The following is a 58,190-nucleotide window of genomic DNA, read 5'->3' on the forward strand; positions in this document are numbered from 1 at the left end:
TCCATGTCAAACAACGCTGGTTTACTTTTAGAAGTGGCATTGCATTGATTCCCACATTAAAACCTCAAACAGTAAATGTCTCGTGTTGAGACTTCTTTCAAATCCATCTTATTGTATCCAAAAGGACAAATGAATACTGAATTATTGATAGGCATTTTACACCCCCACCTCAAAAATGCAGCTTGGAACAACAGGTACATTTTTTTATGGCTTTACTAAGGCAGTGCCTTTTCTTGAAAGATGTTTTATCTTTTCAGAGTTCCCATTGTTTTACAACTAAAAGCAGAGGCTGCCTGTGAGGCTGAAGTAGACAAAGGGATCTGAGACATTTAATTGTTTTTTGGATACTTAAAACAATAATTATATGTAAAAAAATGTACAAAGGGAAATTACATAACACAAAACCAATAATACATTTTAGGAATGTATGGTTAATTTGCTTTAGAATGCACTTCCAGATCACATGTTGATTCATTACGCTGAATAATATGTGCGTGGCAGTGTAACATTTATTAAGTTGTAGCAAAAATATGCTAATACAAGAAAACAAAAAGCAGACAAAATGTGAAGACAAACAGAAAAGCATACATTAAAAAAAGATTGGGTTCAGTAAGAATTTTTGCAAAGCATTTAACTTTTACTTTAAAGATTTAATATACATCCTGGAATTACAGAATCAAAACCATTATACAATTAGAGCAAAATAAATACATTTTATTTTGCATCACTCTTAAGTAGTGTTTCAACCAGCAAGAAATACAACTCAATGGAGAATGTTCTCTAAAGACACTGGCAACGCCATAAAATCATTGTAATTGTAAAAAGGGGGATGGTAATTATAATAAATCATTTATTATATATTTCCTGAAATAATGGTCTCATTAAATGCTTTAACTTAAGAAAATCCACAGCAATGCTTATAAACCATAAATACTTTTGAGAGGAAACAAAGATTTTTTTTTATATAGTCCTACAAGCAAAAATGCCATTTCAGTCAAAAACCTTAGGGTACCTTAGCAGAAAACTTTAAAACTCATTCACTGAATTCAGCTGTAAGACAGTTGCATACTTGGGAACCATATCATCATTATTTTTTTACCATTTGTCTGCAGCAAGTTTAATTCTATTTATTTTTTTCATAACACAATATATAATACATACGGCATAAAAATGTTAATATGAAACTGTTTGCAAATTTGATCAGATTTAAATAGAACTCTCTCAGATATACACTAGACATGTCAGAGTCTAGAAAGTATCTTGTAAGACAAAGCAAAAGAACATTAAGAGAAAGGCGGTTTTATTTGAATGTGTACTAAAATCTCTTTAAGAGTTTTCTGATTAACAATACACTGAATTAAAATGTATAGATGCATATTAATGTACTGTATTTCAATGTAAAAGAGTCTTTGACAGTGTCCTTCTTATATTCAACAGGCAGGCAGCCATAATTTGTTTTACATGATCACTTCAGTAAATCACCTAATAATTTTCATTGATTGTTTTGTACTGAAAAATACTGCAGTTAATTTATTGTAAAGTTGAAGGAGTATTTTACATATACAAACATGTTAAAAAAGGACACAACAGTAGTTTACATTTTAGGGTGTGAATGATGTGTTGCAGATGAATAATTTTATAAACCTACAGCAACTCTAACAAAAGTATTCTTCAAACTGTATACATATTTTTTGTTGTGGATCCACTTTTGCTAGATGTATCATCATGTGACTGGTAACCAAGAAGAGCTTTTAAGGGCATGTTCAAACGTTCTTTGTAAAGTTGTCTAAAAAAAAAATATCAAAAATAACACTATAAACTCCAAATTGAAAAACTACAACATAAGCACACATAAATGTTATATATAAATTCTAATATTTATTATGTATATTTTCTTTTAATCTTCACTTTTATCACATCACAATTTTGTGTATGGTAGCTCTAATCACAAAGGCTATAGCTTATGATATTTTGATGTAAGCAGATCAAAACTGACTGAAGATGAAAAATAAAGTTTTATGCTGGGCATCACTATAGCACAAAACATCTAACAAACAAATGGTGTGGATTAGAAACATAATATGGCTGCATAATGCATCAGTCTCAAAGCAAGTGGAAATATTAAGCTCAAAAAAAAAAAAAAACACACAACATAAGAAAAAAAATGTACTTTTTTTTATACATATTTGGCAGAAGCTCTTATTCCACGTAACTTATGAGATCTAAAAAGACTTGTTTACACACATTTAATACATAGGCAGGTTATATGGCTTACTCCATCTCTCATAGTCTGTGCCATGTGAGGAATCGTAAGGCAGTTTAATAGTTTAATGCCCAATGCATCAGCTTCAAGGCCAATGCTGACATACCTAACTCTTTAAAAGTTAAGCAAATTTTAACATGTTACATTTATTTTATTTACAAATATTTAAATATTTCAGCCCTGCTCTGCTCTAAAAAGGAAATAAGAAAGGAATTGTTATCAAAGTTAGCAGATTGGTGTCACAATGGTTAGTGCTGCTGCCTCACAAATTAAAAACTATGTTGAAATCTTCAACCAAACAGTAGGTTTTTCCTGTATCTACATGGGATTCCCTCCTGGAGCTCCACTTTTCATTCTATGCCCCAGAAAGACATGGAGGTGACACACACCCAAGTCTAGCTCCCAACTGGACGTTGCTTGGCTGGGCTTTGTCCCCTTAATTGGATAAGATGGAACCAAAAATGCTTTCTTATGTTTTCAAAGTCACATTAATGCTGCCATCTAGTGGTAAATACTACACACACCTCAAAGTGCACAGGTCTGAATCTTGTCTAAGGCATTTTCTGTGTGAAGTTTACATTGATCTGTGATGTTTACATGTGGTCTTTCTCAGACATCTGCTGCCATGTTGAGTAGCAACTAAGTGTCTCTCAATATACAAATGTGTATGCAAGTCACTAGAAAAAAGGGTGCATTCAAGTATTGGGATTAAAACAAAATACACCAAGCACAAAATGCAATGTATGCTAGCTCTACACAAAAAATATGAAACATTCATATTTTCACAAGATAAATTACTAATCCATGAAAAATGTATCAAAAGTTTCAATAATTTCAAAAACAGTTTTTGATCAGTAGGCAACACTTACCCTATAGTCATAATTGCTTCTTTATTTTGGCAGTTTCCTGTCCAGATGGCTATTTTGTCACCTTTTGGTCTAACATTGACGACAGCTCCACAAACATCTTCACTAGCCTCATCAAATGATTCTCCAATTAAACAAAGCAGCTGATGATGAAGAGGAAAATGATTTAAGAAACTAAGCTTTATCTGGGTTTAGGTAATTAATACAAATGGACAGCCTCTAAATCAAATTGACTTCTTTCACAATCTGCCCCCAAGTTGTTTACACACATGATGCATGTAAAAGAAACAAAAAAAAAAATTACCGTTTCCATCCAGTACCGATCCAAATCATTATGTCTCTGTTGTTTGCTAAGTGTTATTAACCATCTCCCACCGAGCTTATTTCTGTCATCCTCCCACATTGGTTTTATACCATCCTACAGAATAAATGCAAAAAATGACAAGCTTAGAACTGTCTGACATTATGCAAATTAATTCACTCAGCTGGTTGTTCCAAATATTGATTCTGACACCTAGAGCTGCTGATTTTTGTGCCAGTCAGTTTCAGAATGCACCCATTGCTGCCTTTAGCTGAAATCTATTTCATATCTCATTCTGGACTCAGAAACATCAATTTAAACTTGCCAGGCATGTAAAAAGATTTGCATTTTTCACAGACTTTATTTACTCCTGTTCTTGACTTATATTTAATTAATTTCATTTTCCAAAGACTTTGCAATCTTGTTTCACCAAAGCAGCATTAGTCTAAAAATACACTAATTTCAGCACAGTCACAGCGCAGAATGTCACAATTTATGTGGAAATGCTCAGATCAAGATTTTTTTGGGGGGCCAGTACAAATGACCAACTTTCATGTTACAAGAATTGTCCACTTCCAATTGCTGCATCCTTTAATTTTTTAATATACTAAACTCCTGCCTAATCAGCTGTGTAGAAGTCTGTTTACAGTTAAAGTAAACTGCAGTCCACAGAAATTATCTATATATTTTTTATTAAGAAAATGAAATCATGTGGGCTTATTGTTCACTTACAATAAAAAAAAATTAAATAAAATCCCCTTAAAATACTTTTTTTATCTAATAAAACATGTTTAATGATCATAATACATATAATGGCTTTCTATTTTAATAAAATGTTCATAGGAAGTTTGGAAAGGAAATATTTGCTTAATTAAATTACAATTAAAATGGATAACCTTGGCTCTTAAGCTAACAAAAGTATTGTTTACTAGGCAGCAAGTGTGATTTCTTCTTTGTGTTTTTTTTCCCCTAAATAATTCTGTTGCTCTACTAAACATAAGCTCGCTCACTTACCACACTCACACAAGGTATGTCGGTTTTAATTAAAGGACAAAATGATTCTGCTGAATATGTGCATTTCTCTTAGAGGTATTTATTTGCCGTTCCTTTCCAGTAACTCCTCAGATTCCTTTTTTTAGATCATCACTCCACTTTCTTTAATTTAGAATCCAATATTATGGTGTTGTCTCCCCTAATGTCTGCCTGGTTGCTCTCTTTAGAGAGCACACTGCAGCAGCAGAATGACAAGTACACTTCCTCAAGTACAGTAATACTTTGCATCAATTAGCACTACAAATACTTTAGCATAAATCTTAGAATGGTAGATGCTGAAAAAAAATATTTTTTTGAGATTAACCAATTTATCAATCATAGTTCAAGTCATTTGGAGTGAAAACTGGCCAATTTAGATCACCAGCCGATCGATCATAGCATCTAGATTTATGTTGTGAAAGACATTCTTCAAATGTTTTGCTGCGCGAAAAATTATCAATACAAGGCTTTAAGATGTAAGTAAAGATTATGATATTGGTGACCACAGCATTCAACTACATATCCTTCAAAGTTATGCTAAATTATTAAGGGTCGGCAATTCATTAAATGTTCATATACTGCAATTTTTGATTCATTAGTGAAAAATAAAATCAATATGCAAACAGCAATATAACAAAGTTTAGTCCTTTTTTTTACGCAATATTGAATGCAAAATAAAATCTGCAAAATCTCCACTTCTCTTTCTGTTACTATGTAAACTCTGCCGTTGTCACCTGCAAAACACACTGTAGCACCTGCCACCTGCCCTCCCATCACTGGTAAAATGGGTCCCTGCAAACCAGGGTCCTATAAAATATTCACTGTTCCACTGCATACTGTATGAGTAGAAAAGCAGCTTCTGCATTGACTTAACATGCTACAAAATACATCTCCACCTATATAACTTGTGTCCTAAAAATACAAAGTACAATAGGCAAGTTTCCATCCAGTTTTTTGTGACGTTTTGTTATCGACAAACAGAATATACGTAAAAAAAATGTGCGAAATTTGCTGTCTCCAGCCTGTTTCCATCCAACTGGCTTTTTATCGATAAAATGGTGTGCGTGATGACGTCATCCCCTCCAAAACGAACTGTCCCATAAGTTTTGTTGTATCACAAAAAAAAATTTGCCCTTGAGCCTTTTCCATACATAATTTTGTGTATGTCGCAAATTATGTACCTTTTGTTTTCCACATTACACCCCCTGCACTAAACAAAGAAACAAAGAAATGGAGAGATTATTCAGACAGTTTTTTGAAATTTGCCAGCTTACTGTTATTTCAGTTTCACAAATAATTGGAATTGTACATAATATCCGAAGACGACAGCAGAATGAAGCAGTTGCTTGTCTGATAGCCCTAGAGCTCGAAGAAAGTACCCCAGTGCGACGAAACCCACGGGTATGGGAGAGACGACGGAATAAGACCTTCTGGGAGGAGGTGGTGGGGAGACACTTCACAGAAAATCTCTGGCTGCAACATTTTAGAAAGACACGGCCGATGTTTGAGATGTTGTGTGGATTCATCAGTCCTGATGTTGCGCCCATCACAGGTTGTCACCGACCACTGGTTCCAACCCCAAAGCGGATTGCCATCACCCTTTACAAGCTGGCAACCTGCGCGGAGTATAGAGTATTTGGAGAAACTTTCGGGGTTAGTAAAACTACCGTCCATCGATGTGTATATGCTGTGTGCACCGCTATTAAAGAAAAATTAATGCAGCGTTATATCAGACTTCCGACTGTAACGGAGGCCAATGAAATTTCATACCGCAATTCCTTGGTGCATCTTGTGCCACAGATTTACGGTGCGCTGGATGGCACGCATGTGCCTATTCTTCCCCCGACGGAAGGCTACCGCGATTACATTAATCGCAAAGGGTGGCCACCTATTGTTCACCAGGCCCTTGTTAATGACAGGTGCATAAAAAACGAGACATTTGCGTTGGCACTCCTGGAAGTGCCCATGATGCAGCTGTGTTTGCAGCATCGGATCTGTACAGGTGAGCCTACCTTTCAACATCCCTTCTCAATGCGATAACAACTGAATTAGTACTGTAACCTGCTTCCCTTAAGGTTTTTAATTAAAACTGAAATTTGAATTAATACAAAATAATGACGTTTAATCAAAAAAAACTAAAGTTAATATTAATGAGAGAATTTCTCATATATGCTAAAACATCTGCCATTTAATAATAAGAAAAAAATGTTTAGATAATGAAACACACGGTTTCTTAAATATTTTGACTGGCACAGTAAATTACCTTTGCGGTTTTTGTATTATTTAGACATCCTGAGAGACACCCCCAGGCTACAGTTGATGTGGAGGGAGTTCAGGTACCCCTTTTAGTAGCAGGAGACCCAGCCTATCCACTACTGCATTGGCTCATCACGAGAAATAACGAGTCTCTTCATCAGACCATGCGAACCACTCCGCTATCTCGTTTTGATTGCACGTGATGAAAATGTATCATGTGACACATTTATTTGCATTAAAAGCCCTTTTTTTCCGACAAAAAATGTAGTTTTTGCGATATCTGAAGTATCGATATGGAATTTATGCGCTAAAGTTAAATGGAAAAATATTATGTCGACATGTACAACATTTTATCGATAATTAGTATTTCCATCAGCTAAAATTTGAAGCGCTAAATATTTTTTTGCAAAAACTCCTTGAATGGAAACCTGGTTATTGTCAGTGGTTAAAGAACTACACTAACCACTAATTCACACACCCAGTAGCACACCCATGTAGCTTAAGTGGTCATTCATCCAAGTCATACTGTCTGAAGAGGGAATAAAAACAGCAGCTTTTGTAGTTTTTTTAACAATCTTTCCTGTGATTAGCTCAATGTTTGTGTATCAGTCATGTGGTAAACTGTATTACTGCAAGCTTTACATTAATTTTGAGCTTGTATTGTTTGCTTAAAAAGTTGTGAATATTCCACATATATAAATACATAATTTTCATCTTTGAATCTGAAATGGTTGTTATGTATTTGAATTACTCCAACTTTTTTGAGCACAGGTTAATAATAGAATTGAATTACAATTCATGAAGCAAAAATCTGTTTAATTTTATAAAGGCAAATTTTAATTGTGAGATGTTACTTCACTGTTTTATTGGGACTGAATGTGAAAGTTTTGCTGGGTTGTTGCAATGCCTCAGTTTCCACTGAAATATGACAGCCATCTTCAAAATTCCAAGTGCCCCTTAGACTTCCCCTAGTATTGGCCCTGTTATGTAAATACTTATACTGTAGAAAAAGGAGGATTCAAGAAGCTGTTAAGAACACTATGTTACAATTGTTAGGAAATCAATACTAGCACAAATACAAGCTATTATAGAATTGGGAAAGTATATAAGAATTCAAATACATAATTCGATACATAATTACAAATTATGTAAGTCATAAAACATGTACAATACACATATATACATGTAATATGATCTGTAATTAGTGTGGCAATGAATTAAGGACTTTGTCTTTACTTAACAATAAAAAGTAAGAGAGAGAAAGATGGAGAGACAGAGGGCAAGCAAGCCATTCTTACTGAAATGATAGTGACTGACAGAGAAAGATGCCAGCAGGGTGTTGAATGTAATACACACAATTAGATGGAAAAACATGTTTCTTTGAGGCACAGTTATTCATGAAATTGTTACATTTCACAAAATAAACCAGTTTCCTTCTTTATTATTTCATATTATTGTGAGAATATACCACGGTTTAGGTTCTGTATAGAAAACATGCATATACATGTCTATATGGTGCTTGCCTTTATCCTTTAAGATATTTTTAGGAGAACATATCAAAACAAACTGAATATCACATTCCAGGTCAAAATTACTGCTGTTATCAAGAAGTCCAAATTAGTCAGCCCTACTTGTTTATACTGTCCTTTAAGAGGTTTACTTCATAAATATAAAATTATTTTCAAGACACTTTTATTTTCTGAAGTTACAGTATTTCTGAAGTCAACACTTCTCTATTTCTATGATAGTAGTGAAATATTTCTGTTTGAAAACATATTAAACTATTCTCCTTTAAATTTTAGTTAGTGGTGCGCCAAAATCAAACTTATTGGCCAAAGATGAAATTTCAAAACAGTTAAGCTTTTTTTCACCCATGGGAAAAACTGAAGAGTTACTGGGAGTCTGAGAATCCAAGTATGAAAGGAATTTGTTGTCTTATTAGACTCCCCAGCCTAACTTATGTAATACTGTACAATATACAGTAAAGGATGGGTGGCTAGCTGGTCCAGATCACAAGAACTGGGTTATGCCCGACTCTGTCTTTGACATTTTATTAGAACTTATCGTGGACCCCCAGAGGTTTACTTTCTCAAGAGATGCAGCTGAATGAAGTTTTATTTTTCTTGGATATCCTTTTTATGTTAATCACATTGAAGGGTGCGGTCTTTAATCTATATTTTTGTGTGTATGCATTTTGCAATTTTGTTTTACCTGTGAACTTATTATAGTACTCTAAGCCTCCACTTACTGAAGAGCATTACACAAAAATAAATTCAGTTGAATTTGATTTTTTTGCTAGTGTCTTGGTCTGGTTCATCACACTGTTGAGATTTCAGCTGTACCAACTTCTGCTCATTAGAAGACTGCTCTCTTGATCTGCCCTAAAACCACAACACTTAATCTGTCCCTCCATCGCAACAGCAGCTATGGCTTCATTTGTTTCTGTGACTATAGCCACTGCAACTGAGGCTTTGTTTGGTTGAAAATGCACTTTTCTTATCAGACAACTTGTATGTTACGCTTACGACATACAAAAAAAAAAATCAAGATTAGATTGATTTCTAAAGTTTTTGGCTAACCACATACTGTATTCAGCATATTGTCCACTGCTGTGTATATCATTTGTCATAAACCTTTTTTGTTCTTTTTAAGAAAGTAATAATCCGTAACTTCTATCAACAAGATACACCCTATACATTAGACTGTTGTAAAGAAAGCAGTTTGGCACTTGTGCATATTAAGATGTAACAAGTGAAAAAATGTATATTTGATGTTCATTTGTTTTCTGATTTGCAGATTAAAAGAACAAAAAAAAAAAAAAACAAGTTGTTTGACCATAACCTATTTCCAAATCCAGACAAAAAAAGGAAGTCTACCAAGTATGAAAATTGAGAGAAAAGCCAAGCAAAATAACACCTTTTATTGGCTAACTAAAAAGATTACAACATGCAAGCTTTCGAGGCAACTCAGGCCCCTTCTTCTAGTACTATAAGTATGAAAATTAAAATCAAAATGACTAAACGGTACACAGAGCTCTCAGTAAGTAATGTCCTATTTCACAAGTAACCTTTGATGTTTGTAGTATTTTCAAGTGCACTAAAAAATATTGGCATTTTAGGGAAGTGGCAAGCAAATACACCTGTATGGGAACAGTTCATAAAAATATTATACTCTTGTAACTGAATTATTTACAAGAGCTATATAGAGCAGGTGCCAAACTCTTTGAAACAGTAAATTATTTGATAAATTGGAGTTTACTGGGATTCATCACCACATTTTTGTACACCCTCACCCCAACAACTGATGATATCTTTTTATATGCGCAAATCTGTTGACTGAAGTGAACCTGGAAGGGCACAGTACAACTAATTCTCAAATCATTCCATTAGATATTTAAATTTAAGCTGGAACCAGATGAATTCTAGTTACAGTTTTGTATCTGAAGAGGATTCCATGTTTTCTGTCGTAATCTTGACTTGGTTTTGCAATCATTTAGACTTAGTCTCTACCAAACTTTACACTCAGTCTTGACTAGATCTTGACTAGTTGTGTCTTAGACTAGTCCTGGAGTCAGTAATAGTGACCTTGACTATAGCACTGCTTCAGAGTCACAAATTTCAGTCCAAGAAAGTAACTGTTGAGATTCACTACCAGCTAACAACAATGGGATACAAGGATGCTAGGCTCTGACTCCATTATTCCACACTTTTCATAATTTAATGAAATCACACACTGCAAATACTGGGGAAATGAAAGGCAAAAATGCTATAAGGAGTGAGTAAAGTGGCCACATATTTTATTTTAATGGGTGCACAATTTAATGTGTGTGTGTGTGTGTATATATATATATATATATATATATATATATATACTGCTCAAAAGAATTAAAGGAACACTTTTAATCAGAGTATAGCATAAAGTCAATGAAACTTATGGGATATTAATCTGGTCAGTTAAGTAGCAGAGGGGGTTGTTAATCAGTTTCAGCTGCTGTGGTGTTATTGAAATTAACAACAGATGCACTTGAGGGGCAATAATGAGATGACCCCCAAAACAGGAATGGTTTAACAGGTGGAGGCCACTGACATTTTTCCCTCCTCATCTTTTCTGACTGTTTCTTCACTAGTTTTGCATTTGGCTACAGTCAGTGTCACTACTGGTAGCATGAGGCTATACCTGGACCCTACAGAGGTTGCACAGGTAGTCCAACTTCTCCAGGATGGCACATCAATACGTGTCATTGCCAGAAGGTTTGCTGTGTCTCCCTGCACAGTCTCAAGGGCATGGAGGAGATTCTAGGAGACAAGCAGTTACTCTAGGAGAGCTGGAGAGGGCCATAGAAGGTCCATAACCCATCAGCAGGACCAGTATCTGCTCCTTTGGGCAAGGAGGAACAGGATGAGCACTGCCAGAGCCCTACAAAATGGCCTCCAGCAGGCCACTGGTGTGAATGTCTCTGACCAAACAACCAGAAAGACTTCATGAGGGTGACCCAAGGGCCCCATGTCCTCTAATGGGCCCTGAGCTCACTGCCCAGCAGCATGCAGCTCGATTGGCATTCGCCATAGAATACCAGAATTGGCAGATGCACCACTGGTGCCCTGTGCTTTTTACAGATGAGAGCAGGTTCACCCTGAGCACGTGACAGAAGTGAAAGGGTCTGGAGAAGCAATGGAGATTATGCTGCCTGTAACATCATTCAGCATGAGCAGTTTGGTGGTGGGTTAATGATTGTCTGGGGAGGCATATCCATGGAGGGTCACACAGACCGCTACAGGCTTGACAAAGGCACCTTGGCTGCCATTAGGTATCAGGATGAAATCCTTGGACCCATTGTCAGACCCTATGCTGGTACAGTGGCTCCTGGTGCACGACAATTCCTGGCCTCATGTGGTGAGAGTATGCAGGCAGTTCCTGGAGGATGAAGGAATTGATACCATTGACTGGCCACCACACTTTCCTGACCTAAATCCAATAGAACACCTCTGGGACATTATGTTTTGGTCCATCCAATGCCACCAGGTTGCACCTTAGACTGTCCAGGAGCTCAGTGATGCCCTGGTCCAGATCTGGGAGGAGATCCCCCACAACACCATCTGTCATCTCATTAGAAGCATGCACCGATGTTGTCAGGCATGTATACAAGAACACAGGGGCCATACAAAGTGCTGAGTACAATTTTGAGTTGCTGCAATTAAATTTTGGCAAAATGGACTAGCCTGCCACAATTTTTTCACTCTGATTTTTGGGGCATCTTTGAATTCAGGGCTCTGTAGGTTGATCATTTTCATTTCCATCAAACGATGTGGCATCCTTTCGTTCCTAACACATTACCCAGTCTATATCAGTATAGATATCCAGGAGGATTTCTTTTTCCCATTGAGATCTGATGTATTTTCAAAGTGTTCCTTTAATTTTTTTGAGCAGTTTATATATATATAAATAAACACACACACAGTATATCAAATGATGTACAAATGAAAATTATCAGCAACAACACCATCCCAACAACAGACTCTATTCTGTGCTGCAGTCAGATAAATGCTCCGGCTGCTTAGAGTCCAGTACTGAAGAGGAGTTCCCACACAGTCCATCCATATGTTGAATAAGGACAATGTCTAGAATTACATAATGTCCTACTGTAAATTCTCTAATATTAAGTTATTATTTGTTATTTATCACATATTTATAATTCAGTTAATGATTTTTCAATGTACTGTTATTGCCCCAGTCTTTGGAGTTAAGCAACTAAATATTTCACTACATATTGCATTGTTTTTATAAATTGTATGTGACAAATAAAAATTGATTTGATATATTACTTCACAAGGACCAGGATGAGCATTATAACCTACATTTGTTGAATTTTGTTTCTAAGATACTTTCTTTATAATTAGTGGAAATTTTTAAGTTTTTATTTTTGGTTAACGTTTTAGGAGACAAAAGCTTAATTTCAAACATGCTTAAGAACTGCTTTTTTAATGAGTTTTCAGAATAATGGCAGTTTTAACAGTTTAGCTTCAAGCATATCTGAATGAGTTTTAAAACTGATTTTTTTTTTTTTTTTAAACTTTGTGCTTTTATTCTTCCTTATAAAATCTAGAGATGGTGTTGTTTGAAAGGTGCTGTATAAAAATGTACTAAAAACTGTTTTCATCAATTCTTATTTTAACTATCAAATGTATAACTGTATTGTACTTTACCTTAAACAAACAGTAGTCACATCCAAATCCAAGTTTACTAGGTTGCTGTATATGATTATATAATCTAGTGGGAAGAAAAAAAAAATCAAAAAGGTTAACAAAATTCTTATCAGATTTTAGTACTCTAGTAATTTAACTTTGTCATAATTATTAAAAAAAACATTTACCTAGGTAAAATACAAACATATTTTTCAGCTTAAGTGTGTGCAAGCAAGTTACCATGTGCATGTCTAAACTGACCTGAACTCATACTGGCAGTTACATCTATCAGACACTAAAATAATGATTTTGTTTTTGGGTATGTTTACTAATTTCTCAGGTTACAGCAACATCTTGCTTTGTTCTGTACATCACTGGATTCAAAGCTTGTAGATTTGTGATGAATAAAAGTGGATAAATATGAAAGTTATCAAAACAATACATACAATACATAAACATTGCAATTACTGATATTCTAATGATTGGGCTTCCTCACCTCAATCCCTTTGCTCTCTGTTAAGAGTTACATGTCTTATTAGTGCCATTTCCTTTTTAATTCTAGGTCAAGGAATTAACACAATCAGAAATCATTAGTATCTGGTTTTACAGACAGAAATTTATCAGATCATTCTGGCTTTATTGCTTCATAAGAGTACTGAACATATAAGCATTGTTTACAAGCTTTTCAGAAATATGCAGTTTATTGAAGTTAAGCTCTCTCTCTTGGACCAATGGTATAGGCTGGTATTGGTAGTACTGTATAATGGTTTGGGGAAAGTGTCTTGGCACACATAATACCTTTTAATATATCATTTGAAAGTCGTAGCATGTCAAAGAATTGTTTCAGGCTTATGTGCATCTTGTAATGGCCAGGGTGTACTCTTTAAAATATGTACCAACCCGGTTCAACAAAAGTGACAATAATTTTCTTTACTTCAATCTCCCACACAGTAACCAGACCAAAATCCAACACACCATCGTTGAGATAAGATTTAAGAGGAGGTATGAAGCAAGAATGTGATACTGGGAAATAGGCAGGAACTGAGTGATACTCTCAAGTTAGCTTAGGCAAAAATAACTAAAGACCGTTTCCAGTACCTAGTGGAATCGATGCTTTGAAGAATTCAGGCTGGTACTAAACAGATGCAACTAGTGTAAATTAGGAACTTGGATTCATGCCACTGTGAGAAATATTCATATAAATGTATAAATGCATCTTCTGGATGGAACAAAAATGGATCTGTTTATTATCTTACATGGGAAACACTGAAAAGATGTAAGAACTGGCAGCAAAAAACAACACGGTGTGCAATGTGTATTTTACTTATGTTTGAACAAAGACAGACACGGTTTTCGTTTTTCAAAATGCAAAATAGACTTTAGTGATGATACAGCCCCGATTCCAAAAAATTTGGGACAGTAAAAAAAGAGCTAATAAAAAAAGAGTGATTTAAAAATTTACCTTGTACTATAAAAATAGTATAAAAAATAGTATAAAGTAAGATATTTTGTGTTTTATGCAATTAACTGCAATGTGTTGTGAAGGTACAATTTTATTCCAAAGTTAATGCATGTAATAGTATCCAAAAAAGTTGGGAGAGGGTATTTTAGCACTAATACCGATGTGACAAGTTGATTTGAAACAGGCGAGTCAATCATGCTATAATATATAACGAACATCCAAAGAAATACACAATCCTTGAAGAGTAAGGGTAGATCAAGATGTGTGAAATTGCCAACAGATGCATCAGAAAATAATCCAGTAGTTTCAGAACGATGCTCTGCAAAGAAGTGGATTTTGGGCATTTCACCCTCTAAAGTGCTCATAATTACAAATTCAAAGAATCCAGTCAAATTGTGGTGTGTAAAAGCGAAGGCTGAAAATCACTTCTGAATACACATGATCTCCAATCTCTCAGACATCACTATCTTAAAATAATTATGCCTCTGTAAAGGGTATTATGATATGGGCTCAGAATACTTTGGTAAATCTTTGTCAGTCAACACCACTCCCTGCTGCATCCGCAGATGCAAGTTAAGGCATTACTATGCAAATCAGTAGCCATACATCAACACACATCTCATGAGATGGAAAGTAGCACAGTGGAATTGTGTTTTGGGGTCTGACTAGTCAACTTTTTTTCTTTTTTTTTTTAAATAGTTTTTGGAAAAAAGCGCCACTATCTTCTCAGAAACAAAGAAGCTCATGGCATGGGTAACTTGCACATTTGTGAAGGCACCTTTAATGCAGAAAGATATGTACAAATGTTGTCACTACATGCTGATATTATCCAGATGCCATCTTTTCCAGGGACATCCCTATATTTAGCAGCAGGAAAACCTCAAACAACAATCTACCTGGATTACAAGGGCATGCCTTTGTATAGCAGACAGTGTGGGTACTAGACTAGGGCTGGTTCCTCTTGAGAATATGTGGCACATTATGAAGCACAGAATATGGAAATGAAGTCCCTGCACAACTGCGTACAAAATTCTGCTAGCTATACTTAATCTCAACTTGTGTCTTCAGTGTCCAAACGAAAACCACGTTATTCAGTGGTAAACACTAACCAGATTTGATATGATTATATATTATTAAATAAAAAAAAAAGCAACTAAATTCTCAAGATAAAACAGAAAATGTGTTGTTGTAGTGCAATATACAATACAGTACAGGGTGAGCAGAATTTACAAATCACTTCTTAGTGGTCTATTACCATTTTCCATACTGTTCCAACTTTTTTAGAATTGGGGTTATAAAACAAAATGTTTACTCAGAAAATATTTTCATAAAAAGAATTTTATTAGTGTTTCTTGATTTATAAAATTACTGGGTTATTTTCAATTTACACCTACTAAATTATACATAGTAAATTAAAAATAATACACAATATTAAATTTGAAAACTAAATCAATTTTTGTTTGTTAAAAGAACTGATAAAACCTATAGTTAAAAAGTGTCAAAATTTGTATTTGTCACACTTCTTAGCATTCAGTTCTGTGCTCTGAACTTTAATTGAACACTGACATCTTTAAGTATATTTCTAGACACTTTGTTTTGGAACTTATTTGGAAAAGATAATGCTGTGTTTGTGTGCTAGGAGACAAACGGGAAATACAAGCCTCCCTGTGGGAAATTTCACATGTACATCCTCTGAAGTGACAGCTCAGAGAAAACAGAGCTCCTTGAACTAGCCATGTTGCATCATAAAACTGACTTCTTACCTCACTCAATTAAAAAAATAAATATACATACAGTCACATACATAAACATACATATTTATATCTATATATACATACAGTGGTGTGAAAAACTATTTGCCCCCTTCCTGATTTCTTATTCTTTTGCATGTTTGTCACACAAAATGTTTCTGATCATCAAACACATTTAACCATTAGTCAAATATAACACAAGTAAACACAAAATGCAGTTTTTAAATGATGGTTATTATTATTTAGGGAGAAAAAAAATCCAAACCTACATGGCCCAGTGTGAAAAAGTAATTGCCCCCTGAACCTAATAACTTTTTGGGCAACCCTTAGCAGCAATAACTGCAATCAATCGTTTGCGTCTTTTACAGCGCTCTGGAGGAATTTTGGCCCACTCATCTTTGCAGAATTGTTGTAATTCAGCTTTATTTGAGGGTTTTCTAGCATGAACCGCCTTTTTAAGGTCATGCCATAGCATCTCAATTGGATTCAGGTCAGGACTTTGACTAGGCCACTCCAAAGTCTTCGTTTTGTTTTTCTTCAGCCATTCAGAGGTGGATTTGCTGGTGTGTTTTGGGTCATTGTCCTGTTGTAGCACCCAAGATCGCTTCAGCTTGAGTTGACGAACAGATGGCTGGACATTCTCCTTCAGGATTTTTTGGTAGACAGTAGAATTTATGGTTCCATCTATCACAGCAAGCCTTCCAGGTCCTGAAGCAGCAAAACAACCCCAGACCATCACACTACCACCACCATATTTTACTGTTGGTATGATGTTCTTTTTCTGAAATGCTGTGTTCCTTTTACGCCAGATGTAACGGGACATTTGCCTTCCAAAAAGTTCAGCTTTTGTCTCATCAGTCCACAAGGTATTTTCGCAAAAGTCTTGGCAATCATTGAGATGTTTCTTAGCAAAACTGAGACGAGCCCTAATGTTCTTTTTGCTTAACAGTGGTTTGCGTCTTGGAAATCTGCCATGCAGGCCGTTTTTGCCCAGTCTCTTTCTTATGGGGGAGTCGTGAACACTGACCTTAATTGAGGCAAGTGAGGCCTGCAGTTCTTTAGACGTTGTCCTGGGGTCTTTTGTGACCTCTCGGATGAGTCGCCTTTGCGCCTTGGGGTAATTTTGGTCGGCCGCCACTCCTGGGAAGGTTCACCACTGTTCCATGTTTTTGCCATTTGTGGATAATGGCTCTCACTGTGGTTCGCTGGAGTCCCAAAGCTTTAGAAATGGCTTTATAACCTTTACCAGACTGATAGATTACTTCTGTTCTCATTTGTTCCTGAATTTCTTTGGATCTTGGCATGATGTCTAGCTTTTGAGGTGCTTTTGGTCTACTTCTCTGTGTCAGGCAGCTCCTATTTAGTGATTTCTTGATTGAAACAGGTGTGGCAGTAATCAGGCCTGGGGGTGGCTACGGAAATTGACCTCAGGTGTGATACACCACAGTTAGGTGATTTTTTAACAAGGGGCAATTCCTTTTCACACAGGGCCATGTAGGTTTGGATTTTTTTTCTCCCTAAATAATAAAACCATCATTTAAAAACTGCATTTTGTGTTTACTTGTGTTATATTTGACTAATGGTTAAATGTGTTTGATGATCAGAAACATTGTGTGTGACAAACATGCAAAAGAATAAGAAATCAGGAAGGGGGCAAATAGTTTTTCACACCACTGTACATACATAGAAAAAATATATATATCCAATTTTTATGATAATGCTTATATCTTGAGTAATGTGATACATGTTCAATACATTTAAGCTTACTTTTTATTTTAACAAAAAATTACAGCTAAAACAGTAAAATCTCAATTATCCATTAGGAGTCAGGATCGAGGCCGTAACGGATAAGAGAAAAGACGGATAACACAACAGCTACTTTAAAAATGATATACAGTACATTAAACACTATAGTATATTAACAAAATATAATACAGCATTAATTTATATAATATTGTAATGACCAACATAATAAGCAAATTCAACTCAATTACTTGGAGTCTTCGTTCCGTAACAAACGGTGCCGTGTCTAGAGCACATCTCCAAAACAATTTGGTAGGGAAAGCTTTCTTTTATTATATCCTGCCACTCACATTCTGTCTTTTTCTACGCTGCAAACAGTCCTGATTATTGTCTCCCGACTCCCTACTCAAAATTTCCTTCTACCGCACCTTTCTTTTTCTCTTAACTTCTCCTGTCATTCATCTCCTAAGAGGCCTGTCCGCCCCTCACAGAACAGAAGCCCTTCACCCAGTCTCATCACTTACACAGCATGCCAGCCTTTCTGCCCCCATACAGCGCATCACAAGCTGCCTGCACGTTACAATATATTAACAAAACAATATCAAAAGAAAATTACAGTGCAGAAGAACATTAACATTAATACAGATTAACATTACTGCCAGTTTTCCATATTTGAGGCATTTTTCAATTTTGTCGGCATCACGCTTTATATCGTTCACTGTTGTTCTTCCTACTCCATAAATTGAGGCAATTCGCAGTTTCGTAAATGTTTAATAATTTACATTTTTTGGGACAATTCCAACTCCACACGTATATGTTTATCAATCATAACAATGATAGCTATGAAACACTATTAATGCTAAAGGTATGTAACGGGCACGGATTTCAAAATGCAGCCTTCCACATGCTAGGGAAAAACACTATGTGCTAGCAAAAGGGAGAGTTGTTCCAATGTTTCTAACTTACTGCACATTGTGCGGCAGTAGTAATAGACGCTGTCATGCACATATACACAAGCCCATAAAGACTGTTAATGGAGAGTGACATTAATTTGAATGATGGATAATTGAGGTTTCACAGTACATAATTGCTTTTTGTGTGAATTGAGTCAGAAATCAATAGTAACTGTGTGTTTCTCAGAATTACTGAGGTGAAATATGACAAGTGGTGACTCAGAAAATTCCTACAGCATGGCAATGCAGCAAAAATTTTAAGAAACAGTCAAAAACGAATCTGCTGTGAATTAAGTTAAATTAAAACAAAATAAACCTTTATTTCTTTGATATCTCATCAAGCAGTAACTATTTTCGATCATCTTTTTTTACAACAGTCATGTAGAGAAAAGCCAAGCAAAATGACACCTTTTATTGGCTAACTAAAAAGATTACATGCAAGCTTGAGGCAACTCAGGCCCTTCTTCAGGCAAGATGATTCTTGCCTGAAGAAGGGGCCTGAGTTGCCTCGAAAGCTTGCATATTGTAATCTTTTTAGTTAGCCAATAAAAGGTGTCATTTTGCTTGGCTTTTCTCTACATTCATAATGGCTAACACGGTACAACAACCTAGTACTACTTACAACAGTCATTAAATGCTGCTGCATTTACTACTGTAGGTTCCTGTAATTTACTTTAGGGGTAATCATTCTGTTCAAATTTCACTTTACAATAACTTGCACCTAATATTCATAACATTAGAATCGCACATATATTACAATTATTCGCAGAGATTTTTTTTATTGCCGTGAAAACTTTCCACATCAAAATGATACAAATGGAAAGAGCTCAAAAGCTGGTGTTTGTTGTGCCAAAAACAACCACAGTCAACAACCGCTCATATTCTTGCCAGTATGGAAATATATTAATATTTTGAGACTACGTATTTTGACATGCAGTACTTTCAATCATGCCCTTAAGAGCCTATACTGTAGATGTCAGTGATCATCCTAACAGAGTACAGGACTGCTGTTATTTGCATGTTGTATTTGGAAGCTGCAACACATTTTCCTTCTTATCCTAGCCTTACAGCTCTTACTAAAGTAGTTACTGATCAGCTTTGGTGTTTCTTTGAAAAAGGTGCTCATTCCATTCTGAACTTTTAGCAGAAAGCAACTGAATAGCATCACCAGTCCAGGAAGAGAATGCTAGCCCATTACTTCTCAGCATAGAGATGGCACAAATTTAAAAAAGCATTCGTTTCATTTACTCATAACAAAACAAAATGGATTGTTGTTTTTCATTTCTGATTTTGTTAATGAAGTCAGGCATCTCTTTATCGTACATATGCAGCAGGCAGTCGTGGCACAATAAGAAACTATTATCTGCTAAACAGAACTGTTACTAGCATTTATTAGCAGATACAAAATAACTGTAAGAAAACCAATTTGGAAAAAAAATAGAGTAAAATAAAGACATTTGTTAAATATCTGAAATCTAAGTAAAATGTAAGTAATAACAAAAATCTAAACTGGAATTTCTAAGTTAACATTACTACCTAACATAAAATTCAAAAATCTAAAATTTAAAAAAAACTAAATCCAGGCTGTTGGCAATGCCTCTGTAGCATCACATGTTGAAAATGTTACTGTTTTGACTTGAGCAACACAGTGAAATTATGTCAATAACAATCTGTGCTCTATAGTAGAAACATTTATAAATATTAAAAAAAAAAAAAAACACACACTTACGCCCAAAAGTCTTCAACAGTGTCAAATTTGGCAATAAGTCGCAGATTTTCAGTCCAGCTTTTGCTTTTATCATTTTTAAAGTACCAAAGTGCCCATCTGCAAGTAGGTTATAAAATGTTACAATTTTTTTCATCCTCCTCGTTTTCTTTAACAAATTCTAGCATTTTTTTCTGCCATATGAAAGACATGATTGGAAAAACAATTTAATGGATACAATTTTAAGTAAAAGGGAGAAAAAAACACTGCCAGAAATTACATTGATAATACGTGGAACATTTCACAGAAATAATTAGTGCACATCAACATTTTCTTAATGTTTAAAATCTATAAAATACAGTTAGCAGAAGTCTATCATACACATCCAAGTATATATTACTGAAATATGGTTAATAAACTCAATATTTATGGTTAATATGATGGTCATTTAGAAAAGACAAAAACACCAAATTACTCCGATTGATCATTGCTGTTCAAGTATAATTCAGATTAATTTGAAAAAGTCTCATTCAAAGACAAAAGCTGACATTCGAATGTAAAAGAATGGTTCTTTGTTTTACCTACACAAATTGTGGCAATGAGATACTCCAGGCACATTATGCAAAGCTGCAGTATTTTACAGATGTTTTTGGACTTCAAATGATCAGCCTTTTTGCAATATTTGAAGTTTTTTATAAACTTGATTAGTAAAATTTACAGCAGGAAACATTTCACACTTTTATTTTCTGTCTCACTGCCATGAACTTTGATCTACAGGTATAACTGGAGCGGTTTTTATAAAAGTTTCTCTAGTGGGGTGTCCCATAATTAGTCGATATCTTATGTGGCTGCTGGTATGACATATAGTGGCTAAAACAATGAGGTGTAATTAAAAACATTCAGGCCACTATTATTAAAATATTGCTGCATCTGCAAAGGAGAAAAATAGTAAACAGATTGTGTGGGCCCTGACATAAAAGAGTGACAATCCCACTTTCTTTTTGTGCGAGTCCACACAACTGGCATTTTGCGGAGCTTCTGCAAAGCATGAAGCGCTTAGGACAATATTGCTTGGGTCCCATTTGCAGCACTCAGCTGAAGTCCCGAGCTGCAAACATATTGTGACGTGTGTAGCTGCTGCAAGGATAGCTGTGAGGAATAGTAAGCGGGATTGGGGTTGAGCCCAGGGGAAAGCACTTTTTGTGAGGGTACAGGACAGCTGAGTGACAGGAGTGAGGGACAGTGCTCTTGTGCCCAACAGGTTGAGAGATATAAGACCTGCTCACCTACTGGTCACTAGAAAACAATATGGTACTGGTGATCCTTCCCTTCTAAATTTACCCATGGGTTTAATAAGGTTTATTAATCTTTTATATGGTGCAGCTGCTCAGGATTTTAATGACTGCTATTTTTAATGAACAGTTGCCTGAGTACCAGAAAGATTCTTTTTTTGCTGTTGGTGTTTGTTCTTGCTGTGGCCACCACAGCAGGCATTACCATACAAATTTAGAGAAAAACCATATACAAATGTACATGTAACACCCAGAATCATCAAGTTAAAATATATCTGAATATTTACTTATTTTTAAAGTGAATATTCAAACCTTATTTTTTTGGCTAATACTACACCTCTAACAGAGAACTATATGGTAGAGTTTTGATTATCTGAACCATTCAGCACCATCTCCACCATCTGGTTCCATGCACTTTGTGTACTGCTGGCCCACACATTGCCGCTACTTGGTCTGCCTCACACAGCTCATTTCAAGTCAGAGGTTAAAACATCTGTGCTCCAGTTTCCCAACTCCATAAGCTAATCCACACCAGAATCCTTCTTGAGTCTAGTCAGTAACCACACACCCAGACCAATGGGTTTTATCAGTCAAAAATCACCCCCAAAATGCATGCAAGTGCATGCTCCATATATGCACCCCCTTAAACATTTTGCACCAAAATAAATTTCACCTTTTTGCACATGCAGAAAAAGGCTGCAGGTGAATAATACAGTTGTGCTTGAATGTTTGTGAACCCTTTAGAATTTTCTATATTTCTGCATAAATATGACCTAAAACATCAGATTTTCACTCAAGTCCTAGAAGTAGATAAAGAGAAACCAGTTAAACAAATGAGACAAAAATATTATACTTGGTCATTTATTTATTAAGGAAAATGATCGAATATTACATATTTGTGAGTGGCAAAAGTATGTGAACCTTTGCTTTCAGTATCTGGTGTGACCCCCCCTTTGCAGCAATAACTGCAACTAAACATTTCTGGTAACTTTTGATCATTCCTGCACACCAGCTTGGAGGAATTTTAGCACATTGCTCCGTACAGAACAGCTTCAACTCTGAGATCTTGGTGGGTTTCCTCACATTAACTGCTCACTTCAGGTCCTTCCACAACATTTCGATTAGATTAAGGTCAGGACTTTGACTTGGCCATTCCAAAACATTAACTTTATTCTTCTTTAACCATTCTTTGGTAGAACGACTTGTGTGCTTAGGGTCATTATCTTGCTGGATGACCCACCTTCTCTTGAGATTCAGTTCATGAACAGATGTCCCAACATTTTCCTTTAGAATTCTCTGATATAATTCAGAATTCATTGTTCCATCAATGAAGACAAGCCGTCCTGACCCAGATGCAGCAAAACAGGCCCAAACCATGATACTACCACCACCATATTTCACAGATGGGATAAGGTTCTTATGCTAGAATGTAGTGTTTTCCTTTCTCCAAACATAACGCTTTTCATTTAAACCAAAAAGTTCTATTTTGGTCTCATCCGTCCACAAAACATTCTTCCAATAACCTTCTGGTTTGTCCACGTGATCTTTAGCAAACTGCAGACGAGCAGCAATGTTTTTTTGGAGAGCAGTGGCTTTCTCCTTGCAACCCTGCCATTCACATTATTGTTGTTCAGTGTTCTCCTGATGGTGGACTCATGAACATGAACATTAGCCAATGTGAGAGAGTCTTTCAGATGCTTAGAAGTTACCCTGAGGTCCTTTGTGACCTCGCTGACTATTACACGCCTTGCTCTTGGAGTGATCTTTGTTGGTCGACCACTCCTGGGGAGGGTAACAATGGTCTTGAATTTCCTCCCATTTGTACACAATCTGTCTGACTGTTGATTGGTGGAGTCCAAACTCTTTAGAGATGGTTTTGTAACCTTTTCCAGTCTGATGAGCATCAACAACTCTTTTCCTGAGGTCCTCGGAAATCTCCTTTGTTTGTGCCATGATACACTTCCACAAACATGTGTTGTGAAGAGAAGTCTTTGATAGATCCCTGTTCTTTAAATAACACAGGGTGCCCACTCACACCTGATTGTCATCCCATTGATTTAAAACACCTGACTCTAATTTCACCTTCAAACTAACTGCTAATCCTAGAGGTTCACATACTTTTGCCACTCACAAATATGTAATACTGTATTCGATCATTTTCCTCAATAAATAAATGAATGAATGAAGTATAATATTTTTGTCTCATTTGTTTAACTGGTTTCTCTTTAGCTACTGTTAGGACTTGAGTGAAAATCTGATGATGTTTTAGGTCATATTTATGCATAAATATAGAAAATTCTAAAGGGTTCATAAACTTTCAAGCACAACTGTATATGTGGTAATTGTTAGAAACTGTAATGGTATGGTGTGAGCGACTTTGAAAGCTGTTGATAGTCCAATAAAGGGAATCATCACTCGGTAAAAGAAAAATCCAATACACACACACACACACACACACACACAGCGCAAATACATACTCCACCTATGCACCCCTCTTACACACTCAAAGTGAGGAGAGAGACAGAGAGGCATAATGCCACACAAGTATAAAAGATGGAGTTTTTTCATTAGGATTATACATATATTTACTTCTTACAAAATTACATGTGAAAACCAAAATGTAAAGAAATGAACTGTGGTACCCAGTGTTTATGTACTTACACAGACTATAACTTATGTAATGAGACATAACTATTGTGTGGCTACCTCATGGTTCCAAATTACTGGACTTAAACAACATGCCTGGTCATTGATTGTGTGCTGTCTGCATGTTCTCTTTTCACTTCTCCAAGTTAATGGAGGTGTATGTACCCTATGACAGGCTGACATCCAACTGTCTGGCGTTGTTGGGCAGACTCAGGCCCTGCAAAGCCTTTAATTAGATAAGGTGAATTTAACAATGCGCGTATGGGTTGTTGAAACACATGTATAAATAATATCCCACTACCAGGTCACTATATTAATGCAATAATTATCATGTCCCGTAATCAGTTAACTTAGTTACTCCATGAAGGACAAAGTATAATAAAATAAAAAAAAAGCTTAAAACTGTAAACTGAGAGAAAATAGTTCCCAATCAAAGTCAAGCAAGCAGAAGAAATTTCTTAAACTTTTGAGTGTGGCACAAACTTCTGTTATGAAATGAATATATACCTATACTAATAAAAGGCAAAGCCCTCACTCACTAACTAATTCTCAAACTTCGCGTGTAGATAGAAGGCTGAAATTTGGCAGGCTTATTCCTTACAGCTTACTTACAAAAGTTAAGCAGGTTTCATTTCGAAATTCTACACGTAACGATCATAATTTATTATTTAGGGCCCCATCTTCACGAAATTTGGTAGGCGGCTTCCCTACGCTAACCGAAACCAAAGTACGTACTTATTTCGGTGGTATGATGGCACTGTCAGCCGCCATATGGAACTTTCCAACGATCTTTGTTACTTATGGGCCCATCTTCAAGAAATTTGGTATGCGTGTTCCTAACGCTAACTAAATCCTACTTACGTACAAATATACGTCCATAGCCTGCAGCTCAGTCACCGTGTGAGCCGCCGTTGGGTCCCCCATCCCAACGCCTCCCATGTTTTTGGCTGCCTGCCTATATAAGGCCATCCGTTACTCCGGTCTCTACATTCCCTGCCTTGCTTCACCACGGGATTCACGTCTCCCTGCTGATAACTACAGCCTTTTTATTTAATCCACGGCTTCTCCGCTGTTTATTTGTTCGTTTATTACGATTATAGTTATTGTGTACGTATTTTAGATTTCCTTTACATTGTTCAGGTACCCATTTCCTTTATCGTTCCAACCATACCCCTATTAACATGTCTATCGAGGTCATCACCATCGATCAAAGAACTGTCACTTACCGAGTGGTTTCCATGCCCGGAGATAGCACCTGCCATTTACATTCTCTTTGTTACATATCGCACAGCCATATCAGGCTCACTCTTGATATCCGAAGGAACATTGTGTCTTATGTATTGAATGACTGGGACAGGTTCAAGGTGTGGACTGATGACGGTACAGGAGATAATTATACTACACAGGAGCACTATAAGAGTGAAATGCGTAAGTCCTTCACCTATGGTTCTGCATGTGAGTTGATGGCTGCCGCTGAATTGTTCGGTTGTCCCTTTCAAGTGTACCGAAATAGCCAAATATTTTACACCTTTGGACAACCGCCAATGCCTCTTAAACATCTTAGATTCACAGGTGACGATTTCAGTAATGGACACTTTGATTTTTATGAATGTTTAAACTCTCAAAAGCTGGATGTGAGTTATCGATGAAACCGGTTGTATGCTTACAACACTTGACAGATGCCGAATGTCACTTCAACACTAGTCCTGCAAAAACTGTCGTAATTGAAACAAACCATGAAACTCAAACCGAATATGACAGCAGCAATCCAAGCTGTGAGATTTGAAACAAGATTACTTTTCACATGGCCAACTGTACGTTGCATGCTCAAGAGTAAGCTCAGCACACAGCTTGGTCATATTACAACCGGAGGGCCGAAATGAAATTGTGGTATACAAAGAGATCCTTAAGAAAGAATTATTGGTATATTTTTCCTCAGTTTAAAAAGGTTTAATTTTCTTCTTAATAAAAATTTTAAGGCAGTACTTCGCCGCTGCGAAACGCGGGTATTTTGCTAGTATATAATATAATGCATATCCTCTGTTGAGCACTTTTTAATTCATTTATGCAGAGTGAAACATCTCACACAAACCCACACGTGCCGTCATCATAAAAAATGTTACTGATTTAGTGTTTTCAGCACACTAGTGTACAAACAGTATTTAGAAATGCATAATTGTTCAGAATAGCAATCAGAAAATGTAAAAACTAGTAGTAATAACTCTGAGATTTTACTTATTGTAACTATTATCTTTGTACCATTTTTCACCTATTTTTGTTACTTTCATGTTTTTTTTAGTTATTTTTACAGTGATATTTATTTTCATATTTTCTGTGGCCGGAGCAATGTTTGTGCTATCATGTAACACCAGGAGGTGCAGCATCATTACATTACCTGGAGAGTATTTAAGATGGCTGCACTATACTGCCAGCTTTTAAGGCTTTGGATTGTATTCAGACATTCGCAGTGCTAGTGTTCTTTCTATTCAAGGTAACAGTTACTTTTAGAAAAAAAAATTGTTAAATGTGTTGGTATTTTGTTTGTCTTCCTGAATTTTGACCATTGCATATTACCCAAAGTTCTTTAATGTTGCCTTTTTATGCTGCTATTTCAATCATGGCAGTACATTGTTGTTTTGAAAAAAGCAATTCTCCCACTACACAAGTAAGAGTTTACAGAAAAGACACATAACAGTATGCATAGTAATTAAATATTCTGGTCATGGCTATACTTTTTTTTTTCAACTTAATGCCTAGGTAACATTTGAACTGATAATCTTGTATAGATACTGTATACAGTATGTATACATAGCACAGATTTTGCCTCAATGTTCAAGAAGTTTATATTTATTAAGAAAGAAATGTTAACCAATTAAAACAACAAAACCTAGGCAATACTTTTTCACACAATGATTAAATTCATACATACTGTATGCAGATAATCAATAATTCTAAAACTGGACCATATATCAAGTTCTTTTTAAAATGTACCTGTTTTGTAGAGGGTGTTTGATGTATTGTTCTGGGTTACTAACCACAGGTGAGGATGTCTCAGCTGTAATTTCTTCAGATTCACTTCCACGCTGCTTAAAAGACACAAATATTTAAAAATGAATACATTTTCTACTTAAAATAGTACATTACATTCATGAGAAAAATCAGTTACTATAACTTGAATGGCACTTACTACAAAAAAAGAGATCATTTAACAAATACTGTGTGACTTTAAGCCTTGTATTTATAGCTGAAGCCACCTCAAGAGATTAAATAAGGGATGCCACATTTAGCTATTGTTTCTTCTGTCTATCAATTCTATAAATCTTTATTTTGTACAAGAATCATAAGTAGCAAAACAGGAACTACAGCTTTAAAATTTTTGTCAGCCCTTAGGTTATGCACATGTTCTGTTTCTGCCAATGCACATAAATGGATTTTGTGTGCAAATGGGTAATTCCATGTCAAACCATCACACTTTTGGATGTCACTGTCACAGATTTTAACGAAACTCGGCATGCTGATTTGGTCATATGAGTTACCCATGGAACTGAAATTGCACATGTCTTTAATCAATATAAAGGGAGATTTAGGCTAACAAAGTTTGAACTTATTTTTATTTTTGTAATATGACTTCGACTGGCTATATCACCCTAAACATAAGTTGCACAGAAATGGTTCCCATATTGTTTTACAGCTCTTATTCACCTTGATGTTTTGTGTAAAAACTATGCTGTCCCCAAAATGAAAACTTACCATGTTATGAGTTACTGTATTATAATATAAAACTTTTAATAGTGTCCTACACAGTCCCCAATACATGAATGGAGGCTTGCATTTATTCTCTGATTGAAATAAGCACTTCTACAGATGTCCACCAATCAAAGCTTCTGTCCATTTTCAAAAAGACCACAGTTATGCATATAGGACTGAGGGGTGGAGAGGACTGCCAGTGCATACAGCAGTTGTCTACACTGGCAATGACATGAGCTGCTCCATGTGATAATACCAAGACAACATATATTTATGGTGTCAATGCTTTGAAGGACAAGGCACATCTTCAAAATCACACACGTAATGTTGAATGGTATACTGAAGAATGTGATGCTGTCTCACTGTTGTACATTTATTGAGTACAAGATTAGAAACAATAACAATTCTGATCACTCATGTAAAAAAAACATGGAAACAGCAAAACAAAGGCTAAATATTTAACAGGAATCTTTTTATATAATACGCTACCGTGGCTGTTTGTTTGTCTGTCCAGGATTACATCACCTGTAGCTCGCAAACCGTATGGCCTATTGACTTGAAATTTGGTACACATATACTACGTGACGTCTGCTATCCGCTTTCGGGGTGATGATTTTTATTACTCTTTATTTTATTTTAGAATCAACTCTTGGCAGCACGCAACAGGGCGGCCGTGCGGCGCATGCGTATGGGCGCCGTTCTCATTCTCTACCATCTTCGATAATCATTCTTGAGGTAGATTGAAGACTTAAGTGCCAGCTTAAGTGAAAAATTAAAGAAAACATACTAAGTAATTGCAACACAAAAACTAATTTAATCAGTTTTAACGCAAAAAGATTCTAATGAAAGAAGAGAAGCAGCGGACCGTTAGGGTAGAGAAAAGAAGAGCTGCTCAGGAAGCAGCAAGCGCATCAACCTCTGAGCAAACTAATGCTAAACAGAGACAGAGAAAGAGGATGAAAACTAGGAATGCTCAAGTCAAGTGTATTCACTGCACGTTATCGTGCAGTATGTCCTTACTCGTACTGAAATAAAGGATTTTGGAAAACCGACAGAAGAAGCTTTTGAGTTGGAACAATGAAAAACAGGAAGGATAGAATTGGAAAATTAAAGAACAATGAGTTTCTGACATTTGGAATTTGAATTAATTTTACTAATCTATTAAATGTTATTTTTTAATATTTTTAACAAGCTAAAGATACAAATCTTACAACAGCAAAAATTACAAACCTAACTGATTAGTTCACTAACAAACCTGAATTTAAAACCATGTTGTTACACTAACAGCTTTAAAGAGAGTTTGTTTAAATAGGAATATTCTAATTTATTTTTAAATTCACTAATTTAACAGTACATATAGAATAATTGTATGTAATTTTTGAAAACAAAAGGATGTTAACAAAGGTCAATGGAAACTAAAATCATCAACTCATTGAAAATCTAAGTAAAAAACGTAAGTAAAAAAAAAAGTAAAAAACTGAAAACTGAAGGTTGATCTAACTTGTGCAAATTTCATCATAAGAGTTCGTAATGTGACTCAGAAGTGTGTATGGCCCCCACGTGCCTGTATGCACTCCTGAAAACATCTGGACATTCTCCCGATTAGACAGCAGACTGTGTCCAGGGGGATCTCCTCCCAGACCTGGATCAGGGCATCAGTGAGTTCCTGGACAGTCAATGGCACCACTTGGTGGTGTCGAATGCACTGATACATAACATCCCAGAAGTTCTCAATTGGATTCAGATCTGGGGAAAATCATCTAGAAACTGCCTACACACTTTGGCCACATGAGGCCGAGCATTGTCGTGCACCAGGAGGAATCTGTGGCCTACTGCACCAGAATTTTGATCACAAAGTAAAACCTAAAGAAAAAAAGTGCAGAAATTCATGTAGAAATGTTTAAGTAATACTTGATTGTGTAAAAAGTATGTTCACGATTTCCATGCTAATGTCTTGCAGCAAAAAAAAAACAAACAAAAAAAAGATCTATCCACTAAGAACATTTCAACCACATTCAAGTATGAATTAACATGTATTCCTAACATTTTTTTTGTTTAAAGCTCAGAAGTTGGACAGTTTTTCTTCACACACAGAAGCACAGATAAACAGAATAAGTGAATGTGGTTGACAAGTAGTTTGGTATCTATTAAATGTCAATTTCATATTTCTAAGAAATTAAAGGGTCTGATGCACTGCATTGAACTGAGAGGCTTGCTCTTGTCAAAACTGTTCTAATGTTCCTATATTTTACTTAATTTATCTTCAGTCTGACTTGAACAATCTCTTCAGTCTCATGTAGGTCTGACATCTGCAAATTAATAAGATTTAATTCCATTTAACTTCAAAATTAATAGTTATCCAATCTTCCATTTATTGACAAGGTTAAGTGCAGTACTGCACTGTAGACAGTCAGGTTTGCCTGACTGAGACATTTCCCAGAATGCATTACTAAGAATGTTTATCCAAATTTTGGTTGGAAAGACATAGACTCTTGACATAAAAAATAAGCTTTAAAAATATCTTAATACTTCTTTTGTGGACTAGGCTAGATTCCTTTAACATAACTATTGAAACAAATAATCTAGATAACTAAAATAGGTGAAACAGAAGCAAAATATGCAAAAGTATAGATAATTTACTGTATTATTCAAGACAAGACTGAAGGCAAATTTAGCATCACCATGGAGTGGGAGGAAAGTGAAGCACCCTGAAGACACCCATGAAGACCCTAGGAGAACATGCAGCCTCCATGCAGGAAAGAACTTGCAATTTGAACCCTGGTCTCCTCCTTAGTACCTCTTTAAATTTTCAAATGTAAAAGAAAAGGAAAAAAAAAACCCTGAAACATCTTTACAACACCACACAGCAGACTTCTGTGTTGTGAGTAAGGTAGTAATGGACCGATGTTAATGCTTGAATTTATTAATCAGCTAGGCTTTCTTAATCTTATAGACAGTCTATAATTTTGATTGTTTTTAAAATAAAACTAAGACCATTTTTTTGAGGGATAAGATGCAAATGCTTTTCACTTTATTACAGCTCTCAAAGAACTTTCTGCAATTTGTCTATCAATGTGCTCACTCGCTACATGCATGATGACTCACACTGGTATACACGGTGATATCTGAAAATAGACAACTCCCCTGTCAGATGACTAGAAGCCTGTCAAAATTAGCTGAACCAAAAAATTCCTATTTTTGAAGAGAAAAGCATTTTTAAACAGGAATGGTAACTATTAAAACTTGTTTGATTAACTTATATTAAGATCTTAAACCAAATAATCTCACAGATTAAAACTGTGAAATTCATGGCAAAGTTATCCCGTGATTTCTTTTTCTTGTAACGTTTCCTTTGTGCACCCTGTGAATGAGAATGTGCTATAGAAAAAAAATATTATCTACAAACTGTGCGATACAGTAGTGAAATACATGCAGCGCATCTACAGTGCATTACAGCATTCAAAACAAGCACAATGTGTCAACCCAGACTTCAGCAACCTTCTATAGTGTATTAGCAGCACTACCAAGGAAAAAATTATATCAGATGAAATCATACATGGGTACACAATGCATAACACCTTCTATGGATAAACATTTTTTATGTAAAATTCGTTTGTCTACCAACCAGTTATTTTGAGCCAAGGTACAACATTTCATCTAAATACACTGTCACAAGCTGTACAGGACAAAAAAAATACCAAGGAGATGCAAGAACGGAAAGCTCAGCTGGCCTCACTAAATAAGCTTTTGTTCCCAACTGACTTTTGGATTGCTGCAAGAACTGAATATTACATCACAATAGCGTGTCACTACATTGAAATTGGTGGTACTACCGACACAAAATATTCATTGACACATACAGTTGACAGCCTTGCTGAAAAGCTAACTGCTGCCATGTAGACACTTGGACTGTCAGACAAAGCATCCGAGTGTGTGCAAGATTGCGGAAAAATTCTGTGTATGATAATTAACCGAACTCTGTGAACTAGGTCTCTGAAGCATGTTTAGCTCGTACAGTGCAAATCATATCCAATGATGGATTTAAAATGCATTGCAAATGTGACAAGTACCCCTTTACCAATATCTTATGTCTAAACAAGAATGCATAAAATGCTTTTCAGTAATATACAGACAGTTTGCATTTAACTTTACATTAAAATGATGCAAACACAAAATACATGCAAATACATCAAGAAAACATTTCCTGGGAATTTTTCCTTTCATTACTTTCGTGTTTTATTGATCAAGGTGTTTCTTTTAATGATTAATAATTCTAAAATTAAAGCAAGTCAAATATCACTTATAAAATAAGATCCAAATTTATATTGCTTTTTGTAACAAATACAATAAGAAAAGAAAAATATGTGCAAAAAGTACAGAGACCAGTATCGCAAATATGTGAATTAGGTGATATTTAGTGGTGATCTATTGATATAATGTACACCACATTAAAGCAACAAACTGCCAAATGACAAAGTGATTTAGTTACTTTATTAGACTCTTCTGGCCATTTACCCCAATGAGCCATCTGCTTCATTAACATTATAAACTTACTATACTGTACATTATATTAAAATGTAAGGATGCAGATTGGGAAGTCAGAAAGCATTTTTTATTTACTCATACTCCTGATATTAAATGCTTTTTCACTTAGACTGTTTGTTCACACATAACTGAAGTTAGTAAACTGCCAAAGAGACTGAAACTGAAGGTCTTCCAACAATATTCTGCTATGTTAAATGTATAGACAATCAAATCTAAACTTCATGCATTTCAGCATGAATGAAGCTTTCATAATTTGCTTTAAAGAATTAGGCATAAGCCGAGTTCAAACAGTATTTGAACAGAAAAAAAAAACTGCCCAATACCATTCCAAGAAAAAAGCATCAGGTTAACTATATATTCTGCCTAGTAATAGTTCATTTGTTGGTTCCAATATCTGTGAGGGGTGTACAATTAAGTTAAATAAATGCAGGTGAAAAAATTATCTGGTGGAAAATATGCCTTGTATTTGTGTGTATCCAAGATATTTCAACAAGGAGAAAGTCAAATAACAAACTGCTGCTGAAAAATGATTAAGTATTGCAATTGTAGAGAATATAAAGCTTCAGAGCAGCCAATAAGTAAACAGAACTCAAAGCCAATGAATGAAGGATGAGAAAGATCTTTAATCCAAAAGTTCATTATTGCTTGACTGCACTTCACCGTCAGCATTGAAGGGCATTAAATTTCCATATTTAACAATATTTTAGCAAAAGGACATTTTGGAACATTTTGAACATAAAGCTGGATAGCTGACATTTCAATTGCACATTCAGATTTTTTCATGACTGTGCTTATATTGGTTGGTGCCGTTTACTTTGGGTCCCCATTCAAGTCCACAGTACCAGGAATGTTATCTTCATTAACCATTAAAAAGGAAGATTAAAAATGTTCTCTCAACATGGGTTGTGTAATGGATACAAAAACTACCATCCTTTCACCAAGGAATCATTCTAGCAGACATTTGAGCAGTACATGATCACTAGTTTATATGGAGAAATATAAGTTTCTATAATGTACACAATTTTATGCAAATAGTATTAGGGTAAAAGTCGTAATGCGATGTAACATTTGAAACTGATAAGCTGTGAGGGCTGAACAGTTCAAGGCTGTCAGCTTATTCTCTGCCACCGACTCATAGTGTGTCCCTGAGTGAATTATTGCTCTCACTGTAGAAATATGGAAGTAGCACTAGTATGACAAAAGCATCGACTGACTAATGAGATAAGCTACACTTCTGCTGTTTATGGTGGAGAAGAACCCACATTTTATTGATAGATTCAATGTCAGTTTGAAAGGTTAAACAGCTATCCAACTCTTAAATCATGACAAAAACAGAACAGTGAATTTGGTGGACTCAAGAACTACTGTATTTGGTGTCTACACACTTCTCTTAAGGTGTATAAAATCTGAAACAGAAAGTAGAAGACTCACATATAAAGATAGCTGATTTCCAACACACAAGAGGAGGGCAAGTGAAGCAGATTCTAATAAATTGGGAGAACTTTTAATTTAGAGGATTGGCTGTCATTCATTTACGGAAATTTCTACCAATAGAACTGGAGCATTGTTAGTTTCTGTAATGGAGAGCTGAGAACAGCAAAAAACAGCATCATGTTATGAGACTTTTGTTCAATTTAATATGTACTAGATAAATTGCAGGCTACTGGTATTAAATGATTCTGTGAATCATAACATTTTTCTATAAATGCTAAGCACAAGCATGCTGGTGTGTTTATGTGGTTAGATAGTCCTTAAGCATATATACAATGGATGCTTGGAATAGACTGTTCTCTCTTGAATTTTCTTATACCACTGCTCTTCCAGTGGTAGAAATATTAAATACACACATAAGATACCCTGATTACATTACTCCCTTTTCAAGGAAATTTTCTAAAACTGTTTACAGTTGTAGACATATTAGGGGTGAATATTGCCAGGATCCTCATAATACAGCAGCTTTACTTTAATTTTCTTTTTAGTATTAAGTATGGCAATATATTTGTAAAATATTTCAGCATATCGTTTCCGTTTTGTTTCAACAAAATATGAATAAATTGTGTTAATCGATTAAACTTAACTCTATTAGTCTCTAGTAACAATACTGTAAATAATCCTTTAGGATATAAATGCATGTATTTTGTAATAACATATTACTCAATGTTATTGTTCATGTTGGCTTGCAGATCTGTATAAGCAGCAGTCAGAGAAACAGAGGAAAACTCTCTTGGAAGATAAAATGGACAACACTTGATTAACAATTATTCCAGGTGACCATGTTTAAAGACAATTTTAACATCCATGCACCATACATTGTTCACCATCAAACACATTCCTCCTCCTTTGCTTTTACCTGACATTTCACTCCTATCCCCATGAAAGAAAGTAAAAAGCTATATGGCTGTATTGCAGTGTCTGGTTTCTCAGCAGTTACCTACATTTCAGAGAAACAAAAAAACAGAGCAGTTTCTGTTGTCAGTCTTGCCAGTATGTAATCTACTTTATTATCCAGGAACTGTATATTGGCCAGAAAAATACTGGACCGCTGAGGTCAGTTGCTGTGATGTTTCGCTCTCATTGGGACACCTCCCCTTTGTTTCCTAGCTTGTCCAGTTATTATTAGTTGAGTCAAGCCAGTTGTGTTGACTGAGAATGGTTAGTGGCAGTGACGTATTTATTAAGTTAAAGGCCAAATTATGAATACTTGCACCGATGTTTAAAAGGGTTTTTCTATCATAATTAATTGTTATGACTTCACTAAAAACAAAATCATATAAAAGGAAAAAAAAAAACAAATGTTTGTGTTTAAAGTACTTGGGGCTACATAAATGTACGGTGCCGTGAAATACAAATAGACTAGGATTATCAAATAGATTTGACCTAGGGCCATATTCTCACAAATACTTTTTAGGCCTTTAGAGGCTCCTTAACCTCACAAACACAAACACCTCACACACTTTAAGAGACACGGTCTCTCATTCACTCCTGAGCACCCTCATCAAATCACCCACACTACAGGTCAGTTCAAACATGTGCAATTTAGGACGCTGGACTGGGTCAGCCGAATTCTGCCTTTACTTGCTACAAAAGACAAGATTCATCACCGTACTAGCTTTCTTCACGAACACTTAACTGGGATGTTTGTTTTCCTCCCTTCTGCTATCAAATGGCCACATCATTTGTTAACTACTGAAGATTAAAAAAAAGATTTTTGCTACATCTTAATCAGTGTTTATGCATCTGTATCATTAGTAATTTAACTTTGTGTATAGTTAAGTATGCCAATTTCATAAGGTTAGGCTCTGAAATGGATAATTGGGCTAGATATACAGTAAATGAATATGTTATACAGTTTAAAGAAAAAAAAAAGCTATTTATTAATCCACACCCTAAACAGTACCAGAGCAGGTGCAATTTAACTGTCTCAAGAAAGCAATACAAAGCTCTAATTACTTACACTATTTAAATGGAAATGGGCTGCAGTTCAAATGGTATTTTAAATAAGCCAAGAATGTCATTGGCATAATTAAAACAAAACACATACCAAAACTCTGTAAATTAAACAATTACCACAGCCACAAAACTTTTGCTCAAACTAAATGATTAACACATAAATATAAAAGCTCCAATCATAAACAGAAAAGTCCAATTTAAATTTCCTATGCATACATTTAGGGCAAGTTCTTGGTTCATGGAAACAGTAATGTAGGCCGGCAAATAAAAATGTCAAATACAAACAAATGCACAAGCTCCAAGTGTTCCAAAAATCCCTGCCACTTACTCTTTTATTATGTTATAAAACAATCTAAGCATCTTGTTGCTTGCTTTTAAGTTAAAGTGATCACGTCATAGCTGCTTGCTGCTTATATAGGACCTGCAGGTGTACATCCCAACAACACTAAAAACATCCTCAACTAAGAGGTGTTCATTCATAAAAATTGTGACTTTTTTCAGGTGTCATTTCCATTCTTTTCATACACTCCAGCCCCAGATCAACAAAAGAGCCCAATGAGAATATCTTCCTTAAAGAAGAATCACTTTTATATTGCACACTCTATTTGTCTTTACACAAATTATAAGAAAGACAATCAGGGCTGTTGCTTTGATGAAATTTTGGTAAGCAAAAAGGTGTGATATTTTGAAAAGAAGTTGTTTCACCATAAGTAAATATAAACCAACAACACATTTAGCCCAGATACAGGAGGTGCTGCACATGTGACAGTATTCACTAGGCTAGAATATAATTTACTTTATGGCTGTATAGTGAAGAAATATTGGAAAACAACTGTTCCTTTTTTTCCTTAAAGGTTTCAGTTTGAGAGACAACATGCATAATCATTGTAAGGACTTGTGGTCAAATTGTGCCTAGTGTGAAATCAGATTTTTTTGTTCTCTAGTTCTCATGGCAATTGCTAAGAGTAGAAATAAATGTAAAATTTTGGAAGTTAACTTGCTTCCTCAGTGTGACTCTGAATGACACAAATTTGTTTCAAACCAGAAGTACAGTAAAAAATAATTAATGAAAATTAATTTATTCACAAAAATCAAGCTGGAATTAGACCAAAAGCACATTTTTTGTCATCACACTGATCACCATTACATGACATTTTACTGTAGCTTAAACCACACTTCAAAAATGCATGTAAATCATATACTTTCCTAGAAATCAGCAAACACCTTTATGCTTACAAGATTTAAGTTTCCTTACAGAATTCCAAACGTAATTTAAAATATCCTGTTAATACATCCACCTTAATAAAAGGATAAGTGTCTGTGAGTCTGTCTGTGTGTCCTGCCAAAAGATGGTGAATCACAAAAGTTTTTAGTAATAAAATGCAATGCATTGCATTTGTCATTCCAATAGAAGGTATATCAAAAACATTAACACTGCTTTTATAAAACCCACACCAAATGGCATGTAACAGATGCATTTTATGGTGCACTGGAAACATTAAAGCTGTGGTCTATGTTGATTACTTAAACTAGTTTGTCAGGTCAAAATCTAATAGGTAAAAACACACATAGGCAAATCAAACATGTTGGATGCTCATCTTTTAAATATGTTGTCTTTCTATCTGTCCACTGATATTTGGCTCGTAACTTTTTTAGTACTGTATGTACATATATGCTTCATAGGTGGAAAGCAAAGACTGAACAAGACTCTCCTGCCTTCGAGTGTCAATTTGCAAATACGTTAATTTACAAAACTCTTATAAAATTATACACCAAATCAGATTCAAATTTTATATGGACTCTTGAACCATGGTAGACTGATGTGCTATCCAAGGTGAAGTTTCCTCATATACCAGCTCACACAGCCCCAAAATTAGTATAAAGCAAATCTGTAAGTGAATAGATTTTTTTAAAATTAGTTTTAGCAATGCTGTACAACAATTGTTCAGAAACGTGTTTACATTTTGAAATTATTCAGAACCGTGTTTACATTTTGAAATTGTTATGCAGCTACAGCAAATGGTAAAAGGTAGAAAACTAATAATATGCAAGTACATTGTGAGCCCGATTAACCTACAGGTGTACTACGGTTCAATTTAGTGTTGCCAGTAAATGTCACAACACATCTTTGTGATGTGTGAAACAAGTGGAAGCAAAGAAGTAAATTCACAGAAGCACAAACAGCGGGCAAGCACGGTTTTGGGGTCGTTATTGACACGTGTACACAATTCACTTAAATTCTTACCAGCACATAGTTTCGTTAGTTGATTAGTGCGTTTCTTTTTTACTTTGATTCGACAAAATCGGTAGTACCTACAGTAACCTGCAATCTTAATTCGGCGTGGGCACGGCTAGTAGAATGAGGACATATAAGATCATTACTCCACTGTGCTTAATACAGTTAAAGCACTGTAACGAAAACCGTACCTGTTACAATAAAATTACCCTTTACAATAAAATTACCCTAATTACATTTTTAAAGAGCCAAAATTATTGCAACAACACATAGCAATAGACTTGCTAGAAATTATTTTCCTAAATTAGTTCCCTTTTACCAATCAGAGAAATAAGTTGCACACGTTTTATATACTGTTGCCGAAAATTAACTTTTGCTGACACTTCAAATTATAGCGGAGTTAAACGATTCTTTTGTTTAAACGCGCAACGTGTTATCCGTTTTTCCGCTCACCAGAAAATAGAAACGTGTACATACACGATCTTACCACATGTTTCAAATATTGCAATTAGAAGACCGAAAAAGGCCGAGCACTGCCTGTCTGCTTAGATGGCATTATGTAAGAAGTATTTGTATGGCTGGTATTTAGTTTATTTCACTTTCGAAGTTTAAAACCGACAGATCCGCTACTTCTGGAACTTCTAACGGATAAATGATACGCTAAACATTTATACGGGGCGTGTACAATGTTCTATCGCAAAGGTATCGAACCCAAACACAAACAGTAACGAGCATCAAAACATAATCAACCGATCGAAACTCCAATTAGATATTTAAATAATATGAACTTAACAGACCAGTCAATGGCTACACATATAAAATAAAACGGAACTAATTCGGCGGCTGTCAAATATTCAATTCGCTTCTTTTCCTCTTTTCCAAAAAAACACGAGGCGACCGTCGAGCACACTTTGGGCACGGCAAGTTGGGCTGTGTGGCAAATGTTGGGTCGCTACAAGGAAGCAAGAAGGGCCGCGGCACGCACACTTGAGAGCTCGGCCAAGCTCGTCTAGCCAACCACGCTTGCGTCTTTGAGCATGTTGCAAATCAGACGGCGCCGGCGTGCTTTACCAAAAGTCGTCCCATGAAAACACGCCTTTTGGCATCCCTTTCATACCCAGTTGCACATGTGAACATCTGCCCTATTCAGAAAAAGAACAACGAAACAGTTCAGATCATCCAGACCGACCCGATTTTATTTTTGCGGCCCACCAGTCTGTCTGTCACCCACTTACCGGCTCCGACGTCGCCATCTTGAGAGTAAAACTGCGGCTGTAGCAGCAGCAGTCCGTTCGGCGCTCTTGCGTCACGCGCTCGCCGCACTACGGCAAGCCGTTGAGGTCAAAGGCGTCTTTTTGCGCGAGGTAAGGACACAAGCAAATGAACGCGCGTGCCGGCGGCTCCGGGAATGACATCACTGGGTGACTCATCCACTGACGGTTTTGAAAGACGCTTTCCTCGACACTGAATGGAACTTTGCTTGGAAGACTGCCCATTCAGGAGGGGGAGACGGTGTTCTTTACTATGACAGTTAGCGAGTCTCAAAGTTAAGTGTGTATCGCCTGACATACTAAGAAAAGAATGCGGAACATTTTCTGGCTGTTCCTAGTATGCTAGTGTAATCAGCATTTATTGCACACAGGAAAGGCCTTTAGAAAATCCAGGAGGGCGTGCAAATCTATCTATCTATCTATCTATCTATCTATCTATCTATCTATCTATCTATCTATCATGGAAATGTTTGATGAAATGTGGGGTGCTGGACAAGTGCTGTGTTCTGCTAAGGGGGATGAGTTGATTTTGAACTGGTAAATATTAAGTACAGAGTGGGATATCAATAGCACAATGTAGGGATTCTTTACTCTTTATATATTATGATTACTGATCTGTTATTTATGATTTTTTTTTTCATTTGTTTGTGGAGAAAGAGGCATGTACTGGTGTAGTAGTTTTGATGATTAATTATACACGGGGATAAGATGTGTGGTTTTTGGAATTCAGCTGAAGAAAGAGAAAAATGTTTATGTATATGCAGACACTGCAGACACACATATGTATATACTGTATATGTGCGTATGTGAAATTATGTATATGTGTTATGTATTATGTTTTTTATTATAATTGTGCATGTTTTTATTATTAGGAATGTTGTTTTATTTATAATATATACTTATGTCAAGTGAAAATATTAAAGTCTTATATTTATCATAGTATTTGATTGAATATAGATTATTTTTAAAATAAAATATCCTATCTATCACACAACACCCCATAATGACAACGTGAAAAAAGTTTACTTGAGATTTTTGCAAATTTATTAAAAATAAAAAAATTGAGAAAGCACATGTACATGGAATGCAGTGGATATCAAAAGTCTAGATTTTCCTATTGAAATATCAGCTTAAGTTTATGGAAATCATGGCATAAAGAGAAAGCATGTCTGAATCTTTTCACATATAATAAGATACTGTAACGGTCAATAATGTATGGTAAAACAAACATACATTTTTGAAAAGATAATCATGCAGTATCTCTCTATTATTGTAAAAAAATCCTGGGATGAGATGTGACTTTTTCAGAGAGATAGTTTCACGTCCTGCGAGACGAGACTTTGTGCCCAGAGATTTAACCACGCCTGGGGCCGGAAATAAAAGACAAAGAGTAGATGACAAAGTAGAACGTCGTAAAGAATTCAAAAACGTTGGCGCGATACACACGCAGAACAGGTTAGAGATAATGAAAGTACTAAAATTTGAAAATCTCAAAAAAATGATAGTAAAGATCGCATTAATGCAAACAAACAGAAATTATTACTCGATGAAATAACGGAACAGCAAAAAGACACTGAATATATTGTTTGAATTTTAACTTTAAGTTGGAGATTTGTAGATCGTCTAATTCGTGTTGCAATCAGGGAAAAATAGTGTTTCTTGCCAATGAAGAGGCACATCCACCTCTTAAAAGATTTGTTGTTTGGTGAAAGTGAAATCCACTTACGCAAGTGGCAGAGATGTGAAGTGGCCGGTACGTAGGGCTTGGTGAGCGAAGTGCACAGGGGGCAAAGCCCCCTAGTATAATAAAATGTTAAGATCTGTCTCTCTGTCATGTGATTAGTTGCAGATTACTGGGACTAGAGCCTTGATCTTTGTCTTATTTAAAAGATTATGACCTGATACTTACTGGAAATTCAGAAACTTTTAATTAGCTCAACCTCAGCAAAGTGATCTGTGGTCATGCATTTATTATGATAAAGTGATTGCAAAACCAAGAGACGTCAAAAAGAAAGAGCAGTGACATTTGCTGAGTGTCAAGAAAATTGCAGAAGCTGATAGCATGATAAAGAACACCATAATAGGAAGAAGGAAAAAAAAGAGCAAAGGCATCTGCTCTGCATCAAGTACGGGATACAGAGTTCAAGAACAAGAACACACTTAAAGAAGTACAAAATTTTACATATGACAACCTAGTAGCCATATACAGTACCTGTGGTGGTATGTTCACAGCAATGTGATCCAGAAACTAAGCGGTAATCATCAAATGGCAGATAGGAAAAGCAGACTAGTGGCATCTGCTGAGCGCTTCGCAAAAGTTGATTTAGTGATTTTATTTAGTGGCAAAATAGTGCAATAAAGATGACAAAGTGGCTTGTGGTTGTGTGTTCAAGTGATCAGTAAGCCAAGTGGTGACCACCATAATGGCAGCGACATCTGCTGAGTGTGTATTACCTAATATGTTCCAGAAATTCAAAAATTTTAGGTTGTGGCAACCTGGTGGCCAGGAAGGTTTATTGTGAAAAAAAAACATGGTCCCTACAAGCCCATCTATTAAAAACCCCCCAGCACATGGTACATATGTGTTCAGAGTTCATAATCAAGTGTAAGTATTGTATTTATTGATCATCTAGTATTAAACTTGGTGCACATCAGGCTCATAGGCATACAATACAAAGTCCATGATGCACACTTCAGGAACACCTCAAACACAATAATACATGGCGACAATCAGCAAGATCATCATTTTCTGAAAATGTTTATATTTTTACATCCATGTTTCCTTAAAGATGACTACTTGGCAAAGTTACATCAGTGATGTGATCAATGTCAAGCTGTATTTTTTGAATGATGAAAAAACAAGGAATCTGTGGCCAAAATAGACAAGTTCCCCTTGCTCTAGATTAGCCAATGCAAGCATTAAAAGACATCGTGATTTCTAGAATGGTGGAGTGGTGGCTCTGAGGCTAGGGATCTCTGCTGGCAATCAGAAGGTTGCCGGTTTCAATCCCATAAATGCCAGAAGAGGCTCTACTCCTTTGGGCCCTTGAGTAAGACCCACAACCTGCAATTGCTTCATCCTGAGTATGACATTAATCTGCATCCAGCATGTCCTCCAATTTACAGAGATAACTTGGGGGCAGGATTGGCACTCCAGCCACCATAAAAAAAATCAGGAGTTGTCTCCCCTAGACTTTTTTGTATACTCAGATATGGGGATGGATATTTGAGGAGTAAACCGCAAGACAATGATTATGTTTTTATATTATGTAAATTAAAGAACCATCAGTAACAATTCAAATTATATTAATGATATATTGAACAATTATTATAAACATAAAGTTGAATAAATCAGACTCTGCAGCTGCAGAAATAAAGTACCACTTCCGTTTATCAGAAATAGCTCAAAAGTTGATAGAAATTTACGTTTTACCTAACTGAAAGCTTACTCAAGTTATCATGTTTACATACACACACACACACACACACACATACATAATTCCAAAAATGGTATTTTCGGACTTGGGGAGGTCTAAAACGTCGAGATTCATCAAAACCTTGAAATGGAATTTTTGGAGGATTCCAATCTTTCCCTATACTTCGAATATGAGAAAATCAGGGAGGTCTAAAACGTCAAGAGTCATCAAAATCTTGACATCAAATCTTTGGTCGATTGCAATACTTTCTCTATACTTTGTGTACGAGAAAGTAAAAACCTCACATTATTCCAGTGTGGTGCAGATGTGTCACCTGCTGCACTCGGGACCCAATCCAGTTAGTTCATTGTATGGTGGGTGCGGCAACGCGCTCATGCTCCCAACCTTCTAGAGGAACTGAAAGAAATAATTTATTTATAAAGCATAAGAAATGTCAGCAGATCCAAATCTTTAACATCTTTTTTATTTTATTTTTTAGGACTATAAGTCTGCATGCTTTACTAGTTAAAAATAAAAACCTTCCAGTGCCTTGACTGCATTATGAAAACCATTTAACAGCCTGTGGAAGTACCTTTTGCTTCCTGTACAGATCTCTAGCAACTTAGCACAGCCAGGGAGATCGATATTTCCAAGCATTCTAGTAGGTTCTTTCTGTGTGAACATTTGCTAAAAGCAAATATGAAACTTTACAATGTACATACATGACAGAGGCTGCTTTTTACTGTATTTGTACCAATGTCTGTTAATTAATTACTAATCAGTAAACTGCATTAACAAACCATTCATCTATTAATCTAATAACTAAACCCACTTTTTCCAATACAGCATAGCAGTCCAGAGATTTTCCTGTTTTTCAGAAAAGCAGGAACCAAACCCGAATGCGGTGGAAGTCCATCATTCTGCAAGAGTCTCCAGTTAACTTGAGAAAAACTGCACTATCTACACAACAACCCACACAGGCAAGGGGAAAATGTACATAGACGAGAAATAGACTGAGCATTAAACATAGGCCTGAGGAACTGTTAGACAGTAGCATTAATTATAGAACTGCTCTTCTTGAATTTGTACTGCTTTTTTCTTAGCTATTTTTTTCTTTTTCTTGACCCATGCTAAAATATACTGTAACTCCATCAATACACTTGACTCTTTTCACTGTACTCTGTACAATTGACAATAATCTATCTTAATAAAAGGATAAGTGTGTCTGTGTCCACCCAGATGCAGTGTCTCTGTCATTCCAAAAGATGGAGCATCACTAGCATTAAAAATGTAATACAATAGTATTAAAATGCATTTCATTTGTCGTCTCAGTAGATGGTATATCACAAACATTAACACTGCTTTTATAAATCCCATGCCAAATGTCATATAACCGAGACATACACATTGCATGGTGTACTGCAAATGTTAACGCTGAGGTCCACATTGATTATTTACATTTCAATCCATTATTGTAAAAATAAAGACTTGTCCCCATATAATGGATGTAGCAAAGAAATATATGAAAAAAATGATCAAAACCCAAAAAGGCAATTGACAAATTGTAAAAGCGACAAAAGAGAAATAGAGAAATATGGCTGACGGAAATGATGTGGCAGGAGATGATGTCATAACGGGTGGACAGAAGTGACGTAACCATCGTGAGACGGGAAGTGATGTCATTGTAAATGTGCTGTAAATGACATCATCAGCTGGAGCCGGAGGTGGAAGTGACACTGGCCGGCCATCTTGGGAATCTAGAAGTTTGTGTGTTGAGTACATGGAATTATTTTTCTTCTTTTGGTCTGATGAAAAAGAGAGAGAGGCATTAGTACCATAAATCAACCCCTTATCTTGCAATGTTTCACTCACCGTAGGGCTTGTGACTGCTTCCAAATAGCACATGTGTGACACCATCTTAGACGGGTAGCACAGCTAGTGAACCTATAAACATGCAGTATATGCTACCACTACAGAGGAACAAGCAAGCAAGTCAGCCTTGTCTGTGCAGGAAAACATTCTTGAGAAATATGTGAATTACTCTGTTACTTAATTTTTTTGCATTTTGATATGTGCTAACCCGTGTCACTGGGTTTTTTCCCCCATTTATTATCTGTGCCCTAGATTCGCCTTAATGGTGGCCCTGGCCCTGGCAAACGGTGATCTGCTTTTTATGCTCTGAAAGTGCACCAGTGACCAAAATCTTTGTTGATTCATCAGAATCATTGTGTGGGCTTACCCAATGTTGTCATCTTTAATGGGCACAAATGGATGTCCTGCTCCTCCTTCATGCTCAACACTTACTTGTCCAACCAGTTTTGAACTTTTTAATCCATTCATAAACACTCCATTGCGGTAAGACACTGTCTCCATATTGCCTTTTATGGATTTTGGCAGGTCACTGTTTTCTGCTCTTCTTTGGTGCAAATGGAGAGCAGGGTGGCCATGTTTACACCTGGAAAACAACAAGATAAACTGACTGATCGAGGTCAGTCTTTACACTGTGACAACAGACACCCAATGTTTTCAAATGTGTGCATGTGAAGCTGTACAGCCAACCATAACAAAGTTAGCACAAAAGTGCAGATAATTATTGACTTACCCTCACACTGTATATGCAAATACTTTTGCACTGCTGGATATCTTGAAATTATTTAATTCTGTGATTTGCATCTTGCAATCTTACATGCTGAACTGCAGTGATAATTTGCTGTTCGTACTTTCTAGATCCACTTCACCTTCCTTGTATTAATACTCCCAGATCATGGAGAATGGTAATAAACATACTGTTTTGTAGTTCTCCCTAGTTTCCATCATTCAATCCAAACATTTAGTTAAAATGGCAGCAGAGGTTGATTTTAAATTAAAATAGTTATTGGAAACATGTTGCCATATCAACCAATGCAGCCTTACAGGATCAAAGTTACCCCACTTTATTGTAAAGCTTTGCAGGTAGTGTTATAAAGAGGCATCTGTAGCCTGTGGCCAGGGCCCTTGCCTGGCCGGGATGCCTCTACATTGGGAGGACTGGGGTAGCAAGTGTGGCCAGTACGTTACCTCCCCTGGGATGCTAGATAGCAACACCCCATGGGATGCAGCGGTGCATTGGACTCCTGCAGGGCTTCATGGGAGTTGGAGTTTGGTGCAGCCCTGTTGGGATACACAGGCAACACCAGGTGGTGCTGTAGCAGGAGCAGCTGAACTCTTATCGGCAGTTCTTCCACCACACCTGGAAGTGCTGCAGGAAATGAGTCATAAAGCACCTGGAGCACTTCCGGATACTTTATAAAAGAAATCAGCAGCCACTACTCAGTGAACCAGAGTCGGAAGGAGGAAGACGAAGCCTGAGGAGGAGTGGAGAAGAAAGGAAGAAAAAAGAGAGAAAGAAGTATTTGTGCTGGATTTGGGAAAATAAAAATAGTGTGTTCCTTGAACTTGTGTCTCATGTTCATCTGTGTCGGGTTCAGGTGGCAGTGCCAGCCTGGTGGTTCACAATCCCATATCATGAAATATGACATATTGCAGTGTTTGGCCTGAAATCAACATTTATGGATATCAATCATCAGTATGTTTAATGAAAGTTGGCCTCCTAATGTAGAATGCTTCTGCCTACTGCTATTATGGTATTCATATACAGTATACAGTAATCTTGTGAACCAAGTGCAGTATCATTTTAACCCTTTAAAATCAGCCCCACTGTTTTGGAACCTATGGCGGGACCGAACAATGATGTAAATGTTTTTAAAAACTGCATAAAATCATTAATTTCCACATTGCTATAATTAAATTACAGTGTTTTGCCATTAAAATGCTGTATTACATTCTCCAATGCCAGTTTTGTTTCTTTTTTCCCTCATATATGGCTGAATTGTGGTATCACAGTAACACCTGACCCCAATGTCTTTCTTGAACACGCTGATGCGATGGATAGACTACAGTATTATCTACTAAATGAGAGGGGTGTTTCAACTGTCAAATGATACCACAATCCACTTCCTATGTTTCGGAATGTTTATTTGTAAAGATGTTTCTTAATCTTGCAATTAGTACTATTGTAATTTGGATACACAGTATAATTTCTTTACCAGCTATATATACTTGGTGGGTAGAGTGGTGGCAATTGGAAGGTTGCTGATTTGAATCCCATGAATGACAGAAGTGACACTATTTATTATATTAGTGCCTTATCTATCTATCTATCTATCTATCTATCTATCTATCTATCTATTTCATTTGATCTATCTATCTATCTATCTATCTATCTGTCAATCGATCGATCGATCGATCGATCTATCAATCTACAAAATCCAACATCTGTCTGTCTTTATGTCTGTCTGCTTTTCACGAGAGAACTACTTCTTGGATTTAGATCAGGTTTTTTTCTATAATTTGCTTGAACATTCCGGTTGATTTTACGACTTCTCTCATCTTGCTAAGAATCATAGTTTGCTTGCAGGAGCAATATATTCATGCTAATCCGAGACAGAGGCTGCAGGCCGAGGGAAGGGGGAAGAGTGATGTCAGGAGTAGGGAGCTGGGCAGGGCTCTCCTCACTGTCTTGTTTCACTACTACCCAGGCAGAGCTACAGGGGACAGCTAGTCTATTATAATTGTGCTTTATCTATCAATGGGCGGAGTGGTGGCTCTGAGGCTAGGGATCTACCCCAGCAATCCGAAGGTTGCCGGTTTGAATCCTGTAAATGTCAGAAGTGACTCTACTCCGTTGGGCCCTTGAGCAAGGCCCTTAACCTGCAATTATGCTGTCCTGGGTATGAAGTTAACCCACATCCAGTTCTGCAAGAAGATACTCCATTGTACAGGAAGAACATGGGGGTTGGTGGTACGACTGGCACTCGAACCACCATAAAAAAAACTCATACTGTTCCACTGTGGTGCTGAAGTGTCACCTGCTGCATGGCTGCACTCTGGTCCCGGTGTGGTGCGTGTGGCAACGAGCTGTAAAATCAGAACATGCTCCCAATCTCTCTCTCTATCCATCCATCCATTATACAACCCGCTATATCCTAACTATAGGGTCACGGGGGTCTTTTGGAGCCAATCCCAGCCAACACAGGGCACAAGGCAGGAAACAAACCCCGGGCAGAGCGCCAGCCCACCACAGGGTGCACACACACCCACACAACAAGCACACAGCTAAGGTCAATTTAGAATCGCCAGTTAACCTAACCTGCATGTCTTTGGACTGTGGGAGGAAACCCAAGCAGCGCTACCCCCTGTGCCACTGTGCCGCCCCTCTCTCTCTCTCTCTCTCTATATATATATATATATATATATACCCTGACAGTAGGGTCTGCTCTTCAAAATGATACAATGCCATTGGTCTTCAGTAATATATGTGTTTGCTATGGATACAGTGAAAGTCGAGAAAAAAATGTCATTCATATTGTTCAAAACAGTAAAGGAAGACATACTACTTGTAGATATTTCATACCCTTTTTTTTTCTCTAGGTGTTCCTAACACATTTTCTGACAGGTTTATAGTGTTTGGAAGTTTATTCCAATATGTACAGAAATAAGAATACTATTCAAAGTGCATTTTTTTGAAAACCTGTTACTGAATTTTGCAACTTATTCTCCTGAAACATATATGCACAACATAACTGTATAACATTCTGAAAGAGAAATGTCTGAGCTTTATTTGATGAACATGAATACTGAGTGAAGGATGATGAAGTTACAGAGAGTAAAATTAAAGCAGCAGAAAAGGAACAACAATCAGACTGATTTTCAAGGGTTATCCTGTTTGTGGATCATTCTGTTTTACATCCTGTTACCTTGCTAAAGGATTTCAGCTCCCTGAATGGTGACCTCCGAGGGAGTGCTGTATCTTGTTGAATTTGGCAAAGAAGAAAAAAACATGGCTATTAACATTAGCTGAACCTGTGACACATGTCTCCTTTGTTACAGTACAAATGCAGAGCTATTGTACAGCTGCTTACTTTTTGTTTTTGACATTTGATGCAGGCAAGTGACTTGCTAAGGGTTAAGCATTCAGAGCTAGAAACACTATAACTGCAGTTTTATTGCCAGCTGTTCTAACCATTGTGGCTGTTATCTAGTTACATGTAATCTGTGGCTGTCAGAACAGGGCAGGGTGTCCGCTGCCTTAGCCAAGTGAGCAGAGCGATACCATCCTTAACAGTTCCAAAAGCCAACAAGAATTTTGTCTATCTAGCCATGGAGTTCTCTGCGTTTGGTTTGAGTGAGTGCCCCCTCATCCACCCTACACCAACTAGAAACAAGTAGTGCTCATATACCCCAACTAAAATGGTTCCTGTAAAAACAAAAGCAAAACAACAAAAAAGGTTTGGGACATCGGTGGAGAGCCCGTTTAATGTCCAGATAAAAAAATATGTCAGCAGTGACATCTTCAGACTTTGATGTTGACAGCACCTCTCCTGTTTCAGAATATGTGTCGCACATGACAGTGAAGCAAAGTTTTCTGAGGCCCTAAGTTATGGAGGAATTGGAAGAGATGGGTTTTCAGTCATGCAGCTAGAAAGTGACATCAGCAGTCCTCCAGATAGTTCTCCTCCACTCTAAAACAAACACAAATTGGATTGGTGGTGGTGCCACATTAAAATCTTTCCCTGTATTTTTCTACAACACCCAAACATGCCAGAAAGTAGTGTGCATGAAACTCTGTTATTAGTTTAAAATGTTGTGTAGAGCTATTGAGCCACCATTGATCACTGACTGTTTGGTTTCTACTGCATCATCTTATTTCGAGTGTAGCCCCCCCACCACACACACAATTTTTAGCTGCGATTCCAGCATTCTTAAACATACTGTTGTTTGAAGAACATTGGAAGAGATTAAAATCTGAAAATTTGTGACAAGGCTATCATGACATCTAAAAGCTCTACAGCTATTTAAATCTACAGTTAACAGGCAGATCTTCTGAAGGATTATATTAGCTCTGCCCCACAATACACTTTGCTCCATTTTCTTCTGCTACAGGAAGCAACCCACTTCAGTGGAAATTGGTCCAATGACCTAATGCTCTGTTATGAAGATTTTAGGTTCACTCTGTTACCATAGGCAGTTATGTGGATACCATGTGTGGTAAAAATAGGCAGCAGACAGAAAAAGGTTTGGGGATGGCCATCCCATATACTGAAAAAATCAAAAGAGAAATCAACCTTGTCTTTACAAGGCAAACTGAATAACAGAATGAGCCTGGGCTATAAATATGGTGGGTAAGAGGAAGAGGTGGAGTCAAAGAGGCCAGAACAGGAACGGATGTGTGGAAGGTGGATGGGTAATGGAAGTGACGTCATCAGTGGGTGGACCGGTGGTGATGTCACTAGGAGGCATGGTCTTCGGCTGTTCTGCAGAGAAACAAGAGGAGAAAGGATCAGATGAGTGTGCCAACCCCTGGTCTGGCTGACGAATAATACTATTTCAGCCTATAAACTGCCCCCCATGCACACATGTGTGACACGTGTGTAAGCCATTGTATGGCATTTACATTTACTTAATTGGCTAACACCTTTATCCAAGTGACTTACAACATTTGAGATACAATTGGTTACATTTCCTTTCTTTTGCAGAGAACAGGTGGGTGAAGTGACTTGGTCAGGGTCACACAGTGTCAGGGGCAGGATATGAACCCACAACCTCAGGGTTTGAAGTCCAAAGCCTTAACCACTGTGTGCCATATCATCCAAGTTATGTACTACACAGACTGTTAACAATCCTTTATACTGCATGTAACAGTGATGATACTTGTACTGAGAGGATAATAATAATTCATTCATTACATTTATATAGCGCTTTTCTCAGTACTCAAGGATGGGAAACAATCAACATGCAAGGTTTCTTCACTCCTTTTTTGTATTGTATGACATTTGTATAACGTATGTGTACAATAACAACAAAATAAAAGTGGACACCCTTCAGTCCACACCGCTAATGTTGGCTAAGTGTCTACTTCAATAACATAACTAAGTGTTTTTCCCAGTTTGTTTTGGTAAAATAAGTACTTCCACTTTATAATTTTGTCATGGCTTACACCAACATCACCTCAGTTTTGATTATTTTCCAGGGTGCATACTAGGGGACCTATACATTTTTCCTCACTTGGGTGTTTTCCTAGTGGCAGACTTGTCATCCTTTAATCCAAAGACATGTTGCAAAGTTGATTGACATTTGTTAATGTGTAAGTGTGTGAGTGTGTGAATGTGTAGGAAGGATGTACTGGAATTCCAATTATTGTTGGTCCTTCAAATGATCCAGATAATTTCAGGACAGCATGTTTCCTTACAACCCTGTACTAAAAAAAAGAAGACTCTGAGAATGGGTGACTGCTTAGCCTGTTAGAGTAGGCAATTCTCCTTAGTACCTTTATTCCCAAGCTTACTCTGTTTAGTATATGTGGCCACTAGGGGGCCCTAACCTTTGACACAACCACACAAAGCTCAGTCACAGGTTCAAGTAAACTTTTAGCTGAATTGTATGCCTTCAATACAGATGTCTCAAATCTCAAATCCTTTTTTCTTTCTCCGAGACCTTCTCCACCAAATGTTGATCTCTTTTTCCTTGCAATTCCGACTGCCCTAGTGAGAAGTGGAGGATTGTTTTATGCGGGACCAGGTAGTACTTCTGTTGCCAGGACATTGCATAAAGGAAGCACTTCTAGGTCAGGCAGAATCTCCATGATGTAGGGTCAGCCATTCCCTGCAGCTCTCCCTAGTGGCACTCACTGGACCCAGCAGGGCTGCTATCTTCCCTAGTCCATCCTTTTTATAGTCCCATCTGGGAACAGGAACACCATCCATTCCGACTGGAACATAAGTCCAGTGTCACCTCCCATTACACATAATTGTCCTTTTGTTGGACATTAACCTGAATTTTAACCTGTTCCTTTGTCCTTCTATTTATTTTTTTTACCCCAGTTAATCAAGTTCAGGCTTATGGGGAGCTGGAGACTACTTAAGCAGCATCAAGAAGTTGTACTGGGGCTCCTTTATGCCAACAGCAAATACGTTTTTATTATGCCGCACTGTGACTGTTACTCCTCATTTCATCTTTAGCTATGTGATAAATTTTCTCTTTTTTAGTCATTCTGATATTTATTTGAGAAGGGGGTTTGTTGTCTGTCATAATATAGTAATATTTACTTATTTATTGAACTTGTGGAAAAAGCTAGATTTCCTCCAGGGAGAAATAAGATGCTTTCTATCTATCTATCTATCTATCTATCTATCTATCTATCTATCTATCTATCTATCTATCTATCTATCTATCTATCTATCTATCATATAGTCCCTTTCATATCTATCTATCTATCTATCTATCTATCTATCTATCTATCTATCTATCTATCTATCTATCTATCTATCTATCATATAGTCCCTTTCATATCTATCTATCTATCTATCTATCTATCTATCTATCTATCTATCTATCTATCTATCTATCTATCTATCTGACAGATACCAACTTTGGATATTACACTACACCACCATCATAGGGTACCCTCACATAGCAGCAGTTTACAGATGCTTGTCTTGAGGATTTGGGAGGGACCTCATGCAAACTCATAAGAATGTGCAAACTTAACTCTGTACGTGGAAGTTCATGCAGCTGTAGAGCTATAAGTTGTGACAGACGTCCAGGGACCTTGCCCCACCGTGACGCTGCAAGAAGGGAAGGACTGGGAAAAGGGCAGTGTTTTCCCTGGAATGGAAGAGGGCAGCCACCCTGGATTGTGTCGGGGCCACAGACCTGGGGAGCTCAACCCTGTGGAGCAACGTGGCCACCACCATGGGATGCCTGGGCAGCTCCAGAACTGTGGTCTGCAGCACTTCCACCATACCCGGAAGTGCTGCTGGATGTTAATTGGCGAGTGCCTGGAGCACTTCCAGGTGCTGTATAAAAGAGGCCACCTCACTCCACTCAGGAGCCATAGTCGGGTGGAAGTGGACAGAGCTTGGAAGAAAGGAGTGGAGGCGACAGAGAGACAAAGAAAAGAGTCTAAAAGGACTGTACTCTTGGTGGTTGGTGCACTGTTTGGGGTGTTATTGTGTGTTACACAATAAAACGTGTGTGCTTTGAGACATTCTGTGTCTGCCAGTTTGTGTCTGAATATTCCACAAAGATAACATTGCTGGCCACTTTTCACCAGCACTTGAAATATTACTGACAATTCAGAAAATAAGTTCCCTTTTAAGAAGTCTAAATGCTTTTAGTACAGTTTTTATTCAGCTCTAGAATGGTAGTGAGCAGCTGTAACATGTGTGTCTATCAGCTACTTGTTCAGATGAAATCAGCTTTAATTGGATTTATCATTTTTCTATGTGTGGGTAGTAGATTCAAAGTCACAGACGTTTGTGAATAGTTTAACTGATAAATTCTTTGACACACTTTGACTTTGTGGGTTAACACACTGTGTGTACTCTGTAGGTGTTAGGGGAGGGTTGTATGAGTTGCCTTAGTACAAGACTGAGTAGTTTCCGGAACTCCCTCCTGTTTGGTGTTAAGAAGCACCTGAGCTCATATCCTGACAGGAATGAGAATATAATAAACTAGTGGCAGAAATAGGAGTCAAAAAACATTTTGATCACAGTTAGGCCATTCTGCTAAGCAAGGGAAATATGAACTAAAAGGCTGAAGGTTTATTGATATTCCATCGTGCTTTAGGTTGCTGAAGTCAGTTGAGGATCAATGATTTATTTGTGCCATTAATCCATCTTCTAAGGTGAAAGGGGAGGCACACAATCATGATGGTGATATCATAGGTAACCCATGTAGCTAAAAACTTAAAAAATACATAAGGAAATAAATATTGCAGTTATCATGCAGGATGAGCAGCTTGAACCGGATATCACGTTGATAGTGCATCTTAGTGTACCACTAAGATATCAGTATTTATTTATCTTACATTTACAGTTATCTAATTTCTTAAAATAGATAAAAGGGTCTCTTGTGAAACAGAACATAACTGACGTATTTATATTCACTAAACAAAATTATGTTAGGGGTGGCACGGTGGCACAGTGGCAGTGCTGCTGCCCTACAGCAAGGAGACCAGGGTTCGTGTCCCTGAGTGGAGTTTGCATGTTCTCCCTGTGTCTCTGTGGATTTCTTCCAGGTGCTCCTGTTTCCTCCCACCGTCCAAAGACATGCAGGTTAGGTGACTTGAAGACGCTAAATTGGCCCAAGTGTTTGTGTGTGTGTATGTGGGTGTTTGTGTGCATTTGCCCTGTAATGGATTGATGTCCGGTCCAGGGTTTATTCCTGTCTTGTACCCTATGCTGGCTGGGATAAGCTCTAGCCCCCTAAACCCCCCCTCTGCGACCCTTGGCTGGATTAAGTAGGTAGAAAATGACACAACAAATTATGCAAAATCCAGTGCCTTGTGTGAAAAAAAGCCTCTGCCCCCTAAGGATCAATACGTGGTTATGGAATCTTTAACAGCAATACTGTAGTTACAACCAGGTTTCCTGTACTTATTGATACTTCTCTCAAGCACTATGGAGGACTCTATGCCTATTCATCCTTTCAGAGCTGCTTAATCTCAGTGCCATATCTCTCCTCTGTCTTCAGCACTGTCAACCACCAGATCCTCTTTACCACTCTCCCTGACCTTGGCATCATTGGGACTGTCCACCTGACCAGATCATCCTTGCCACCCTCTCAGACCTTGGCATCACGGGGACTGCCCTCAGGTGGTTTGAGTCCTACCTCTTGTGCTCCTATTTGCCCACTCAGGTCTGTTGACAAACAGTGTCTGGTGATGTCTCCCCTGCAGGGTATTAAATCTCAGTCTTTTCATGTGTAGCTCCTAGCTGGTGGAATAAGCTGCCCACCTGCATTTGGAATTCTGACTCCCTCAAGGTGTTTAAGCAGCATTTGAAGACTCTCTTTTTGCTGAATTTCTCCCTAACAGTTAAAGCTGATAATTTTTGATAACCTGAAAAGTGTAACTAACATTTGTGAAGATCAATTTTGTAACTTTGTCCTGTTCTCAAAGACTCACCCAGACCAATGTTTACTTGATTATGTTGACCTTGATTATATTGTAATGTAAATGTTTTGTTCATAAATGATTTGCTTCAGGTTCCACTACGAAAGCCTAATGAGATTTCATTGTGTTTAAGCAGGTAATTTTAAAAATCCACTTTTGAGCTTCTATTATTCTGATGTGGACTTTCTTGTGTGTTTCAGATCATAGTGTTGTTGTATTCAGCTGTGCTTTATCTCATGGATGAATAGCTTGGCATTGTTATGAGGAAGAATCCAACACAAAGTTGAATTTGTGATTTCTTACAGATGGTAAGTTGCGCAAGTCCTGATGCCGCAGAGCATCTCCAAGCTATAATTGTTATGAATGGTTATTTTCTGTGCTTATTTCAGCATGAGTTCTTGAAAAATTTCACTTAAGTTCATTGTGATGGCTGTTTGATAATGTGTGATATTTATTCTTGTTTTCCTGCAATGCCATTTTATTTTAGCATGGGAGTCCCAGCTTTGTGTAGTTTTATTTGCCATGCAGTTGCTAGCGCCAGTGTCAGAGGTTATGAACTTTGTGGCAACAGGAGTCAAGAGGTATGAAGTTTGTCCCCCGTGGTCAGTTCCTTATCCAAGTTTGCAGATTCTTCAAAAAAAAAATATCCAAAATTGTATGTGTGTGTTTAAAATGTTCAGTCATTTTTATCTTTTTGGCTTTGTAAATTTAAATTGGGTATCTTTCAGGGCTTAGATGCTAGGTGCTTTTTGATCTTCTGGTTTCAGCTTTCACATTGGCTATTATTCCCATTTATTTCCCAGTCCTTTTCTTTATTGCATAGCTTTTAATAACAATAGCACTCCTGCCACCATGTTTGATAACTGCAGAATGGTACGAGGCGTTTTTGGTGAAATACAGTATTATATTTTCTTCACGTACAAATGATCCAATGCCAGTCAAACTTTTCAGCTCGGACTCTGCAGTCCATAGAACATTATTCCAGAACTCTTCAACATCACCATGGTACATTTTGCCAAAACTGATCTGAGCTGTGTTTCTTCTTGCTGCTCTGTAATGGAACCCAGCTATCCTCATTGCCTTTCTGATGATAGGCCTTAACACCACCCTTAGCAAAGATGAGGGAAGCCTACATATCACTAGAAGCTGTGCAAGGATTTTTGTGCCTTCATGGAAAATCTCACACTATTTTCTTATAGAACTTTTGTTTGAATGACTATGCCAGGAATAAAGTAGGGTTTGTCCCAGAAAATCTCTGTTTCGACAATAAAGGCCTGAGTGTAGTTACTTGGAACCCCACAGCCATAGAAATAACTCTATTACCCTATTCAGAATGAAATACACCAGCAGTGGATTCCCAGAATTTTGTTTGATGGTGTCCATTACCTGTGTTCTGACTTAATTTTAAGGATAAGGCTGAATTTAGTTGGATTTATATTATGTATGGCTGAAGACATCCAAAAGATACAATCTTAAAAATATTTAAGCCAGTGCTTCCCAAACTCTGTCCTTGGGACCCCTTGTGGCTTCAGGTTTTTATTCCAAGCAGCTTGTGTTTTTCATTGGACTCCTGGGCTAATTTAGTGAACTACTGGATACTGGATGCTGCTTCCTTCTACTAACTGCACCACCAATCCAATCACATTCAAACAGCTTATTTTAATAATCTGTTTTATTGAGTTCATCTTGTGTGCAATAGGTTTTTAATATCTGAAGATGACATTTTAGATTACAGGCCAGATCAGGTTAGGTTGGGGAGTATGCACTGCTAGCGTACGTTGTTGCACCCACTGCACAACAAAACACCTCTGAATCCTGGTTGGCAACCCCCCAGGCTGATACGCAGTCCAGTCCCACCCTCTGGAAATGGCCATCTACCTTCCACAGCCAGGTGTTTTAACTGGACATCCCCTTGGCCTAGTCCACCCACTCGGGCCCTCAACAATGAGGATCCTGCAAACTAGATCAACCTCGGGGAATCGCACCACATGGCCATAGTGCTGTAACTGACGTTCCCTCACAATGCAGCTAATGTGCCTCATTCGGGACTCTGTGAGCAATTGCTCATTCAACACAAAGTCAAACAAACAGTACCCAAGGATTCTCTGAAGAGACACAGTACCAAAGGAGTCCAGTCTTTGTCTCAGGAAACTGGATAGCGTCCATGTCTCACAACCATATAGCAAGAAAGAAAGCACCAAGGGCCTCATGTATAAACGTTGCGTATGCACAGAAATGTTGCGTAAGAACTTTTCCACGTTCAAATCGCGATGTATAAAACCTACACTTGGCGTAAAGCCACGCCCTTTTCCACGGTACCTCATGGCTTGTCGTATGCAAGTTCTCCGCTCAGTTTTGCAGACTGGCGGCACCCAGCGTCAAAGCAGTGCTACTGTTCCTGTGTGGTTACTCCTTATTTTCCTGGCGCGGCTTTATAAATATACTGAAACTAACCGCATATTGTTTATTAGTGTAATGCATCTGATTGTAATTAACTTGTAACAATATAATGGTCCAGGGAACAGCCATAGTATTCCAAATGCCATAACTGCTTTAGCGTTGTTACTTTCACTTCTCCTTCTTCTTCTTCTTCTTCTTTCAGCTCCTCCCGTTAGGAGTTGCCACAGCGGATCATCTTTTTCCATATTTCTCTCACTGCACCACTCGGAGTATTTATATCACTGTATCTGAGTGTGAATCACAGCAGCAGCTGATCGAAAAGAGAATTATCAGTATACAGTTTCATGGACACACTGTCTCAGCCACTGCAAAACGTTTTAAAGCCTTTCCTGTACGGACCTCGCGGTTCAGAAACAGTTTCATCCCAAGAACTTTAAATGCACTCAATCAATTGCACCTTGTAGAACTGTTTGTACTTATAAGTACAATCACCCCACTGTAAACTTGCACTACAGTTATAATATCGCACAACCTGAGCCACTTTATAAAGCGCGTATTTACATATGATGACGATATCATTTTTAAGGTGAAATGCAGCAAAATATGTTTATTAAATTATACAGATAAAACTTTAACTTCATTTAAATAATCTATATTCTTCACTGGGAGTATCGTTAAGGA

The 58,190-nt window shown here is 37.0% G+C and overlaps 1 protein-coding gene across 3 annotated transcripts; it reads right to left on the minus strand.

Moving 5' to 3' along the window:
- Window positions 1-491: 491 nt before the first annotated feature.
- On the minus strand, window positions 492-39,782 carry eif4e1c (eukaryotic translation initiation factor 4E family member 1c). Of its 3 annotated transcripts, none has more exons than XM_039737852.1 (7): window positions 39,666-39,782; window positions 27,444-27,535; window positions 20,539-20,634; window positions 12,922-12,985; window positions 3,434-3,547; window positions 3,133-3,272; window positions 492-1,786 (listed from the first exon to the last, which is right to left on the minus strand). In XM_039737852.1, exons 1-7 carry the CDS (start codon window positions 39,681-39,683, stop codon window positions 1,672-1,674), a joined length of 639 nt encoding a protein of 212 aa, XP_039593786.1. In that variant the 5' UTR covers window positions 39,684-39,782; the 3' UTR covers window positions 492-1,671. The 3 variants fall into 3 exon arrangements, with proteins under 3 accessions (XP_039593786.1, XP_039593780.1, XP_039593796.1); XM_039737846.1 differs by having other exon boundaries at window positions 27,444-27,538; window positions 39,666-39,781; XM_039737862.1 differs by lacking the exon at window positions 39,666-39,782 and adding an exon at window positions 39,548-39,574.
- Window positions 39,783-58,190: the final 18,408 nt, after the last annotated feature.

Source organism: Polypterus senegalus, chromosome 1 (assembly GCF_016835505.1).
Source record: "Polypterus senegalus isolate Bchr_013 chromosome 1, ASM1683550v1, whole genome shotgun sequence".
Classification (NCBI taxonomy): domain Eukaryota; kingdom Metazoa; phylum Chordata; class Cladistia; order Polypteriformes; family Polypteridae; genus Polypterus; species Polypterus senegalus.

Bases quoted from the DNA above. Each gene is read 5' to 3' on its own strand.
- eif4e1c (XM_039737846.1), bottom strand. The intron at 3,548-12,921 runs GTAAAGTACAAT...TTTATTCTGTAG, and splicing joins GTGACTACTGTTTGTTTAAG to GATGGTATAAAACCAATGTG. The intron at 1,787-3,132 runs GTAAGTGTTGCC...TTTTTTTTTTAG, and splicing joins GAAGCAATTATGACTATAGG to ACAACTTTACAAAGAACGTT.